The sequence below is a fragment of the Triticum aestivum genome, chromosome 6A (genome assembly GCF_018294505.1).
Source record: "Triticum aestivum cultivar Chinese Spring chromosome 6A, IWGSC CS RefSeq v2.1, whole genome shotgun sequence".
Lineage (NCBI taxonomy): Eukaryota > Viridiplantae > Streptophyta > Magnoliopsida > Poales > Poaceae > Triticum > Triticum aestivum.
The window spans coordinates 609,140,375-609,212,463 of NC_057809.1; the positions used below are offsets into that span (position 1 = coordinate 609,140,375).

The following is a 72,089-nucleotide window of genomic DNA, read 5'->3' on the forward strand; positions in this document are numbered from 1 at the left end:
TTTATTTATTTTATTTTGTGATTAACTTTACTATAAAAATAGGTTTTTCCTGTTTTTTTGATTTGTTTTTTGCATTATTTATTTTATTTTGTTTTTTGCTTTAATTTTTATTTTTGTTTGCTTTTAGGTTAGCAAAATTAGAAACTTTCTTTTAGTGCCATTAGTTTTAGAAAAATTATAAACATTCTGTTAGTGCCATTAGTTTTCAAATTTGAAAAAACTTTGTTAGTTTTTTTATTTTCTTTGTTGCTTTATTTATTTTATTTTGTGATTAACTTTACTATAAAAATAGTTTTTTCCTATTTTTTTGATTTGATTTTTGCATTATTTATTTTCTTTTGTTTTTTGCTTTAATTTTTAGTTCAGTTTGCTTTTAGGTTAGGAAAATTATAAACTTTCTGTTAGTGCCATTAGTTTTAGAAAAATTATAAACTTTCTGTTAGTGCCATTAGTTTTCAAATTTGAAAACACTTTTTTAGTTTTTTGGTTTTCTTTGTTGCTTTATTTATTTTATACTGTGATTAACTTTACTATAAAAATAGTTTTTCCTGTTTTTTTGATTTTTTTTCATTATTTATTTTCTTTTGTTTTTTGCTTTAGTTTTTAATTCCGTTTGCTTTTAGGTTAGCAAAATTATAAACTTTCTGTTAGTGCCATTAGTTTTAGAAAAATTATAAACTTTCTGTTAGTGCCATTAGTTTTCAAATTTGAATAGTTAAAATTTGAATTCTTTGAAAATTGTTTGAATCACAAGTTTGTGATTAACTTACTAAAAAAATGAGAATAGATGCGCTTATAGAGAAAATTCAACCTAAATCCCTAGTAAATTTCTATGAATTTCAGAGAAATTCACTATGAATTTAGGTTAAACTTTTCTCTATTAGGGCATCTATTTTCACTTTGAGAGGAGCTCAACAAGGCAGAGAGGGAAGGGCTTATAAACCGGTGTGAGCCCCCTTCGGTTGGCGAGGTGGGACTAAACTCGGCCCGCAACGAGGACCAACCCTTTAGGCCCGGTTTGTGGCACAAACCGGGACTAATGGTCATGGGCCAGGGGCGAGGAGCAAAATTATAAACTTTCTGTTAGTGCCATTAGTTTTAGAAAGTTGAAAGTTGAAAGTTGGCATGGGCCAGGAACCATAAGACATGAAAGCATTTGAAATGAACTCTGAAAAGTTGAAAGTTGGGATGGTATCATAATTTCACCCACATAGCATGTGCATGTACAAAACGGACAATGGTAGCATGTTCGTGTGTTACAAAGTTGCGGGAGAAAGTCTTCACTTTTTCTTCACTTCTGTCATTTGCTTATTGCGCCGTAACCATGGATAATCTTCATTGTTTATCAGGATGCTTGGGTCAGCCTTGACATTGAAGGGAGGAATTTCATGAAACTTTTCATAATATTCAGACATGTCTGTCTTACCGTCCACTCCCAGGATGTCTCTTTTTCCTGAAAGAACTATGTGGCGCTTTGGCTCATCTTATGATGTATTCGCTTCCTTATCTTTTCTTTTTCTCGGTTTGGTAGACATGTCCCTCACATAGATAACCTGTGCCACATCATTGGCTAGGACGAACAGTTCGTCAGTGTACCCATGATTTTTCAGATCCACCGTTGTCATTCCGTACTGTGGGTCTACCTGTACCCCGCCGCCTAACAGATTGACCCATTTGCACTTAAACAAAGGGACCTTAAAATCAGGTCCGTAGTCAAGTTCCCATATGTCCACTATGTAACCATAATATGTATCCTTTCCGCTCTGGGTTGCTGCATCAAAGCGGACATCGCTGTTTTGGTTGGTGCTCTTTTGATCTTGGGCGATCGTGTAAAATGTATTCCCATTTATCTCGTATCCTTTGTAAGTCAATACAGTCAAAGATGGTTCCCTGGACAACAAGTACAACTCATCACAAACAGTGTTGTCACCTCTGAGACGTGTTTCCAACCAACTGCTGAAAGTCCTGATGTGTTCACATGTAATCCAGTCGTCGCACTGCTCCGGGTGTTTGGAGCGCAGACTGTTCTTGTGTTCATCGACATACGGGGTCACCAAGGTAGAGTTCTGTAGAACTGTATAGTGTGCTTGAGACCAAGAATATCCGTCCCTGCATATTATTGAGTCTCTTCCAAGAATGCCTTTTCCAGTCAGTCTCCCCTACCGCGATTTAGGGAGACCTATCTTGTTAAGGCCAGGAATGAAGTCAACACAAAACCCGATAACATCCTCTGTTTGATGGCCCATGGAGATGCTTCCTTCTGGCCTAGCACGATTACGGGCATATTTCTTTAGGACTCCCATGAACCTCTCAAAGGGGAACATATTGTGTAGAAATACGGGCCCCAGGATGACAATCTCGTCAACTAGATGAACTAGGACGTGCATCATGATATTGAAGAAGGATGGTGGGAACACCAGCTTGAAACTGACAAGACATTGCGCCACATCACTCCTTAGCCTTGGTATGATTTCTGGATCGATCACCTTCTGAGAGATTGCATTGAGGAATGCACATAGCTTCACAATGGCTAATTGGACGTTTTCCGGTAGAAGCCCCCTCAATGCAACCAGAAGCAGTTGCGTCATAATCACATGGCAGTCATGAGACTTTAGGTTCTGAAACTTTTTCTCTGGCATATTTATTATTCCCTTTATATTCGACGAGCAGCCAGTCGTGACCTTCATACTGAGCAGGCATTCAAAGAAGATTTCTTTCTCTTCTTTCGTAAGAGCGTAGCTGGCAGGACCTTTATACTGCTTTGGAGGCATGCCGTCTTTTTCGTGCAAACGTTGCAGGTCCTCCCATGCCTCAGGTGTATCTTTTGTCTTCCCATACACGCCCAAGAAGCCTAGCAGGTTCACGCAAAGGTTCTTCGTCACGTGCATCACGTCGATTGAGGAGCGGACCTCTAGGTCTTTCCAGTAGGGTAGGTCCAAAAATATAGATTTCTTCTTCCACATGGGTGTGTGTCCCTCAGCGTCATTCAGAACAGCTAGTCCACCGGGACCCTTTCCAAAGATTACGTAGTGTAAATCATTGACCATAGAAAGCACGTGATCACCGGTGCGCATGGCGGGCTTCTTCCGGTGATCTGCCTCGCCTTTGAAATGCTTGCCTTTCTTTCGACATTGATGGTTGGTCGGAAGAAATCGACGATGGCCCAGGTACACATTCTTCCTGCATTTGTCTAGGTATATACTTTCAGTGTCATCTAAACAGTGCGTGCATGCGCGGTATCCTTTGTTTGTCTGTCCTGAAAGGTTACTGAGAGTGGGCCAATCGTTGATGGTCACAAACAGCAACGCCTTAAGGTTAAATTCCTCCTGTCTGTGCTCATCCCACGTACGTACACCGTTTTCATTCCACAGCTGTAAAAGTTCTTCAACTAATGGCCTTAGGTACACATCAATTTCGTTGCCGGGTTGCTTAGGGCCTTGAATGAGAACTGGCATCATAATGAACTTCCGCTTCATGCACATCCAAGGAGGAAGGTTATACATACATAGAGTCACGGGCCAGGTGTTGTGATTGCTGCTCTGCTCCCCGAAAGGATTAATGCCATCCGCGCTTAAAGCAAACCATACATTCCTTGGGTCCTTTGCAAACTCATCCCAGTACTTTCTCTCGATTTTTCTCCACTGCGACCCATCAGCGGGTGCTCTCAACTTCCCATCTTTCTTTCGGTTCTCACTGTGCCATCGCATCAACTTGGCATGCTCTTCGTTTTTGAACAGACGTTTCAACTGTGGTGTTATAGGAGCATACCACATCACCTTCGCAGGAACCCTCTTCCTGGGGGGCTCGCCGTCAACATCACCAGGGTCATCTCGTCTGATCTTATACCGCAATGCACCGCATACCGGGCATGCGTTCGGATCCTTGTATGCACCGCGGTAGAGGATGCAGTCATTAGGGCATGCATGTATCTTCTCCACCTCCAATCCTGGAGGGCATACGACCTTCTTTGCTGCGTATGTACTGTCGGGCAATTTGTTATCCTTTGGAAGCTTCTTCTTCAGTATTATCAGTAGCTTCTCAAATCCTTTGTCAGCCACAGCATTCTCTGCCTTCCACTGCAGCAATTCCAGTACGGTACCGAGCTTTGTGTTGCCATCTTCACAATTGGGGTATACCCCTTTTTTGTGATCCTCTAACATGCGATCGAACTTCAGCTTCTCCTTTTGACTAATGCATTCTGTCCTTGCATCGACAATGACCTGGCAGAGATCATCATCATCGAGCACATCATCTGGTTCCTCTTGATCTTCAGCAGCTTCACCCCGTTGCAGCATCACCGTATTCAGGGGGCACATAGTTGTCATCGTACTCTTCTTCTTCGCCGTCTTCCATCATAACCCCTATTTCTCTGTGCCTCGTCCAAACATTATAGTGTGGCATGAAACCCTTGTAAAGCAGGTGGGAGTGAAGGATTTTCCGGTTAGAGTAAGACCTTGTATTCCCACATTCAGTGCATGGACAACACATAAAACCATTCTGCTTGTTTGCCTCAGCCGCATTGAGAAACTCATGCACGCCCTTAATGTACTCGCGGGTGTGTCTGTCACCGTACATCCATTGCCGGTTCATCTGCGTGCATTATATATAATTAAGTGTCCAGATTAATAGAAGTTCATCATCACATTAAAACCGAAGTGCATACATAGTTCTCATCTAACAACATATAGCTCTCCAGAGCATCTAATTAATTAAACCATACATTGAAACTATGTAAAACATTTCAATGCGAAAACAAATGCGATCATAATCGCAACCAAGGTAACAATTGATCCAATGGCATAATGATACCAAGCCTCGGTATGAATGGCATATTTTCTAATCTTTCTAATCTTCAAGCGCATTGCATCCATCTTGATCTTGTGATCACCGACGACATCCGCAACATGCAACTCCAATATCATCTTCTCCTCCTCAATTTTTTTTATTTTTTCCTTCAACAAATTGTTTTCTTCTTCAACTAAATTTAACCTCTCGACAATAGGGTCGGTTGGCATTTCCGATTCACATACATCCTAGATAAATAAAAATCTATGTCACATTGGTCGGCATAATTTTCATAAACAATAAATGAACCAATAGTTATAAAGATAATATACATACCACATCCGAATCATAGACAGGACGAGGGCCGACGGGGGCGGATACCAAAACCATCGCACTATATAAGATGCAATAATAAATGTAAGAAAATGGTACAAGTATCTATCTAAACATATAAGTAAGAATATTTTTCCTTTCAGAAAGAAGATAAGAACAAGAGGCTCACCACGGTGGTGTCGGTGATGAGATCGGCGCGGGTGATCGACAGCGGTGAAAACGGGGACGGGGCGTGACGGACCGCTAAATCTAGACAAATCTCGAGGAAAATGGAGCTTGGAGGTCGAGCTTCGAGAGGAGAAAGCTTAAGTAGTGTGGCTCGGGCATTCCATCGAACACCTCATGTGCATAGGAGGTGAGCTAGAGCACCACAAAGCCCTCTCCCCCTCGGCCAGAGAAGAACAGAGCGCTGGGGTGCTCTGCTTGCGAGCGAGGGGTATATATAGGCACCTCATTGGTCCCGGTTGGTGACATGAGCCGGGACTAAAGGGGAGCCTTTGGTCCCGGTTCAAGCCACCAACCGGGACCAATGGTGGTGGGCCAGGAGCGAGGCCCATTGGTCCCGGTTCATCCCACCAACCGGGACCAAAAGGTCCAGATGAACCGGGACCAATGGCCCACGTGGCCCGGCCGGCCCTCTGGGCTCACGAACCGGGACCAATGCCCACATTGGTCCCGGTTCTGGACTGAACCGGGACTAATGGGCTGACCCGGCCTGGACCAAAGCCCTGTTTTCTACTAGTGAGCGCGGGTTTAACCCACGCTACTACTAACTATTAGCTGTAGCGCGATACTAGTAGCGCGGGTACCCGCACTGCTAGTAGTCTTTTCCTAATAGTGTTATATTGTTAGGAGTAAGCACATTGTGTTAGGAGTCTGGTTGTAATCGAATTGTTGAAGTATAAAACAATTTCGAAAATATCGTGAGCATCTAGGTATCGATCTGATAAGGAGATAGGAGAGTTTAAACATTCTTATCAGGGTCACGTCATGTTGGGCAAGTATGTGTGTCGTGTTGGATGTGAATTCGTTGTAAACCCCTATATAAAGCAAAGAATAGGAAGGAGGGCGATTGAGCCATCGTTGAATATCTTCTTCTGTAGTTTTTTCTCTCATGAGTTCTTGTGCATTGTTCGCGCACGAACACGTCACCGTGTACCCTCGATGCCGAGGGTGATGCACCGCAGCTCACGTTGAAGGAGACCCGCCGGAAGAGCGGTACGCAAGACAATCCGGCGGGCGCTTTTGTACACCCGAAACCCCACACGCCCGGGAGGGACCCTGTCAGGGCGCGCGGCTGCTATGGGCTGCCCTAGGTCGGCCTGACCGCCCCTAGGGTCTCGAGGTTCGCCGCCCTGCAACAAGAAGAACGAACAAAGAACGAGAAGAAGAAGAACAAAGGGAGAAGGTAAATGTAAAGATAAAAGATGATAGATTGATATGTCGATTGTGTGTTGTTCAATCGGCCTTCACCCCTTACATATATATGAGGCGGATGGACTTCTCGTACAAGAAAAGGACTCAAATCAGGTCCAAATCATCAAAAGTTACCCTAACTCGGACTACGAGGGCCGGAACTTCCGGTCGGGCCCGAAACTTCCGGGCTGAAATTATATCAAGTAGCCCTCTTGCACTGAATTTGCAGGCCGCATACGACTTCGGATGACGATAGTCGCAAAAGCAAAGTTGTAGATCTTGCAATGGAGAAAAACTCTTCAGTTGATAACTTTTTCATCCGAGGTCATCTTGATGTCGAAATTGGCCCCGCAAATCTGCAAATAATGTTAAAATTCTAGTTTTCGGGGCGCACCGCGTGCAAACTTTCGGTTTAGCCCGGAACCTCCCCGGAAGTTTTGCTCGGAACTTCCGGGGCAAACTTATGCAGCACACTGTTTTGGCTCTAACTTTTGCATACGAACTCCAATTTAGACGTTTGTTGTATCGAAATCGATCGTCTCGACGAGGCGAAGACAATTCGTGTAGAAACATTACTCATATGAGTCCATCTTGGGGGCATAGTCAGCCAAATAGTGTTCTAAATGCAAAATCTCAGTACTTCAAACACAACTTCGGCCTTAGAGATTAAATCAGATGGCTACGGCCCAAATGTCAAAGTTTATCCTTTTGACGATACGGAACTTTCTCACTTTGAACACTTTTCCATTTAAAGCCTTCTTAATTATCTTTTTGACCATGCCAAAATCTGGTGTCAACACATGCCCCCCTGATTTTCGGCAAAGCTTGTGTGCCGAAAAATAACTTCCGCATAGCTTGTTCTACGGACGATATCAACACTCCATCAGCCATTTTGCATGTTCTTAGGACGATAAGTATATATCGGCCATTGCTTGTTTGAACCTCTTGATGCAAACTTGGGTGAAAACTTCTCAGCTTCTATAACAATCCGGTGAAAACTTCTCCTCCAAACCATATTGTTCACCCTTTCGCTAGGATTTTGCAGATAACCAAGAATGAACTTCCTCCAATCATTACTTCGTCTGCATAAAAGTTTCATTAGTGGCCGAAGCGGTGGGCTTCGATTCGGCCTTACCTATGTTGACAAGACGTAGCATCGGCTATTGATAGACATGCAATACACCATGGTTAACATAGTAGTCGGATGCTTGCTGTGACAACTCTTTCGAATTGTCATGTCTAGATATATGAATAATTTTAAAGCAACCCAACATAAATCTTGCATCTAGACATACCAAAAGATAAACTATAAGTGATTCGTCAAAACATTGATAACCCTTGGATATTTGTTGCACTACTAATAACGAATCACCGGAAGCCTCAATATGTATAGCACCTATAGCAAGGCAAAGCTCCAATCCGAATAACAATGCATATTAGGCTTTGATCATTGTGCAAAAATATTTTAAGCGGCATGAGGCTTCACAAAATAGCTTCATATGGAGATAAATAAACAACACCAACACCTTGGCCATTGTTAGAAATTTAACCATCAATATATAATCTCCGTGGTACTAGAGAGATCAAACTAAAAACAATATTATGCATGACGTCAATATGATGCTCAATAATAAAATCAACCATGATTTGGCCTTACGTGAGTTCTGAAAATTAACAAGCCAAAGCACACCCAATCAAAACATAAGTTCACTTTGCAATTTTGATGAATTGGTCTATGCATAATATCCTCAATGGCATCAATTTGACAATTTCCTTTGCAAGCACTTATCTCAATGTCTACTCAAACTAAGGACGGTGTTAGAGTACCACACCGGCCATTCTTACATATATTCTTAGGGAGATAGATAAGTATCGGCCATTACCATGGGGTCCATGTAGAATCCATTCACCAAATCATGTATAGCCGAAATAAACAAATTAAATAGCAATCAAATATTTTGGCCCTTTGGATTAGCAAGAAAAAATGTAGCTAATAAATTGTATAGAGATTTGGTAATACCCTCTCATGATGCAGAAAATTATGTCACTTCCATGGATCAAAATAAATCCAGGGAGGGTATTTATCATACCTGATGATGAATTCCATGCAAAGGCATCAATGGTATGGTTGAAAAACATGGATGATGTGCTGACCGAAGATTTTGATGGGGTGATGCAAACCTTCGGCTTAATTGTTTCTAGTTTCCATCCTTCTCTTTCTTCACTTTTATAACACTTGTTGCAATAAAAGGTTGCACATCATTTTTATTTTGACTGCTCCTCTTGGGAACCCTTGCCATGTTCTTCCTTTTCAGCTCTTGTGCACTAAGTTTTTGTAATTCCTTCTTTCGCCAATACGATAAGCCGAGTGGGCACTCCGGCTGTGATTTTGTTTGAAGCAATGGTAATTCTTGTTTTACCTTGTGCACTGTCAACTTCTTTTCTTCAGATTTGGCACTTTGACTCTTGATAATTGGTTGCTTCGTCTCATTGCCTTTAGTAGCCAATGTCAACACGTTAATTGGCTCTTTTTCATTTGAGATCAAATCTGAAGTTGCACTCTTACGACCATATCTTTTAACACGGTACACTTGTTTGACCACCTCTTTCTTCTTCTTTGAGCTCGGGACCGATTCCTTATGATTGAAACGGTCTTTAACATATGATTGTTCAAATGTTGATCTTCTCGGAGATGCATAATATTGGTTAGATGGTCTAAAATAAGATGGAGAGTGTGCCCTTGTATCATACCTGTCCCATGATGGATATGGATCTACATGAGCATAGGGATGCATCCACGGCATTGGCACTGGCGACCCAAAATAAGGATATGAATATGTTGCATTAAAATGCTCACTTTGCCAATGCTGATCCTCATATTTGTGCCTTGGGGGTGATCTTGGTTTCTTTGCATGATTTGGACGATAAGCATTCTTCTCTCCACTCTTCTTTTGATATTTATCCAATAGTTCAGCAAAGGTGATTTTTGATCCCTTACACTTGCGCTTATTTCGGCCTTTGTTTTCTTTTGGTTTGCTTTTATCGATCATTGGTTTTCCTGGTTGCCCCCAGTCCTTAGCGTCTTCATTGTAGCTTCGATGGAATTCTCACCCTCAAGTTCATGTTCATTGTGATCTTCTACTTCTTTACTTGAAAGCTTGATCCCATCACCTGCAGTTTTTACCTTCTCTTTGAATGGATCGGCTTGAAGTAGCCGATGCAAAAACTTTCTGCCATCGGGACCAATCGGAATAGACTGGTCATCTCTTGGTGTCTCGACAAATTTTAATCGTCCTTTATCAATGGCCGATTTAACTATTTGATGAAACATGTTACAATCCTCAAAACTATGCTTGAACGAATCATGCAACTTACAATACATTCGTCCTTGGATAGATGGCTTGACATGGTGATCAAGAATTCCAATGTAATTATTTTTCAACAACAAAGCAAAGATTTGATCACACATGTTTGAATTGAAGGTATACTTTTTGTTTTCTAGTCGATCTTATTGTGAGAACGGCTTTGGAGTTAAGCAAACGAATGGTTCAGATTTGGCATCTTCCCATTCGGCTATGAATTCTCTTTCGCATACTTTTTCCGATGTCATTAAATAAGAAACTATACTAGCATCGGTTTTCCCAACAGATTTTAACCTTGGCTTTAAATTTCTGTAATCAAAGTAGTTAGAACATACACGTCTCACTTGAGACCATGCGTAAGCCAAGCATGAAGCAAGCAAAGCTACCCAATTAGATATGAACTTTAAATAAAGCAATGGGAAAAGCTTTGGCTGCAGTAGTAAGTCACTATCGGTCTCTTTGAATGGTATAATATATTGACCGATATGCTTAGTAACAATTTTATTGCTAACAAGTAAATTGCCCTTCTTCATTTGTCTTTGAAAATTACTTATTAGAATTTTCCTAATAGATGCATCAACAATAAAGTTGTGACCAAATCTGAAAATAGGTAAATTACTTGCTAGACATACCTCTTCAAATATGTTGGGAGAGCATGATGATGGTGTGACTTGAAGAATATCTTGCTCCGCCTTCGGATAGATCCTCAACGCCTTGTCATCATCTTTCTCTTGGTTTCGTGCATCGTTAGTTTGAAGATCTTCGTCCACCAAAGTTTCTTCGTCTACTTGTTCTTGTTCTTGATGCTCATCAATTTCTATGGCACGAAACTCATAGGGCAGGAAGTAGGTTCCATTAACTTCAGAAAAATCAAGTATGGTTGTCATGCTATACTTCCCATGCCCTTTCTCAACAAATTTTGCCTCTTTGGATTTGATGGATTCGGGGTATATACTACTTGATTCGGCTTTTTCAACCGAAGCACTTTTAGTTTCCGAATCATCACTCTTTTCACCGGTTATATCAATTGGCAACACTTCTTTTCTTTGAGCTAATTCCCTATCAATTCTCTCTTGGCGAAGTACTTGCACCCTATCGCGCAAAGCTTTAACTCCCCTCTCAATCTCAGCCCGCTCTAGATTAGTTTGCCCCACAATGCTTTTAGAATATTTCTGCAATGAAGTGTTAGTGTTGCTGAAATTTTGCAATTGTGTAGGGGGTGTAAAATATGCTGCGGTACTAGATGGAGGTGTATGCACCGCTGTATAACCATATGCTCTTTCGCCAATTCTATCAATGCATGTAGTTTCATCTTCTTGCAAAACTCTAGCCTTTATTGCAGCATAATCAGGAAACAACCCCTTTTTATATTGTTCAAGGCAAAGAGCACTAATTTTCTTGTTTTGTGCCAAGCTCTTTTTTAACGCAGCCACAAGCGCTTCTGGAAGGGATTGCTCCACAATACTTTCAGATTCTTTCGGCAATGATTCGTGAGTGTTGCCAAAATTCTTGAATTGCGTAGAGTATGCATTATATGCTACAGTATTTGATGACGGCACATGTGTTCCTGTAAAATTTTCACTTATTCGGCTATGACCATGGAGATGTGGGGCCGAATTATGAACATCTACAGTTGCATACGGTGCTGAAAATTTACTAAAATGAGGTGTAGCATATGATGGTTGAGATTAACTGGTCGAATAGCTAGTAGTAGCATGGCCAATTCTCCCATCCGTCGGCAAGGTTGGATTCACATACTGCAAATTAGTTGCCGATGAATAAAAAGGTGAAACACTTTCTTCTATGCTATTGAAAATTTTAACATGAGGTGTATCAAATTGATTAACCGAACCCATAATGTTGTTCATCGGCATATGGATTTGTGGGGTTGCCGATGCATGAGAGTTAGGATACATATGTTGTATGTTAATAGTATCATAAGAAGCTGAAACATGTAAATTACTTTGAATCGGCATATGCACGTGATTAGATGCATTATTGAAAAAACTAGGGCTGGCCGATAGAGTATAATCATTGAACGATCTAGTAACATCAAATGAATTATTTTCATCTACAGTAGGGAATTGGGTATTCATATTACCTTTGTAGATTGCAAACCCTAGATGACGATCTCTTTGTAGCAATAATGGGTCGGAGACCGTTCAAAGCTTGGTCCCCAGCGGAGTCGCCAAAAAGTGTGTTCGCACACGAACACATCACCGTGTACCCTCGACGCCGGGGGTGATGCACCGCAGCTCACGTCGAAGGAGACCCGCCGGAAGCGCGGTATGCAAGACAATCCGGCGGGTGCTTTTGTACACCCGAAACCCCACACGCCCGGGAGGGACCACGTCAAGGCGCGCGGCGGCTATGGGCTGCCCTAGGTCGGCCTGACCGCCCCTAGGGCCTCGAGATTCGCCGCCCTGCAACAAGAAGAACGAACGAAGAACGAGAAGAAGAAGAACAAAGGGAGAAGGTAAACGTAAATATAAAAGATGATAGATTGATATGTCGATTGTGTGTTGTTCAATCGACCTTCACCCCTTACATATATATGAGGCGGATGGACTTCCCATACAAGAAAAGGACTCAAATCACGTCCAAATCATCAAAAGTTACCCTAACTCGGACTACGAGGGCCAGAACTTCCAGTCGGGCCCGGAACTTCCGGGCTGAAATTATATCAAGTAGCCCTCTTGCACTGAATTTGCAGGCCGCATACTACTTCGGATGACGATGGTCCCAAAAGAAAAGTTGTAGATCTTGGAATGGAGAAAAACTCTTCAGTTGATCACGTTTTCATCAAAGGTCATCTTGATGTCGAAATCGGCCCCGTAAATCTGCAAATAATGTTAAAATTCCAGTTTTCGGGGCGCACCGCGTGCAAACTTTCGGTGTAGCCCGGAACCTCCCCGGAAGTTTTGCCCGGAACTTCCGGGGCAAACTTATGCAGCACACTGTTTTGGCTCTAATTTTTGCATACGAACTCCGATTTAAACATTTTTTGTATCGAAATCGATCGTCTCGACGAGACGAAGACAATTCGTGTAGAAACATTACTCATATGAGTCCATATTGGGGACATAATCAGCCGAATAGTATTCTGAATGCAAAATCTCAGTACTTCAAACACAACTTCGGCCTTAGAGATTAGATCGGGTGGCTACGGCCCAAACATCAAAGTTTCTCCTTTTGACGATACGGAACTTTCTCACTTTGAGCACTTTTCCATTGGAAGCCTTCTTAATTATCTTTTTGACCATGCCAAAATCTGGTGTCAACATGTATGTCGCGTACATACAACAGGAAGCTAGTTGATTTGCTCTAACAATTGGCACCAGAGCCTTGCTAGATCCTCGGTCATGAGAGAGCAATGGGCGACGACGATAGCAAGACCAAGCAGCTTGCGTTGGGAGGCAGTTCGGCGGTGAAGAAAGAAACCTTACCCCGACGACCTTCTCGTGGCTGGAGGGAGAGGACTATGCTATTTGGGCGATCAAGATGGAGTGCGCCATGGAGGCTCACGAAATCTGGGATCCAATCGGTCCTGGAGGCGATGCATACAAGAAGGGAGGTGAAGAATATAAGAAGGATCGGCAGGCCATGTCTGCGATCTACTCTGTCATCCTCAATAATGTAGCACGTCATGTATCCAAGAAGAATACGATGGCAGAAGCCTGGAAGGTGATCAAGGAACTTCACCAAGGGCACAACCGTGTTCATGAGGCTCGTCTACAATCTCTGTTGAGGGATTATGAAAGTTTGAAGATGGATGAAAGTGAATCCGCGGATAAATTTGCCACGAGGGTGGTTGAGATCACCAGCTCCATCAAGGACATTGGAGAGACTTTGACGGATACCGCGATTGTACCTTCTTTGGCGGCTTCCTCCGTGCTGCGGCACCACGATACATGCAGATTGTCACCTCAATCAAACAGTGTGTGGTCCTGAAGACCTTGTCGGTCGCAAAACTCGTCTGGAGATTCAAAGCCTGTGATGAGAGGATCAGGTTGAACTTCAGCGGTCCGAAGGAAAGTGAGAATTTGTACCTAATCAAGACTCAATGGATGCAACTGTTAAACGACAAGAAAAACAAGGGGATAGGAGCAAGCGGCAGTGGCAAGAAGGAATATCAGCGTAACCCGAAGAAATCAGAAGAAGAGTTTGAGGCCCCTGCCAAACCGAAGTTTGATCGGAAGAAAATTAAGTGCCATAACTGTGGGATTTTTGGACACTTTAAATCTGAATGTCGCAAGCCGCCAAAGAAAGAAAAAGCTTTCTACCAAAGGGAGGTGATGATCAGCCTGAGATGCTGATGGTAGAGTTGTGCGAGCTCATGAAAGATGAGCAGATTGAAGAATGCCCAAAGCACATGCTCGTGCCTAAAGAGGTTCAGGAAGAGAAAATACAGAGAAAGCTCACTGAATATGTGACACTTGTAGAGGATAAAGTGCATATGCAGCAGAAGGAAAAGGTTGAAGCTGGTGGGAATGTCTGGTACTTGGACTCCGGAGCGAGTAATCACATGACCGGCGATATTGATCAATTTTCTGAGTTGAATACTTCAATTGGAGGCACTGTAAAATTTGGAGATGCCTCGACGGTGCAGATTTGTGGTCGCGGAACCATGTTATTTGAGACATGAAAGGGAGAACACAAGGTGCTGATGGATGTGTATTTCATCCCGAGACTGAAGAGTAGCATTATAAGTCTCAGCCAACTCGAAGAGCGCGATTGCAAGATCGTCATTGAGGATGGAATGATGCTGGTGTTTGACCGTCAGCGTACACTGCTTGCACGGGTGAAGCGCTCACGGAATCGCCTCTACATACTGAACCTTGATCATGCCGAACCAGTTTGTTTGGTCGCTGGTATGCATGAGGATGCCTGGAGATGGCATGCATGCTACTGTCATCTGAATTTCCGAGCGTTGCATACACTAGGGCAGAAGTAGATGGTGCACGGTCTACCAAGAATTGAGCATGTCGAGCAGCTTTGTGATGGTTGTCTTGTTGGGAAACAGAAGCATAACCCGTTCCTCTACGAGGCAAATTTTAGAGCAAGGAAGGTTATGGACTTGATGCATGGTGATTTGTGTAGACCAATCAGACCTGCTACCCCAGCTTGTAATCGATACTTTTTGCTAATTGTTGATGACTATAGCAGGTTCATGTGGATCGTGTTGTTGAAGACAAAGATCGGGCTTTTGAAGCATTTAAAAACGTCAAGGTTGCAGCCGAAGTAGAAGCTGAAACAAAGTTGAAATCTCTCAGAACGGATAGAGGTGGTGAATTCAGATCCAAGAGGTTTAATGCCTATTGTGAAGAACATGGCATTAGAAGGTACTTGACGGCTCCCTACACATGGCAACAAAATGGCGTGGTAGAGAGAAGAAACCAGACGGTTGTAGCTATGGCACGGAGCATGTTAAAGAGTAAAAATATGCCCGGAAGATTTGGGGTGGGGGGAGGCTGTTACCACAACAGTCTATTTTCTCAATCGAACGCCCACCAAAAGTGTGATCCGAAAGACTCCATACGAAGCATGGTGCGGGAGGAGACCTATTGTGGAACACTTGCGCACATTCGGGTGTGTATCTCATGTAAAAAGAGTAGGAGGTCACATTGGAAAGCTAGAAGACCGCAGCACACCGATGGTGTTGCTTGGATATGAGCCTGGATCAAAAGCATACATAGTCTATGACCCTTGTACATGGATGCTGAGAACTCAAGATGTTGTCTTTGAAGAAGCAAAAGCATGGAATTGGGATTCTGCAACTGAACCAGCTCCGCATTCTTCAGGTGATATATTTAAGGCGTTTTATGATCACCATGATGCAGGTTATGGCGAGCACAATCATGACCATGGGAATGAAGGGGAAGCACCCAGCATGCCCTTTGTACAAGGCGGTGTTCCGGAAACCCCTTCATCACCCATTCAGAGCAGCAGCAAAAGCCCCAGCGTAGCTGCCATGGCTGGAGATGCAACACCCCCAGCAGCAAATTCTTCTGCCACGGCAACTGAAAATGCTGCCATGGCAGGGAATCCGCCTGAGGCTACAGACCTGACAAAACAAGGTGAGGCTGCAGCGGTAAGTGAACCTTGTCGAGGACCGCCAACTCCAGTTCGTCTGCGCTTGATTGACGACATTTATGAAGCCACGAGCCACCAACAACCAGGGGAAGAGGACGCAACAAAGGACAGGTTGCTAGTAGAAGAAGTTCGTCTGCAAGCATAAGAGAAGAAATTGCAGAGCTTTGTTTTCTAGGTGTAGAGGAACCTGTATCATTTGAAGGAGCAAACAAGGAAAAAAACTTGAAGGAAAGCAATGGAAGAGATGGACTCGATCATTGATAACAAGACTTGGTCATTAACCAATCTTCCTGATGGACACCAAGCTATAGGTCTGAGGTGAGTATTTAAAGAAAAGAAAATTTCAAAGGGACTGGTGATCAAGCACAAGGCTCAGCTTGTCGCTAAAGGATTTGTACAGCATCAAGGAGTGGACTTTGATGAGGTTTTTGCCCTAGTTGCGAGGATGGAGTCTGTCCGGCTGCTAATTGCAATTGCAGCTCAGAAAGTGTGGAAGCTACATCATATGGATGTCAAGTCGGCATTTTTTAATGGTGTGTTAGCGGGGGAAGTTTATGTAAAACAACCTTCAGGTTTCATCAAGGTGGGGAGTGAAGAAAAGGTGTTAAGACTCCACAAAGCTCTGTATGGTTTACATCAAGCTCCAAGAGCGTGGAACATTAAATTAAATGATACGCTCATATCTCTCGATTCGAGAGGAGTCCATTTGAGCATGCTATGTACAAAAGGGGGAAGAAAAATCTCACCTAATTGTTGGAGTATACGTGGATGACCTACTGATAACAGGAGAGGATGAGCAAGAATTGACAACGTTCAAACAACAGATGAAGGACTTATTTAAGATGTCTGACATGAGTTTATTGAGCTACTATCTAGGCATAGAAGTGCATCAAAAACCAGGGAGTATAACGCTATGTCAGGAGGCATACGCGAGAAAGATCCTAGAGATCAGCGGCCTGGCAGATTGCAATTCTACTCAAACTCCTATGGAAGTTCGTCTCAAGCTGGGCAAGAGAAGTGAAGCTCCTAAAATTGACTCAATAAATTATCGTAGTATTGTGGGAAGTTTACGGTACCTCATACATACAAGGCCAGATTTGGCACATCCAGTGGGCATCGTGAGTCGCTTTATGGAGGCCCCGAATCTGAACATCTAGCTGCAGTAAAACACATATTGCACCATGTGAAAGGAACACTCAACTTTGGGTGTAGCTATGTCAAGAAGAAAGGTGCAAAAGATGAGCAGCTCCATGGTTATGGTGATAGTGACATGGCGGGAGACGTGGATGATCGGAAGAGCACAACCGGCGTTGCATTTTTTCCTTGGGCCAAACTTGGTTAGTTGGCTCTCACATAAGCAGAAGGTTGTAGCTCTTTCTTCTTGTGAGGCTGAATATATAGCAGTAGCGACAGCGGCGTGTGAGGGAGTTTGGCTTGGACGACTAATTGGTGATCTCCTAGACCAAGAACCAGAGAAGGTGCTATTGAAGATCGACAACAAATCTGCAATTTCCTTGTGCAAGAAACCTGTTCATCATGATAAAAGCAAGCATATAAATATAAGGTATCATTACATAAGGGACTGTGAGGAGGAAGGAAAGGTGGAAGTCGATCATGTATGCACTGAAGATCAGCTAGCAGACATCTTGACTAAATCTCTTGGAAAACAGAAATTTTTGGAGATGAGGAAGAGAATTGGAGTAGCAGCATGTGAAATGATAACACAACATGCTTAGGGGGGTAAATGTTAGGAGTAAGCACATTGTGTTAGGAGTCTGGTTGTAACCGAACTGTTGAAGTATAAAACAGTTTCGAAAGTATCATGTGCGTCTAGGAATTGATCAGATAAGGAGATAGGAGAGTTTAAACTTCTTATCAGGGTCACGTCATGTTGGACAAGTATGTGTGCCGTGTTGGACGTGAATTTGTTGTAAACCCCTATATAAAGCAAAGAATAGGAAGGAGGGCGATTGAGCCATCGTTGAATATCACTACAAGGATACCCCCTATAAAGCAACACATGTTCTACAACGTTTTAACTATATGGTGCAAAAATCATGATAGATACGGATATAAATGATGCAACATATGCGTTGTAGACTTGCACCTCGTGAGACCCTATTGCGTGCAACAGATCTTATATGTTGCCATTTATTGTTGCAAATTATATGTGTTATAAAACTAAAAATATACATAATTAAAAATAGAAATTAATTCAGAGAAAAAAAGGACACGCCGGTACACATGGTTAATAATGTGGCGCGAAAATCTGTGCTGACCGTCCTAGACAAACCAAATCGCGCGAACAAACAAATCTTCCTCTTCTATTCTCCGTCCAGATTTGATATTGCCCTTCATATCCGAATCGATCTAGGTCTCTCCCTCCGACTACGACACAAATCAATCATCCAATCTCCTCTCGCTAGACTTGAAGGCAGACGGAAAGGGGAGCGGTGAAAAGGCGGCGACGGACTGGCGAGCGGCGGGAAGGCGGCGACGGACAGGGGAACGGCGGCTTTGCGGACATCACAGAAAGGAGAAGCAGCAAGGCCGCGCTAGGAGGGCTGGAAGTCGTCTGTTGGCGTCCACTGCTCCTCCGGCCACCACTCCGACCTGCCCGCCGTTGGTGCGCTGCTCCTCCGGCCGGCCATATTCTCCCTCGCCGTGCAGGACGGCAAGACTGACCACCGAGGTAACCCTCCCTCCTTCCCTTCTCCTCTCATCTAGTCAACTTATTTGTGCGCACCTGGAGACATGGCCGTGGGATGTAGGGGGATTTGGTAGATGACGAAGGGGATGAATTTCAGAGCTGTACAGTACCACCTGGGCTATGTTCAGTTGTTTGGACTACCCTCGCTGTTCAGACCAATTCCAAAAGTCCATGAAGGGACTACCAACATAAGTTATATAACTGTTTGGACTACTCCGTCAGCTCCCGTGACTGCCAGAATAAGTGCCATAATATTTTTGAAGCTAACCTGACTACCCAGGCTGTGTTGTTTTGTTCTGTAGTTGCTTTATGTGTGTAGATTACTACTGGAGGTAGTATTGTAACTAAATGTGTTACCATCTGAGTATTTCACTGATGTTATTTGGGTACTTCTGACTAGATTATAGATTTTTTAGAAACATCTCTAATGCTCTGCTCTTTATAGGACTTCAACTTTGACGTAAGTGAATCATAGCTGTAGCTATGTAACTAAATCTGTTATTTTAGAACACCATTGGCGTTAATTGGGTACTGTCTTCTCGAAAGTGCAGTCGACTTTAGATTTTGGTTGTATTGATTTTCTGAACAATTGGAGAAATGACTCATATGATTTTTTGAGGAAAATGTCTAGTCAGATGCCAATGATATGGTTTGTGTATAGTTTCCGTTGATATTTTTTCTCCACATTTTAAGCTTGTTGTTCCAGTTCACAACTGCAGTCTGCTAGGAAATGGTTTGACCGCTTCTAAACTCGTGTTTGTTTCCTAATCAGATACTACAAACGACGAATGTGCCACTTTTTTTTTCTAGTTGCACTTTGAGTACAGATTACAGAAGAACGTGTCCACTCTGTTTGTTTCTAATCTCTTATCTTTTTTAGGGATTTTCTAGCCTATATTGATCTGCCCTCTCCAGAACTTCAAGCCTAGATGTTCCAACTCCCAACCGCAGTCTGTTAGCCTAGTACTGAAAATGGACATTGGCTGACGATTTATCCGCGCTTTATTGATGTCAGAAAATTAATGCCTTAGATGATGCTATTTCATTGACAGTAGTGACTTATGCCTGATGGATTAACAAGTGTTACTCTGAATTGGCTAACATAGGCATCGACTACATGATCTTGTCAGTTTGTTAGCTGCCTTTCGAGATGGAATTACTGCTGTAACTACATCTGTTATGTGCTTGCATCATTGATGTTATTTCGACACTGCTGTAAAAGGATTCAGATTGTACTATATGGTCTTTGGGACTAACTGGAACTTTTGCAGCTGCTGCTGGTGTTGTATCATGGTGAAAATTCAATTGGTCAACAATTGAATTGGACTATTTGAACTTGCTAGCTGCTCTCGTACAAGAGGTGAATGCTAGTTATACTATTTGTTGCTTGTGGTGTATCTGTTCACCGATTTTACGTACCTGTACTATGCGCTCACAAATTTACTGTCATTCTGTGTTGTTGGATGTCAAGTTCACATTGTTAGGAAATAGTGTACAATCTGGTTGCCTTTTCTTTGAACCAAAGATATATTAAGATGATTTCACTAGTTTTGTAGCCTAAATAATTTGCAATCATGTTTGCCTATAACATGTAGTTTATGAACTGGAAACAACTATACATTTCTTATATATTGTTGAAAAATGATATAATTTTGAATTTATGTTGTACAACGATAGGAATTTAAATCGCAAATCAGATATTTACAAGCTAAGCTTTTGCAATTACGTAAGCGTTACAACTGCAGTAATATTTGTTATTTTTATGCAGTGTGCAATGGATTTAGAATCCACCAAACTACTATTGAGATTTCCAAGGGAAAGTACACAATACTCAGCTGGTGTAGATGAATTTCTGGAGTTTGCATATAAAGATATACCAGCAGATGCAACGATCCGATGTCCATGTGAAGATTGTGTTCACACTTCAGTACTATCAAGGGACGATGTCCGTGGCCATTTGATGTGGTATGGAATGCTTCAGAGCTATGACAAATGGGTTTTTCATGGTGAGTCTTCATCCGATGACAATGATGATCAACAACCACAACCTGAAACTGAAGGAAATGCTAATATGCAAGAAATGATTATGGATTCAATTAGGAAAATATATGATGGTGATGTGCCTATGAGTGATAGTACAAAATTTTCAAATCCACTTCCAGATGAAGCGACTAAAGAAGCAGAAGCATTGTACAAATTAATTCAAGATTCAGAGAAGCCTTTGTGGCCAGGATGTGAATTGTCTCAGCTTTCCTTACTTGCACTTCTGTTCAATACAAAATCCATGAACAAATGGTCTGATAAGTCATTTGGAGATCTACTTAATATTCTGCACATGGCTATTCCAAATGGAAAAGATCTGCCCCAAAATTTTTACGACGCCAAGAAGATCATATCGAAGTTTGGATTAGGATATCAAAAAATTCATGTGTGCCCAAATAACTGCCAGTTGTTCTGGAAAGAGACAGAAAATGATGATTTTTGCTCTAAATGCAAGGCTTCTAGGTGGAAAGATAAAATGCCTGAAACCAAGTTAACTAAAAAGGAAAGAAAGAGAGCTACGCCAATGAAAGTTCTGAGATACTTTCCAATCAAAGAGTGGTTGAAAAGGATATTCATGTGCAAAGAAACAGCAACTCTAGCTAGATGGCATGATGAAGGGCGCACCAAGCAGCATGGAGTGATACGGCATCCAGCAGATTCCAAGGCATGGAAGAAATTTGATGAGAAGCATGGATTTGCAGATGATTGTCGTAATATTCGGTTTGGAATAGCGACAGATGGATTTAATCCATATGGGATGCTGAGCAATAAATATAGTTGTTGGCTAGTTGTGCTAGTCATGTATAACCTGCCTCCATGGCTATGCATGAAGAAATCTTATCTGTCATTGCCTTTAATTATTCCTGGACCTAAGAGCCCTGGAGATCAGATTCATGTTTTTATGCAGCCTCTTTTAGAAGATTTGAGAGATCTTTTTGTGAATGGGATGACAACCTATGATGCATCTAAACAAAGAACATTTAAACTCAGAGCGGCTATCTTGTGGACCATAAATGACTTCCCAGCATTAGGAATGCTTGCTAAATATATGGTGCATGGAGATTATGCATGTCCACCTTGCGGTGCAAATGTATGGACCAAGCGCTTGAAATATGGCAAGAAAGCTTGTTTTATGGGTCACCGGGGATTTCTGCCACCTGATCATGAATTTCGTAATGATGCTTCTACTTTTGATGGAACAACTGAGAATAGAACAGAGCCTATAACCTATTATGGCCGTTCCGTATTAGATGACATAGCTGCATGTGGAGATTTTAGTACCTCAAAAACTTACAAAGGAAAAAGTAGTTTATTCACATTACCATATTGGGACAGTAATCTCCTTCGACATAATCTGGATGTGATGCATATAGAGAAGAATGTGTGTGATAATATTTTGGGCACACTTCTCAATTTGGATGGGAAGTCAAAAGATAATGTACAGGCTCGTCAAGATCTTGAAGATATGAACATTAGAGGGGAGCTCCATCCACAGAAAAAACCTTCAGGCAAGTATTACTTGCCACCAGCTATCTTTACCATGTCTAAGGAAGAAAAGCAATTATTTTGCAAAGTTATTGATGGTATAAAAGTTCCTGATGGATATTGTAGAAATATATCAAAATGTGTGAACTTTTCTGAAGGAAAAATTCATGGGCTCAAAACACATGATTGTCATGTCCTATTGCATCAATTTCTGCCAATTGTTGCGAAAGGTATTCTTCCAAATGATGTCACAGCCGTACTATTTGAACTGTCGTCATATTTTCGAGGCATATGTTCAAAAGTTCTTCATGTTGATGAGCTTGACCGTTTGGAAGAAAGAATCAAACTTACACTCTGCAAAATGGAGATGATATTTCCTCCTGGTTTTTTCACTGTTATGGTGCACTTAGTTGTCCATTTAGCGAGTGAATGTAAAATAGCAGGACCAGTTGCATATCGGTGGATGTACTTCATTGAAAGGTAATTTATTGCATATACATTGATAACTTATTACAATCTTTCTCTCCTAAACTTATTACAATCTTTAATTTTTGCATATGCATTTATAACTTATTGGATATATATCTGCTATAGGTATCTTGGTGAGCTAAAGTCCTTTGTTCGAAACAAAGCTCGTCCAGAGGGTTCAATTGCAGAATCTTTTCTAGCGGATGAGTGCATGACATATTGTTCAAGATATCTACAGGGTTTCTCCACCAAGCATAATCAACCATCAAGGAATGATGACAACCCAGAGGACTCTGAATCTTCAATATTTTCACAACAATCTATGTTGTTTCCTCCAGTAGGGAAACCATTGGGAAGACCAATGGTATACACTTTAACGGATAAGGAGGCAACACAAGCCCACAGATATGTGTTGTTCAACTGTGATGCCGTGAAGCCATATTTGGAGTAAATGTCATGCCACTACCTCTTCATTTGTTAATTAATAAATTTTGAATTGAAATAGTGGTCTTTGTATTTTGTAGAGAACATGGGGCTTATTTGAGAAGGAAGAATCGCAAGAAACGCATAGATCCAAGGACCTTTGAGAAGATGCAACATGAACAATTTCCTCAATGGTTCAAGGATCATGTAAGTACAATGATTCTATTTATTTAGGATTAGAATGTAGCTTATGGACTCTATTATCTGTGTTCCTGTAGGTGATGCAGTTGGAGAGGGAGAAAGGTAGTGACAGCATCGATGAGGAAATTAGATGGTTGGCCCGTGGTCCACTTGAGGTTGCAACGAAACATAGAGCATTCAATATTCAAGGATACAGATTTAGACCAAAGCATTATGACAAAGTAACTCAAAATAGTGGAGTTGTTGTGATAGCAAAAACATCAAGCTACTCTTCTGCACGTGATAGAAATCCTATTCTTGGAAATGTCATGTACTTTGGAAGGATTGTGGACATAATTGAGTTAGACTATTTCCGAAAATTTTCAGTGGTGCTATTTAAATGTGAATGGGTTGATGTTACCGAAGGAAAAGGTAGACTTGTGAATTTCTCGAGTCTAACTCACACTGGTGAAAAGGCAGCGGATGAACCTTTTGTATTTGCCAATCAAGTTGACCAAGTGTTCTACGTGGATGACCATCTTTATCCAGGATGGTCAATTGTTTTCAAGATGATGCCTCAAGATAATTTTGATATGGGTGAAGAATGGAATGATGTGGAAACAGAACCTTATCATGTCAGCAAATTCTTTGAGCTTTTTGATACTGCCCATCAGAAACAAAATTGGATGAGAAGAGATATAGAGGGAGAAACTGTAGATGCTCCTGTAGTGTCAAGTGATGACACAGTACCTGAATAAAGGTCAGGTTCCAATGTGATTCTGTTCTTTACATTCTTAGTATCATTGCTGCAACTTATGTCATTCTGGACATGAAGCTTACCACTCTATTCCTTCTGAATGCAGGTTCGATGGATCATGAAAAGTCACCTATCTGAAAATGTGGAGCCTAGTTGAAGTGACAAACTCATTAGTGTTATTGCTATTTTTTCTTTGATGTGTCTGGCAATTTCTGTTTGGTGGTTCAGGGAATTGCGGCTGCAATAGTTGATACCTGGAAAAACCGATCTTGCTCGTTACACATAAGTTCCGAGGTCCCAGGGGACACAGGTCTTTTTTCATATTTCCATGTATCAGAAGGGTCGGATCTTGGAATTCCTGCCCTTACTTCAGAGACAGGAACTGCAGTTAAACTGTTTTCTGTTGGGCACACTTGTTCATCATGCTGTTTCTGAACTGCTTATGTGTCATGGTTTGTGGAAGAGAGGCAACTCTCTGCTCGATCTAGTTTTCTTCTGTTATTGTTCTCCTTAACACCTGAATATGAAACAGTAACAAGATTAACAGAAAATATATTGTGATAAACATCATAGAAGTGTTAAATAGGCCGGTTCCATGAACTCGATCAATAGATAGGTGTCACGCGCAAGACCAGACATCCTCGTTGTTGTGTCTTCTTCCTTCGATCCAAGAAAAAATAAATAAACATACATAAATTGAAATAAAAAGCAAAATTAAGAATACTGGACTTCAGTCGTAGACATAATATTCCCTCTGTTTCCAAATATATGTCTTTCTAGAGATTCCAACGACTACATACGAAGGAAAATGAGTGAATCTATACTTTAAAATATGTCTACATACATATGCATGTTGTAATTCATTTGAAATGTCTAAAAAGACTTATATTTAGGAACGGAGGGAGTATTTTTTAGCGGCAGGGAAATATTACGAGGTCACAAATAATGAGGCATGACCGAAAATAAGAACAAATTTATACTTTTTTAATATGATAACTGTGGGGCTGCTCGGCTGGGTGGGTCGGCCCATGTGTCCCTAGTGGATGCGCCGATTCCCTATCGGCCACCACCCGCCCATGTGTCCCTGGCGGGATGCTCGTCTGCCCCCGCACCTGCGAGGAGACGATGTGCATCAACTGCGGATGCGCCGGGCACTTCCGGTCGGAGTGTATCGCCCCCTAGGTGCCTCTCCACCCTTGCATACTTGGGGTACGGGGTGCCTGATGGAGCGTTCTTTCTACTACGTGGACGTGACCCTGGAAGATCGGCCCGTTTGGTCTCGCTTGGCCTTGACTGCCGAGGTCATCAAGGCCGAGCTGTCAGCACACGTTGGCAATTACAAAGACAACGTCTTCTCGTGGGAGGTCACTGAGATGGCACCGATGGTCTTCTTGGTGCCCTTCCCCTAGGCGGAGATGCTCAACGTTTGCACCTGAGACAGCGTCAAGTGTCCTATCGACAAGTTCACGATCTCTATTCAGAAGGCTGTGGTGAAGCCGGACCCGGTGCCTCCTCTTGAGCAGGTGTGGTTGTTAACCTATGGACTCCTAGAAGAGGGCAAGTAGGAACACATCCTCAAGGCCATGTCGGAGCCAATTGGTAAGCTGTGGATGGTCCATATGGACTCCATGATTGCCGTGTGGCGCCGCCCTCATTGACTCCCTGCTGCCATCACCGCCATGTCGTTGTCCGGATCACCATGAAGCAGAAACCCTAACTGGCGCTTGATAACGCATGCAGATGCCTTGTGCATTACCTAGGACGCGGCGGCGGGACAACGTCACCGTAGTGCGACCGAGTGAGCGGAGCGGTGCAATGCGTACCACCGCACCGTGTTCGCGATGTCGGCGGCGGCCTAGTGAGCGGAGCGGTGCAACGCGTACCACTGCACTGTGTTTGTGATGTCGGACATCCCGCTGGACTGGGTCCTCGCAATAGCCGTGTTGGCGGAGGCTTGCCATCTACTGATCCAACACCACCACGGAGATGTCTGAGTGGCGCCAGTGCCGCCTCAAGGGGAGGGTAGGCGGAACGGGGCGGCGTCCTCGACCAACACGGCCCTGCGCGCGACGCTGGAATTTATATGACAAATATATGTACAAGTGCGTGTCAAGGGCTAGATGATAATAACAAATAATATAATTTATTTCTCTTCAAATTTTTACTCCCTCATTTTCTTTTTAGGTCTCACACCGATTTTTTCCTTTCCCTCCCCTGTCTCCCGCCAATAGTGACTAATTCTAGTCAGAAGAAATTAAGCTCGCGCGCTTGATTACCATGGCCCCACCTGTCATACTAATTAACGACGGAGACTAACATCAGGTCTCGGAGTTAACTATGCCATGAAAATAGGAAGCCTCCCGCCCCTCCCCCCATATCAACTCAGATCCCTTCCTCGTCTTGTAGGAAGGATCCCTCTCTTGAGCAGATCGATCATGGCGTGCCCTCCCTCATGAACCTCATAGCTCCACCCCCATTCCACGATTGAAGGTTGAGGGCAAAGGAGGCGTGTCTTGTTCAGCATCTGGGACGGAAAGCATATCAATCCCCACCCCCGATTTCGTAGAAACAGCAGGTAAATACTAGTAAGATTTGAAGATTTTGCCTCCTCCCCCCTTTTTGCTTGAGATCTGGCCCTTCTAAGCCTTCTAATTACTCTTCTCTTGAGTGAATTTGATAGTGCACACCAAGTGTTTGATAGTTGTCCTCTGTTATTTGTTTAGATTAGAATTTTGGGGACCCTTCAGATAGATGTGGTTGTTCCTGATTCTTCCTATACTTCTTCTATAAGGTTACACCTTACATATACTTGATTGAAATTAGCATTTTAGAGTTTATTCATTAGTATTTACAAAAACTGCAGTAATTTCTCTGTATAAAAAAAGAACACTAAACCTCTTTTTTTTAAAGAGAGCAAGCGAAAGAAAGGAGTCCCGTCTTGGCTGTTCCCTTATGCATACGAGATAGCTAGGCTCAGAATCTTGTCTGCAATTATGCAGGCAATAGGCACCCATGTCTGCAATGATTGTTGTCTATATAATGATTCAGAGGCTGTTTTCATCACATTTTACTAGGTGGTAATTGTTTCATTTGATTTTCATCAGATTGCTCAGAGGTCATGTGCTATTTACTCCGCCACCGTCGCTGCCGATAGTCATTATTAGTCTAATCAATCCATAGATTCTAATACCGCAACATGCAACAGGAAACAGTACACAACCGGCCAGCTGCGCTTGTTTGCATTGCTACCACAACGGCTAGGTAGATGCGGCTGCCTAACCGGCTAGCCAACAAATGTTACAACATTCTGTACTGTAGTCAAACACGCTGCTCTCTATTCTGAATACTCCAAAAAACTCTGTTAAGCTAAAACCATGGTATTGTGCACCTATTGACTAAAGTACTTGAGTGTAGCTCAGTTCGGTTTAGCTAGCTATCTTCAAGATTATCCATGCAATGAACAGTCAAAACCATAAAACTGAGAAAAACAACACTTGCCAAACACGTTGGTTGTTTTGCTAAAACTGGAAAAACAAAACTATGTTTTTTGGAAAACATAGTATTCATTGCCCACATATTTATGTTGCAGCAGATATGTCACGGATAAGAATTAATGTTGTTGAATCCAGTGAAGAATATATGATGGAAGAACCGGTCGAACATCATAATTCTATTGAAAAAGATGTTGAATCATCTGATGTTCATGAAAGAAGTACTAATGATGAAGAAGGCTTCACAGTTCGTGATGATGCTGATGCGGATGAAAATGAAGATGGTAAATTTGTTGCTGATTCCTTACCGTCTGCAATAAATGATTATTCATCATCGTAATATATAATTCATGCTTCTATATATTCAGCTGAAAATGCAGAAACAAAAGAGCGTAAGAAGAGGAAGCTGAAATATATTTGGAACCTTCCAAAAGGGAAAAGGATAATGGTTCGATGCAATGACATAGATCAGCCAGTTGGAAAAGAGGCTAAACATCTTGGGGACTTTCTTGGCTCGGTTGCAAGGAATGGGTCATTGTGTTGCTTGAGCTACAAGGATTGGAGATTGCTCAAAACTAAAACAAACGTAAAGGCTATACTAGATCAAGTGAAGGTAAATTTTAATCCACTCAATATCCTTTACTAGCTTGTTCTATGTTGCCTTACATTGCAGTCACCCTATTTATGTTGTAATGGTTCTGTAGATGAGGTTCCTTTATCCTCCTCGCATGGAAAAGTATATATTGAAGACAATTGGAGACAGATGGAGGCAACATAAGTCCGATCTGAAAGCAATTTATTTTGATGAGAAAAAAAGCACCGAAGCCAATGAAAACAATAAACCAAAATGGGTGACTCCGGATCAGTGGAGATCTTAATCATTGGACAACCCAGAAAGCGAAGGTACTTACAGAATTCCATTTTCAACTTTCTTTGTTGGACTATATATATATATATATATATATATATTGTCTTGCAGATACCATGAAAGATATGCACATAATTGTTTTGATTCAATCTTTGATAGGAAACTAGTGCTACAAATAGGAATAATTGTTCACTGAGGAAGTCTACACACACTACTGGGACAAAAAGTTTCGCTCGACAGAGGGAAGAAATGGTAAAATTCTACTAACTTCATGCATCTCTCTTCCATTCATGTTTTGTAATGTAATTCATGTTTACGTTACATATCAACAGAAAGATGCAGATCCTGAAAAGAAGTATCCTCATAGGGCTCACTTGTTCATCCATACGCACAAGCCGAAAACTTGCAAGAACAAACTAATTAATGCTCATGTGGTATATTTACAACTCTCAACCAGTCATTTTTGAATTTGATATTATATATATTCTTCTTATTTACATTCTTTATGTATATTTAGGAAGAGTTGAAGGATATTATGGGAAAAAACCCTGAATTAGCAGATAACAGTGATGGCAAGATTGCATGGAAAGGAGATGCGTTAAACAGAGTATTAGGAGATGACAAGCCTGGTCATGTACATGGTTTGGGACTAGTTCCATACCCGAAAAAACTTTTTGATGTTTCTACTTCACGTATATTCCAGAATACACATTTTACTTCGGTGGAGGACACACCAAATGAAGATATGCTAGCATTTAGAGTTGAACTGGAAAAGTTACAGCAAGATAAGAAAAATCAAGATGCTAAAATTATGGAACTACAGGAGCAGATGAGAAGAATGGAAAGACAACCAAATCAGGTAAATTTCTATGAACTATAAGCTTCATTTAGTTTGTGGACTAACCTTTCTGAATTTATATCATAGGAAATTTCAGATCCAATGGCTACCATTGGGCTAGAACCTTCGGTTGATGGACATAACTCAAACAGAAAAGTTTGTATCATAAAATCCTAAAATTTCACTCTAGAAATTATGTCTCAACTAATATTTATGTTATGCTATATGTAGAGGGTGCTTGCTCCTCCCGTTGATAGACTCCGACTTGTTAAAACACGACCAAGTAATTTACAGAACAAGCGAAGTGGTTCAAATGGTGCAGATTTGGAAATATCAAACAACAATTCTGTTTCAGATAAGGTTTGTCTACTTAAATACTCTTTGGAACCTGTCATTGCTGAGTTTTAAGTTGTTACTCTTGCACTTTTTGCAATTGCATGTATAATACCCAAAAGTTGATTTGTACCATTTTATACTAGAACAAACAAACTATGGTTCATAATGGTGGCAGTGCACGACAACTAGAACAATGTTCTGCTGCACCCAAGATATCATCATAGTCTCATATCCAAAATTATGATCAAACTATATTGCTCCCATGTTTATGTGGTTACTTGTTGCTATCAGAATGTTGTCCAGAACCATGAAACTTCTGATCATAATTTTAGTGCATGGCAAGGGGAGATAAATTCTGCTGCGCAAAAGGTATATTTCCATTACCATATTCAATATGTTCAAAAAATATTGTTTCTGATGGTTATGTATCTACTGGTCATCGTGCTATCAGAACGCTGTCCAAAACAAAGAAAATTTACTTGAGGATGTCAGTGCGCGTCAGGGGGAAAAAACTTCTGCTTCAAATAAGCTGGTATCTTTTCATAATCACAAACAAATTTGTGTTCAAACTATGGTGTTAGCTGTTTATTACTTCTTCTTTGGATGATGTTCCTCCTGTAATAACCACTATTAGACTGTTGTCCAGCCCAAAAAAACAACAAAAGGTGCTAATGCAAGCAGTAAGAGTCCTCAAAGTGCTTCCCTGAGTTGGTTGGGTGCCAATGAACTACCTGTAAGAGTACTCATTCATTTCATATGCTCCCCTGTTCTTTTTTCTGTTTTCTCATATGGTAACTTTGGTTTTCTCTAACAGGTAGGAACTAAAGTATTCTTGAAGAGCCTGAAAAAACATAATAGGGACGTAGCTCTTGCTACAATTGTAAGTTGTGATCCTAAATTTAAACTTGATGGTGCTGAAATTGGAAACGAATTCTGGGCGGTGCATGTCGATATGGCACTTGAGAAAATTGAAAATTTGGTACGGAGTCGAAAAATTGCAATACTCTCAGTAATGCTGAAAAAACAAAGATTGCATGGCCTTCAACCTTTGTACGTGACTAATCTTGCCTCCGTTAGTACTTGCATCATGTCAATGCATTGTGTGTTAACAATTCATTTTATTTTCTTGTTTGTAGATTCAGAAGATAAATGGATGAGTATATGGGTGTGTGGCAACTCAACTGCAAAGAAAGATGTTGATGGTCCATTTCGTCATGATGATGATGATGTTGATCGATGGATGCTATCAGTTTTAGTTATGTCGTAGGGATAACGTTCCTGTTGGATGTTGTTCCTTGGTTAAGTTTTAATTAAGTTGTAGGGATGTTGATGGATGCTTTCGTTTAAGTTTCAGTGTCAGAAAATAGTTAGATTATGCATCACATTTGGATGATGTTCTCCTGTAATAACCACTATTGTAATCCGACAATTTTATCTAATATATGATTTCTTTGTCTCGTCAGTATATTCTCTTGTTTTTCCTTCACTTGAAATACATAATTATCACCTCTACATGGAGCATTACTTTAATTGCTAGCAATAATAATAATAATAATAAATAATAGTAATAATAATAATAATAATAATAATAATAATAACACTATATGTACCAACACTTGGAGCGTTGGAAATACTCCGTTGCCAAGCAATGGGATTTTGATTCTTGTACATTACGCACCAACATATAAAAGTGTTGTAGATGTCTGTTTTAACTGTTGTAGTCTTGCAACGGTCCCTTTTACCAACGGCAATATAAGCGTTGCATTATGCGCTAGCAACACTGGATAAGGCTACGCATCCCAAACCGTTGGTAAAGACACTGGCAACGCATATATGGAATTTTAGATACGGAAAAATGCGTTGCTATAGGAGGGGTCCTGTTGTAGTGTATCTTCTTCTGTAGTTTTTCCTCTCGTGAGTTCTTATGCAGGTCGCGTACATACAGCAGGAAGCTGATTGATTTGCTCTTAACATATATTAATATTAAGTATGTTAAGCCTATACAACAACATGATATCAAGAGCTTATCAAGGCATTGAAAATATACACATCCAAATGAAAGTATCTCAGCTCACTCATCCTCTTGTAGGCAGTATATATACTTGAACATGCCATCTGCTTGCCAGCGTATGTTTTTTGTCTCCATTTTTGTCCGTGCAATATATTAGTCACCGAAACACTGTATTATTATTTTTTTCAAAAATTTAATATTCAAAGTACTATTAATGCTTCATCAAAAATAGAAAATAAAAGTTGTGCCAAATGTGAACTAGTAAAGAATGCCATTTTAGAGAACAACTTCCTGTATGGTCGCTAATGCCATGATTGTGGGCTAAAACCGAGTATGGAAAATCCACATCTAGTTAAGGATGTCATATTAACATCGCTTACACTGGCATGTGCACTAGTGCTACGAAAACAAAGGGCATCCTTTACTAGTGCTCCCAAAAACAAATCGCTTACACTGGCATGTGTGTGGTTGGACCAAGCAGTCAAGGAAGTGGCTTGTTTGTGGTTTGAATAAGCAGTCAAGGAAGTTTTTACTTACCACAGATGATGGTGTTCAGCAGATCAGCCCTCGTCCATAGGCCTTCTTTTTATCCTTTGTTACCCATATTCTGCCTTCTTTTCTTGACTATGTTGCTCCTTAGATGTTTAGAGACCGGATGTAAACTCGTTATGCTTGTACCGTCTTCATATGATGCCGTGAGACAATAAAAACAATATTTATAGGGATTTTTTTTAAATGCAACCTACAACCATGTCCCTTTTTAGTGCTGACCGTGATGGTCATTGAGAGAGCGGGCATCATTAGAAGCATGTCTTCTGTCTTGTCTGTGGGAAGGTCCCACCTTGGAGGGTGAAACAATGAATTTGATGTCCTCCTCGCATGGAGTGAAAATCAGTGCCCCGTTCCCTATGCCACGTGTGACCTGCTGCCTTAGCTCGGCAGTTTTGTCTCCAGGCTGCAGCACGACCCCTATATGAACTCCCCGAATGAGCACACAGGGCAGCAAGCTAAGCTAGCTTAGAAACGCAAGCAGGAACTCCTCGATAATTACCATGGCGAACACCGCCAAGGTCGTGGCAATCCTTGGCATTCTTGTGTTCCTGCAGGTCGTATCATGTGCCGTCGCCCGGCACTCTGATCCAGGGACTTCTCTAGCCAGCGTGCAGGCAGGAACGATGACGGTGGACGGGTACGAAGAAGGAGAGGAGGGCGGCGGGCCGGCAGCGTGCGATGGCATATACCACAGTGACGGGGATTTCCTGTCAACGCTGCCTACAGATCTGTACGCGGGCGGGAGCCTGTGTCACAGGTTTATAGGCATCACCAGCACGCAAACCGGGCGTAGCGCGATGGCCATGGTCGTGGACGTGTGCGATGACTGCGGCGACGATGAGTTGGGAACGTCAGCCGCCGTGTGGAACGCCCTGGGGCTTGACACCAATGCTGGCGTTGCGCCCATCAGGTGGTATGTGGAATGAAACATTGTACGTATCAGTCGGTGCAAGTCTATCAGATTGATCGAGTGAAAATAGATCTAAAATAGTAATAAAGTACTTGCATACCGTCATGGTGTGTGAACAATACATATGTAGTATACGAATAATGTATTTGTAAGTGTGAATCAGTGTAGGTCTATAGGGTGAAACTCAATGTAAAGTGAGATCTCAGCTCGCTAGTCTCCTGCACTGACCAATGCATACCGGGCTTCAACATCCTCTTTCATGTTTTCGTATTTTGTCCGTGGAAATATTCTCCGAGCTACGTCGTGGGATGCACATCAAGCCATCAAGAGGTACAGTGGCCGGTGATTATCCTCGTGTTAAAAAAATGCGCTATGTGTCCAGCAAATATACTTTTCTAAAAATGGCAGTCAGTGTAAGTTTGTAAGAGTGCAAATCACCACTCCTTTCCGATTTGTTAGGCTATTCAAAACTAAGAAAATGACCGATGTAAATCGGTGCAAGTATATTGTATAATAGTGAAAACCAATGTGACATAGTAATGTTAAAGTACGTGCATACGTTCATGGTGTGTGACAAATACATAACTGTGCACCATAGCTTCCCCTTCTTGCTTTCCTCCTTCAGAAGATTCTCCGAGCAGCCCTAAGCATGCACGGCTCCATCAAGATAAACAATTAATGCACATCATCGCCATCCTTCATTCGAATGCATCCTCACAACACTCCCTCATCCATCAATCTCCCCTAGCTCTAATGTGTCCACTTTCCTGGGAACACCTTCATTATTAGCTTTGACGAGGGAAGCCTTTAGCCGTGCCCATATTTTGATTCTTTAACTAGTGGTTGGGGCATCACCCGGTGGCGCCGCTTGGGAGGAAGTTGTGCACATGTTTTCAATTAAAAAATACATGTAGTCATCACCTTCATCTAAAAAAATATTTAAAAAATCCCCACCTCCAGCTAGAAAAAGAAATAAAAAGGAAAAAAAATCATGGATGCGGCCTACCAGCGAGCGCCACTCTGTGTAGCCGTCCATTTTAAAAAGGGGGTCATCACCTCCATATAAAAAAACATTTAAACAAATTCCTCGCCTCCACCTAAAAATAATATCCTAACAGCTTTTTCACCGCGGCCAACCAGCTTACACCACGTGGCATAGCTGATTGGCTGCCCTTCGTGCGTAGCTTAATGGGTTTAATTCCTTCTGTCGACGAGCATGTGGCTCGCCCTCAATCCAAATTCACACAATTGATAGATGTTAAATACACGTGATGATGAAACTGGAACTATTCAAAGCCAGTTTTGTGTTAGGAACAAGCTGGTAAAGATGATGGTGGTGTCTCGAAGTCTATATTTGAGAATTCTCATGATGGAAAAAAATGCAGCAATTCATGCTCAGGAAATCACATTACAGAAGTTCGCCAGGGAATCAGAATTTAAGGTATTACTGTTGATATTTGCAACTGAGAAAATCAGCAAGGATTCATAACTTTTTTCAAAACAAAATGGGTATATGATGTACTATATATATAACCTCCCACTTAAATAAATATTTTAAAAGTATTTAAGTATTTCTTTAATATCTTTTCATGAACAACATAAAAATAATTTTATTATCACATGTTGATTATTACAGCTAGAAGGAGCCAAAAGTTGACGAAGCTATATACTCAGATAGGGTGGGAAGACATGGAAGGAGTAATGAGTGGGAAAAAACATGGTGTGATATATTTGGAAGAGAAATTAGCGGGAAAACATGGCAGTAGATTTTGACAAAATAAATCAGCGTGGAAAAATGGTGCGATAAAAGAGGAGGGCATATTTAGGGCTTCAAATCAACGAAGGAAAAGGTCGGGAGAAATGGACAGGCAAAAAGGACACCTTCGGCATGGTGGTGTCATGGGGTTGTAGTGGAAACATCTTCTTGTGTGAGTGGTAGTTGACGTATGACTCCGCAAGATGACAACAATAAAATGGTCGTTTGCTGGTAAGCAACTTCTACAGTACATATTGGAGGCTAAACGTGATATGCGAAATTGGTGGGAGATATTGGCAGGAGAAATTAGGGAGAAAATATGTTGAGAGATTTGGGCGGGAGAAATCGACGGGCAAAAGGCAGGAAATTATGGCGGGAAATGTCGGTAGCTGTTTATCGCCTCAGATTGGCTCTAAATTACCGTTCGTTTCCTTCATGCGATATTGGCTCGACAAACATAATCAACACTTTTTGGACGAGTCTAGATAGCGGTCGGCTGCTCGCTGGCCTTCGCGAGCGGCCGGCCTAAAATAAAAACTTTTTGTCCCTAATCTATACAAGGTAATAATTTGTTTCCTCTAATTAATATAAGAAAACAATTTTAATCCATATATTCGAAAAAGTACATGTAACAGTAAAGTATTATGAAAACATCCATGTAAACATGTGTGAACACATTTAATTTAAGTTTTCAATTTTTTAAAAATTCATAACTTTTAAACCGCGCATCGGAATTAAGATCCGTTTTCACTGTTGAAACCCTCGTAACATGCTCTTTGAAACTAGATCTCACATGGGTATGTTTCGACGAACTTTTTTGTGTGCAATTTAGTCTCCATTTGGTGCAACTGTTTAGTCGTTGACATGCAACTAGCTGACAGTCGATGTGCAACTTTTTTTTATAACTGTGGACATGTAGTTTTCAGTAATGGCACCACCCATACTACTCTCTAACAGTGAAATGTGCAATTTTGTCTGCTGCCCCGGTGCCCTGGCCAACTGCCAGGTAGTCGCCGCGCGGTTGCAGCCCCGCGGCCGGGCGTGAGCATTACGAAAACACATGTGCGACTACGCCGACGAGAGTGTGCAACTCCGCGGCCAGGCGTGAGCACCTCTCACAACAATTCATGTGCGACTATGCAAACAAGATTGTGTGATTGTGTGGCCATGCATGTGCGACTATGCCAACGAGGGTGCAACTCCGCGGGCGGGCATGAGCACCTCCCACAGCAATTCATGTGCAACTATGCGGACGAGATTGTGCGACTCTGTGGCCATGCATGTGCGACTATGCCGATGTGAGTGTGCAACTCTGCGGTCGAGCGTGAGCACCTCCCACAGCAATTCATGTGCGACTATGCCGACGAGAGTGTGCAACTCCGTGGCCGAGCGTGAGCACCCGCCACGACAATTCATGTGCGACTATGCGGACGAGATTGTGCGACTCTGTGACCATGCATTTGTGACTATGCCGACAAGAGTGTGCAACTCTACGGCTAGGCATGAGCACCTCCCACAGCAATTCATGTGCGTCTATCGGGACGAGATTATGCAACTATGTGGACATGCATGTGCGACTATGCCGACGATGTGCAACTCCGCGGCCAGATATGAGCACCTTCCACAACAATTCGTGTGTGACTATGTGGATGAAATTGTGCGACTCTGTGGTCATGCATGTGAGACTATGCCGACGAGAGTGTGCAAGTCCATGGTCGGGCGTGTGCACCTCCCACAACAATTCATGTGCGATTATGCGGACGAGATTGTGCGACTCTGCGGCCATGCTTGTGCGACTATGCCGACAAGAGTGTGCTATTCCGCGGCCGGGCGTGAGCACCTCCCACAGCAATTCATGTGCGAATATGCGGATGAGATTGTGCAACTCTATGGTCATGCATATGCGACTATGCCAACGAGAGTGTGCAACTTCTAAAGATGTGGTCATATGTGTGACCATGGCCGCGCGTGGTCGTGCGACTATTTTAATAAGAGTATGCAATTTTGTGGTCATGTGTGTGTTACCATGGCCGCTCGTGAGCTACTACACCGACGAAAATGTACAGCTTTGCGGCCATGTGTGCTACTACACCAATGAAAATGTGCAGCTCCATGATCCTCTGTGTGCGACCATACCCCAACGCGTGTGCAACTCTCGCAGTTGTTCATAAGCTATTATACCAACGAGAGTGTTTTATCACCACGACTTTCATTGCCGGTGAGATCTGCAACTTTATCTACTGTCCCATTCATCTACTTACCGCAGTTCGTGCAACTTTGGCTGCTCCTACGGCCAACCATACATGAGCCGTTGTGCAACTTTGTATGTTGCCCCAACCAAACTTTGGCTGCTCCTAGTGGTTGATGTGCAATTTTTTTTCTAACGACAAAGACTAAACGTACACCACTTGTAGAATTAATCTACTATTCCTCAAAAAAGTTAGTAATTAACAAAATGTGCGGGTCGTAGTAGTGATGTAGTGGCTACTTACTTTACCATTGGAGCAATGTACGCACGGCGAATGGTTCTCCAACCGAAGCTAACTCTTCTTCTGACGTGGATTTGTGCACTTTAGCTGCACTGCCATCCAAATGAACTTCCACGGTGGCAGACTGAATCTCATCTGATGGCAATTTAGACAATTTCTGAACTTGGCCACTGTTCTCCATGAGAAATGGCAGCATCCTCTTATAGCCAAATGAGCTTGGATGATGAACAAACTTTGACCTGATGCAGCTAGTAGGACACTGAAAGTCTGAAACGAGCAAAATCACACATTATCTCACTGCTATGCAGGAAAATGTAGTCACCCAGCTGAACTTGCAGACGCTAACAAGAGACGTAGTAGCATCAAGAAACTGACAGGCTTGCTGCTTGCCGACGCAAACAAGAGACGATCTTGGTTTCTTCTTTCACATTGTCATAGATCTCCCTGTCTGCTCCGGCCTTCACAACAAGTGGCTCCACGAAATCCACATGATAAGCTCCATGCGAGGATGGCCGGCCTGAGGTGTGGCGGCGACGGCCATGCGAGGAGGATTGGGCGAAGGGCGTGGACACGTGGGGATAGACACAAACGCGAGCGGGTGAGAGTGCCTGGCCAGAGGACGGAGATGGTAAAGGCGACGGCGTGGGCGTGAGGCCGCGCACCCGTGTACGCCCGCGCACCTGGGGAGCAGGCGCTGCGTGCTCTCGACGTGGCCGCCGCGGCCCCGATGACGCGTCGGCGAAGAAAGAGGCGTGCCGCTCGTCGTGCTCGGTCCTTAGCCACGTGTCCTAGAGCACGGAGTCGGGGGCGTACCTGGAGTCATAGTACAGGTCATTAGGGAGGAGGCGGCGGCACCACTCGATCTCCTCGCGGCGCGCACGGCCGCTCGTCGGGATCGGCGGGATCGGGACCCGGTCGGCGGAGAGATGCCAGTTATTGGGGAGGTGGACGTCTCTCCATGGGAGAAGCGTCCTCGTCACCCAATAATGCCGGCATACATCCGCGATAATGTACTACTGGTCGCGCTCGCTGCCGGCCCTAGGGCCGATGGTGAATGGGGCAGGCACGGGGCTCGATGCAGTGGCGATGCGACCTCCTCTTTCACGGAGCCGCGATGGTGTCCCGAGGAGGAGCCAGCCTCGTGGTCATACTTCTCCTTGCGGTCGTGGTTTCACAGCCCCATGGCTGCGAGGCGGCCGGCCGACGAGTTCGAGAACGGGGAGAGGCTAAGGGTTGGGGTTTTCGGGTTTCGAGGAGGCAGCGGGCTGGAGCGGGGAGTGTGGATGATGACCGGTCCACGACTTCCCATTTAAGAAGGACGGTGACCGTTCGCCTGGGCGGATGACAGGTGGGGCCAACCGCGCGTGCGCATTAATGTCAGGCGGTGGGAGGTAGGTGGCCGCCTGCCACGTGGCCCCGACACAGACGAGCGACGGGTCCGCTTGCTGTTCGCTACGACCCAAACCCGGTGCATGTTTGCGCTCGAAATGGGTCGGCCCGGACACAAAACGGACCAGATGGGTCCACGCCGTCGTGCGTTGGGCCGTCTGGTTGTCTCTTTTACCCCAAACAGACAGGGCCGGACGGGTTGGGGTCGTGCGGTGGAGTTGGCCTAAAGTTCAATCATTGTAGGAGTTCCAAACACTGGCGGACCTCCCTGGTGAGTGCTACCTCTTGAGAACTGCGTTGGTTTTCTCTTGAAGAGGAAAGGGTGATGCAGTAAAGCAGCGTAAGTATTTCCCTAAGTTTTTGAGAACCAAGGTATCAATCCAGTAGGAGATCACGCTCAAGTCCCACGCATCTACACAAACAAAAAAGAACCTCGCAACCAATGCGATAAAGGAGTTGTCAAGCCCTTCTCGGTCACTTACGAGAGTGAGATCTGATAGATATGATAAGATAATATTTTTGATATTTTTATGATAAAGATGAAAAGTAAAATAAATGGCAAAGGAAATAACTAAGTATTGGAAGATTAATATGATGGAAGATAGACCCAGGGGTCATAGGTTTCACTAGTGGCTTCTCTCAAGCGCATAAGTATTATGGTTGGTAAACGAATTACTGTCGAGCAATTGATAGAATTAAGCATAGTTATGAGAATATCTAGGTATGATCATGTATATAGGCATCACGTCCGAGACAAGTAGACTGAAACGATTCTGCATCTACTACTATTACTCCACACATCGACCGCTATCCAGCATACATCTAGAGCATTAAGTTCAAGAGAACAGAGTAATGATTTAAGGAAGATGACATGATGTAGAGGGATAAACTCATGCAATATGATATAAACCTCATCTTTTTATCCTCGATGGAAACAATACAATACGTATAGGTTCCCTTTCTGTCACTGGGATCGAACACCGCAAGATTGAACCCAAAGCTAAGAACTTCTCCCATTGCAAGAAAGATCAATCTAGTAGGCCAAACCAAACTGATAATTCGAAGAGACTTGCAAAGATAAACCAATCATATATTAAAGAATTCAGAGGAGAATCAAATATTGTTCATAGATAATCTGGATCATAAACCCACAATTCATCGGATCTCGACAAACACACCACAAAAGAAGATTACATCAAATAGATCTCCAAGAAAATCGAGGAGAACTTTGTATTGAGATCCAAAGAGAGAGAAGAAGCCATCTAGCTAATAACTATGGACCCGTAGGTCTGAAGTAAACTACTCACACATCGCCGGAGAGGCCATGGAGTTGATGTAGAGGCCCTCCATGATCAATGCCCCCTCCGGCGGAGCTCCGGAAAAGGCCCCGAGATGGGATCTCTCGAGTACAGAAGGTTGCGGCAGTGGAATTAGGTTTTCATGGTGCCCCTGGATGTTTGGGGGGTACGTGGATATATATAGAAGGAAGAAGTACGTCGGTGGAGCAACGGAGGGCCCACGAGGGTGGAGGGCGCGCCCAGGGGGTAGGCACGCCCCCCTGTCTCGTGCCTTCCTCCCTTGTTTCTTGACGGACACTCCAAATCTCCTGGATCATGTTTGTTGAGAAAATCGCGTTTCCGAAGGTTTCATTCCGTTTGGACTCCGTTTGATATTCCTTTTCTTCGAAACCCTAAAATAGGCAAAAAAACAGCAATTTGGGCTGGGCCTCCGGTTAGTAAGTTAGTCCTAAAAATGATATAAAAGTGTAAAATAAAGCCCATTAACATTCAAAATATATAATATAATAGCATGGAGCAATCAAAAATTATAGATACGTTGGAGACGTATCAAACATCCCCAAGCTTAATTCCTGCTCGTCCTCGAGTGGGTAAATGATAAAAGAAGAATTTTTTATGTGGTATGCTTTCTAACATATTTCTCAATGTAATTTTTCTTTATTGTGTCATGACTGTTCAGATCCATAAGATTCAAGATAAAAGTTTAATATTGACATAAAAATAATGATACTTCAAGCATACTAACTAAGCAATTACATCTTCTCAAAATAACATGGCCAAAGAAAGTTATCCCTACAAAATCATATAGTCTGGCTATGCTCTATCTTCACCACACAAAATATTTAAATCATGCACAACCCTGATGACAAGCCAAGCAATTGTTTCATACTTTTGATGTTCTCAAACTTTTTCAATCTTCACGCAATATATGAGCGTGAGCCATGGATATAACACTATGGTGGAATAGAATGGTGGTTATGGAGAAGACAAAAAAGGAGAAGATAGTCTCACATCGACTAGGCGTATCAACGGGCTATGGAGATGCCCATTAATAGATATCAATATGAGTGAGTAGGGATTGCCATGCAACGGATGCATTAGAGCTATAAGTATATGAAAACTCAACAAAAGAAACTAAGTGGGTGTGCATCCAACTTGCTTGCTCACGAAGACCTAGGGCATTTTTAGGAAGCCCATCATCGAAATATACAAGCCATGTTCTATAATGAAAAATTACCACTAGTATATGAAAGTGATATCATAGGAGACTCTCTATATGAAGAACATGGTGCTACTTTGAAGCACAAGCGTGGAAAAAGAATAGTAGCATTGTCCCTTCTCTCTTTTTCTCTAATTTTTTTGGCCTTCCCTTTTTTTTCTTCTTTTTTTTCATCCGGAGTCTCATCCCGACTTGTGGGGGAATCATAGTCTCCATCATCCTTTCCTCACTTGGGTCAATGCTCTAATAATGATGATCATCACACTTTATTTACTTACAACTCAATACTTAGAACAAAATATGACTCTATGTGAATGCCTCCGGCGGTGTACCGGGATGTGCAATGATGCATGAGTGACATGTATGAAGAATTATGAACGCTGGCTTTGCCACAAATACGATGTCAACTACATGATCATGCAAGCAATATGACAATGATGAAGCGTGTCGTTATAACGGAATGATGGAAAGTTGCATGGCAATATATCTCGGAATGGCTATGGAAATGCCATAATAGGTAGGTATGGTGGCTGTTTTGAGGAAGGTATATGGTGGGTTTATGATACCGGCGAAAATTGTGCGATACTAGAGAGGCTAGCAATGGTGGAAGGGTGAGAGTGTGTATAATCCATGGAATCAACATTAGTCATAAAGAACTCACATACTTATTGCAAAAATCTACAAGTTATCGAAACAAAGTATTACGCACATGCTCCTAGGGGGATAGATTGGTAGGAAAAGACCATCGCTCGTCCCCGACCGCCACTCATGAGGAAGACAATCAATAAATAAATCATGCGCCGACTTCATCACATAACAGTTCACCATACATGCATGCTACGGGAATCACAAACTTCAACACAAGTATTTCTCAAATTCACAACTATTCAACTAGCATGACTCTAATATCACCGTCTCCATATCTCAAAACAATTATCAAGTATCAAACTTCTCATAGTATTCAATGCACTTATATTAAAGTTTTTATTATTGCCATGTTGTTCTAAACGACTCTCAAAATAATATAAGTTAAGCATGAGAGAACAATAGTTTCTATAAAACAAATCCACCACCGTGCTCTAAAAGATATAAGTGAAGCACTAGAGCAAAAACTATGTAGCTCAAAAGATATAAATGAAGCACATAGAGTATTCTAATAAATTTCAATTCATGTGAGTCTCTCTCAAAAGGTGTGTACAGCAAGGATGATTGTGGTAAACTAAAAAGCAAAGACTCAAATCATACAAGACGCTCCAGCAAAACACATATCATGTGGTGAATAAAAATATAGCTCCAAGTAAAGTTACCGATAGACGAAGACGAAAGAGGGGATGCCTTCCGGGGCATCCCAAAGCTTAGGATTTTTGGTGTCCTTGAATTTTACCTTGCGGTGCCATGGGAATCCCCGAGCTTATGCTCTTGCCACTCTTTTTTCATAATCCATCAAATATTTACCCAAAGCTTGAAAACTTCAGAACACAAAACTCAAAATAGAAAATCTTGTGAGCTCCGTTAGCGAAAGAAAACAGAACACCACTTCAAGGTACTATAATGAACTCATTCTTGATTTATATTGGTGTTAATCCTACTGTATTCCAACTTCTCTATGGTTTATAAATTCTTTTACTAGCCATAGATTCATCAAAATAAGCAAATAACACAAGAAAAACAGAATCTGTCAAAAACAGAACAGTCTGTAGTAATCTGTAGCCAACGCAAGTTCTGGAACCCCAAAAATTCTAAAATAAATTTCTGGACGTGAGGAATTTATCTATTAATCATTTTTAAAAATAGTTAACTAAATAGCACCTTCCAAATAAAAATGGCAGCGATTCTCATGAGCGCTAATGTTTCTGTTTTTTACGGCAAGATCAAAAAGACTTTCCCCAAGTCTTCCCAACATTTTTACTTGGCACAAACACTAATTAAACACAAAAAACACAACCAAAACAGAGGCTGGATAAATTATTTATTGAATAACATCAAGGAAAACTATTGGGTTGTCTCCCAACAAACGCTTTTCTTTAAAGCCTTATAGCTAGGCATAAGATTTCAACGATGCTCACGTGAAAGACAAGAGTTGAAGCACAAAGAGAGCATCATGAAACACGTGACAAACACATCTAAGTCTAACATACTTCCTATGCATAGGAATCTTATAGGCAAACAAATTATCAAGGCAAGCAAAAACTAGCATATGCAAGGAAGCGGAAAGAAACAATAACAATCTCAACATAACGAGAGGTACTTCGGTAACATGAAAATTTCTACTACCATATTTTCCTCTCTCATAATAATTATATGTGGGATCATAATCAAATTCAACAATATATCTATCACAAAACATATTCTTAACACGATCCATATGTATGCCAAGTTGACACTCTTCCAAAATAGTGGGATTAGCATTAACTAAAGTCATGACCTCTCCAAACCCACTTTTATCAAAAACTTCATATGATTGAACATTCTCCAAATATGTGGGATCTAAAGTTGACACTCTTCCAAACCCACTTTCAATATTATTGCAAACGTTATTATCAATCTCATATTCATCATGGGGCTTAAACAAATTTTCAAGATCATAAGAAGAATCACCCCAATCATGATCACTGCAACAAGTAGTGGACATAGCAAAGCTAGCATCCCCAAGCTTAGGGATTTGCATATTATAAGCACAATTGACATTAATAGAATTTATACTATCATCATTGCAATCATTCTTTTTATTCAAAGATCTATTGTGAATCACTTTGTAAAGTACTTCATAGCAATTTTCAGATTCACGAATTTCAAGCAAAACTTCATAAAGATAATCTAGTGCACAAAACTCACTAGCAATTGGTTCATCATAATTGGATCTCTTAAAAAGATTAGCAAGCGGATGAGGATCCATAGATCTTGTGTTCTCTGTTTAGTAATAAATAAACAACTATTCCAACCAAACAAGCAAACGAGTCAAGTAAGACATCAAAGCAAATGGAAAGACGAACATAAGAAGGGCGAATAAAACGGCAAGGGTGAAGTGGGGGAGAGGAAAACGAGAGGCAAATGGCAAATAATGCAATGCAAGGGATAAGAGTTTGTGATGGGTACTTGGTATATTTTGACTTGGTAATGGTGCCAGAAATGACTTGTTGTGGGAGTCAAATCTTGACTTGACTTGGCGCGAATCTCCCCGGCAACGGCGCCAGAAATTCTTCTTGCTACCTCTTGAGCACTGCGTTGGTTTTCTCTTGAAGAGGAAAGGGTGATGCAGTAAAGCAGCGTAAGTATTTTCCTCAGTTTTTGAGAACCAAGGTATGAATCCAGTAGGAGATCACGCTCAAGTCCCACACACCTACACAAACAAATAAGAACCTCGCAACCAACGCGATAAAGGGGTTGTCAAGCCCTTCTCGGTCACTTACGAGAGTGAGATCTGATAGATATGATGAGATAATATTTTTGGTATTTTTATGATAAATATGCAAAGTAAAATAAATGGCAAAGGAAATAACTAAGTATTGGAAGATTAATATGATGGAAGATAGACCCGGGGGCCATAGGTTTCACTAGTGGCTTCTCTCAAGAGCATAAGTATTACGGTGGGTAAACGAATTACTGTCGAGCAATTGATAGAATTGAGCATAGTTATGAGAATATCTAGGTATGATCATGTATATAGGCATCACGTCCGAGACAAGTAGACCGAAACGATTCTGCATCTACTACTATTACTCCACACATCGACCGCTATCCAGCATGCATCTAGAGTATTAAGTTCAAGAGAACAGAGTAATGCTTTAAGGAAGATAACATGATGTAGAGGGATAAACTAATGCAATCTGATATAAACCCCATCTTTTTATCCTCGATGGCAACAATACAATACGTATCGGTTCCCTTTCTGTCACTAGGATCGAACACCGCAAGATTGAACCCAAAGCTAAGCACTTCTCCCATTGCAAGAAAGATTAATCTAGTAGGCCAAACCAAACTGATAATTCGAAGAGACTTGCAAAGATAAACCAATCATACATTAAAGAATTTAGAGGAGAATCAAATATTGTTCATAGATAATCTGGATCATAAACCCACAATTCATCGGATCTCGACAAACACACCGCAAAAGAAGATTACATCGAATAGATTTCCAAGAAAATCGAGGAGAACTTTGTATTGAGATCCAAAGAGAGAGAAGAAGACATCTAGCTAATAACTATGGACCCGTAGGTCTGAAGTAAACTACTCACAGATCACCGGAGAGGCCATGGAGTTGATGTAGAGGCCCTCCGTGATCAATGCCCCCTCCGGCGGAGCTCTGGAAAAGGCCCCGAGATGGGATCTCTCGAGTACAAAAGGTTGCGGTGATGGAATTAGGTTTTTGTGGTGCTCCTGGATGTTTGGGGGATACGTGGATATATATAGGAGGAAGAAGTACGTCGGTGGAGCAACAGAGGGCCCACGAGGGTGGAGGGCGTGCCCAGGGGGGTAGGTGCGCCCCCCCTGCCTCGTGCCTTCCTCCCTTGTTTCTTGACGGCCACTCCAAGTCTCCTGGATCACGTTTGTTGAGAAAATCACGTTCCCAAAGGTTTCATTCTGTTTGGACTCCGTTTGATATTCCTTTTCTTCGAAACCCTAAATTAGGCAAAAAAAACAGCAATTTGGGTTGGGCCTCCAGTTAGTAGCATAGTCCCAAAAATTATATAAAAGTGTAAAATAAAGCCCATTAAAATCCAAAATAGATAATATATCAGCATGGAGCAATCAAAAATTATAGATATGTTGGAGACATATCAGTGGGCAGGGTATGGCGCCTGCCATACCTTAATTTTGAGCAATTCTTATGGGCCAACGCGGCCAGTGGCCTGATGGGCCGAGACAGCCATCCACCCACGAAACGACGAGTCACCGCTGGCCTGGCCAGGTTCGAGTTTTGGCTTTTCTCTCGTCTCGACCACTACTCGACCTCTCTGCCTCAAAAAAAATACTCGACCACTCAACATGACGCTACGTGGCAACCCTAGCGAGCGGCGGCGGCGGCGGCTGGCCAGGTCGCCAGGAGCCCAGGAGCCAGGAGCGGCGGGCGGCGGCTGGCCAGGGAGGTGGCACCACGGCAGCAAGCGACGGCGGCTCAAGCCGGGGCCTAGGCGCCTAGCGGCGGCGGCGGCAGCAGCGGTCCACTAGTCCGGCCACTTCTGACTCCGGCGTAGTTTCCGTCCAGATTGCAAGAAGATGGAAAAAGAAAGGAAAGGGAATAAAGGAAAGGAGAGGAGGTAATTTCTGAACTTTTCTGAATTTTTATAGCAAATTTAACGGTAGTTGTAGCTTGAAGCAGAATGTAGATTTGTAGTGACCGAATGGATGATATTTTAACTGTAGCCTAAAGCAGATTTGTAGCCAAATTTAACAGCAGTTTGAAGCCTTAAATTCAATGTGAATAAGCTTGCTAGACTCACAGAGATTTATCATGAGGATTTCTTAGATTATGAACGTGTCCATATAGTTGATAACCTAGAGCTATTCATTATCCATATGAGAAGAATTGAAGACTTTAGAGCTTGTCATGATATTGCAAGCCTAGCTAAAAAGATGGTTGAACTTGAAAGGCATGTTATGTTTCCCGTTGTTTATCGCCTCATTGAGTTAGCATTACTACTACCGGTAGCGACGGCAACAGTTGAAAGAGCCTTCTCATCAATGAAAAACATCAAGACTGAGTTGCGTAGCAAGATGGCTGATGACTGGCTTAATGACTTGATGGTGTGTTACATTGAGCGAGAGATCTTCAAAAGTATTGATGTTGGTAAAATTAAGAAAGATATTCAGAAGGAGGGTAGGGCATTACCATTGCGTGGGTCTTCTAGACGCCATTAAAAGCTTCATTATCGGTATGTTTTAGGTTGTTTTCCAATTGAAACATGTCTACGTTTTCATTGTATTTGGTTATTGGTTTGTAGTGAGCATTGTTAGTGTGTATTGACTCCTTCGATTCGCATAAAAAAATTCTAGTGAGACTTCGCCCCATCTTAATTTTTTCCGTGGTCCGCCTCTGGTTCCAGAGATTGTAGGTGTTCCTATCAAGCAACAGAAGTAGGTCACGAATTAGGAGTAACAGAATTACTCTTGTTGACATAGTTACTATCATTTAGGAGAACTCATGTTGGCATAATCAGCGTGACTTAGTGAAGGAAATATGCCCCAGAGGCAATAATAAAGTTATTATTTTATATTTCCTTATATGATGATAAATTATTATTATTCATGCTAGAATTGTATTAACCGAAAACTTGATACATGTGTGGATACATAGACAAAACAATGTGTCCCTAGTAAGCCTCTACTAGACTAGCTCGTTAATCGAAGATGGTTAAGTTTCCTAACCATTGACATGTGTTGTTATTGATGAATGGGATCACATCATTAGGAGAATGATGTGATGGACAAGACCCATCCGTTAGCTTAACATATTGATCGTTTAGTTTTATTGATATTGCTTTCTTCATGTCAAATACATATTCCTTTGACTATGAAATTATGCAACTCCCGATACCGGAGGAATACCTTGTGTGCTATCAAACGTCAAAACATAACTGGGTGATTATAAAGATGCTCTACAGGTATCTACGAAAGTGTTTGTTGGATAGGCATAGATCAAGATTAAGATTTGTCACTCCGAGTATCGGAGAGGTATCTCTGGGCCCTCTCGGTAATACACATCATAATAAGCCTTGCAAGAAATTTGCCTAATGAGTTAGTTACGAGGCGATGTATTATGGAATGAGTAAACAGACTTGCCGGTGACGAGATTGAACTAGGTATGAAGATATCAACGATCAAATCTCGGGCAAGTAATATACCGATGACAAAGGGAATAACGTATGATGTTATTACGATACGACCGCGATAAAGATCTTTGTAGAATATGTGGGAACCAATATGAGCATCCATGTTCCGCTGTTGGTTATTGACCGGAGAGGTGTCTCAGTCATGTCTACATAGTTCTCGAACTCGTAGGGTCCGCACGCTTAACGTTCGATGACGATTTGTATTATATGAGTTATGTGATTTGGTGACGTATGTTGTTCGGAGTCCCGAATGAGATCACGGACATGACAAGGAGTCTCGAAATGGTCGAGAGATAAAAATTCATATATAGGACGATAATATTCGGACACCGAAAGTGTTCTGAAATACCGGGTACGTATCAGATCACCGGAAGGGGTTCCGGGCAACCCCCGGCAAGCTATATGGGCCTAATGGGCCAAGAGTTGGATAGACCAGCCCCTAAGGGGCTGGTGCACCCCCTATAGGCTGAAATAAGGGGGAAAGGAAAGTAGGGAAGGGAGAAGGAAAGGGGAGGATTCGGCCTCCCTCTTTCCTTCCCCTCCTCCCTCTCTTTCCTTCCTCCTCCGACACTTATGAAAGGGGGGAGGCCGACTTGTAGGAGGCACCCAAGTAGGATTACTCCTACTTGGGGCGCCCTTTGCTGCCCCTCTCCCTCTCCTATCTATATATACGTGGAAGGGGGTACCGCTAAAACACACAACATTGATTTCTAGCCGTGTGCGACGCCTCTCTTCACAGTTTACGTCTCCGGTCATATTGTTGTAGTGCTTAAGCGAAACCCTGTGCGGATCACTTTATCATCACCACCACCACGCCGTTAAGACATTCAAGTTGAAAGCAGATGATTCGATTTACCAGCACAATTGCACAAACAACCGTTTCAATTAGACGTCCGACCAGGTGACAGCCACCTCGCCGACGTGCTGATCTCAGTGGGGCCGCAACCATTGTCCTAGTCGTATTTAGGAGAATTTGTAATTAATTATAAGGAGAAAAATACAGAGCAAACACACGGGAGGATGTTGAAGTATATATATTGCTGGGTATGCATTGCTCACAAGGACACTGCTTATACGTTATACAACAAAACATACATTGATGGACACTTACATATAATTAAGTATAGATTACCCGCAGACATCATGCATGCACGCACGCATGTACTAGGTAGTTTGTTGCTTTTATTCGGCTACTACATTGAGGAAAGACTTTGAAGTTGAAAGCAAATGACTCGAGTACAATCTCATCCATTTTAAGGCTGTCGCCACTTACCAGCGCAAACACTCTCTCGATGTTTCAGTTAGACATCCGACCAGGTGACGGCCACCTCCCCGACGCTGGTGTCAAGCCCCAAGGCATGCCACACGGCGGCCGACGTGCTGATCTCGGTGGTGCCGCAGCCGTTGTCCGTGTCGCATTCGTCGACGACCATGGCCTTCACGGTGATCCCGCCAGCGCTTTTGATGCTGATCACCAATCCGCAGCGGAAACCGGGCCCGTACCACGCTGAAGTCATCGCCACCAGCAAGAGGCTGTCGCTGTGGTACTGGCCGTCGCACTTCGCCGGCCCTCCCTCCTCTCCTTGCTCAAATCCGTTCACCGACATCAATGCCGGGATGTTGTAGACATCCCCCGCGGCGCACCACACCTGCAGGAAAACAAGAATGCCAAAAATCACCACGACCTTGGTAGTGCTCGCCATGGTAATTGAGTTTATATGCTAGGATGCAGTTGGCCCTGGTAGTTGTGTGCTTTCTCTCTGAGTTTATGCATATATATAGGCTCCTGCTACAGCATGCAGACAAAGTGATGGACGTACTTACCCATGTGCATGGCCCGCCATCGTGCCACTCGTCAAAGCCTAGAGACGAAGTAAGGACTCTCTCATGTCCTGATTTCACACTCTTGGATTGCTGAGACCACGGTTTTTGGATTGCACAGAGCTACGGCAATGAAAAATGGTATTCTATCATGTATGTGATATAGTATACGGATCCGCCGTCTTTCCATGCTTTGAGATTTGTACTACATTTCATTGTTTTGGCAAATTTTGTCTTTTTAGATTATTATATAGGACTGTGATATTTGGCACATGTGTGTCATATAAGCAAAACTGCCACACATCTACTTCTTTCACTTTAAAGTACCACACGGTCCCCCTTCCTTCGACCCCACCTTCTCCCGAACGACCTTGCAGGCTCGCCCGAGAAACCTGCTTCTTTCGCACATCTCGCGCGCCCATCCCCGAGAAAACTGCCACTTCTTCATGTCTACCACATGATAAAAAAATATTGCGCATATGGGATTTGAACCCACACCTCCTTGGCACCAAAGCGCGCCACCACAACGACCTCACCCTTAGGTATTTGTTGCTCAAACTAAAGAAACTAATCGTTTTGATCTTTTTTTTTTACAATTGTGTTACTACAAAAAAGTACAGAAAATTACCACGATTTTTCCTCGGGACAAAGTTACCATGGTATTCGCATGCAAGTTATCAGACCTGTGTTGCGTAAGTTACCGTGCTATTTACATAGAACTTACCAGGTACTATGTTTCAACAACTACACCCCTTTCAAAGTTACCACTGTGTTATAAGGTCTTCGATGTGTAAAATACCGTGGTACTTACACATAAGTTATCAGGATATGTGTACATCAACCTCGTCATTGGTCAAAGTTACCATGGGGGATTGTACATGAGTTACCAGGTCTACAGTTCGTATATTATCATGGTACTTACACCTAAAAACCTGGGTGTGTTTCGGTAACTTTTTCCATAACTTTTTCGATGTTTTTGCGTAACTTATCACGCTTATAGCGGGTCAAAGTGGGCCGTTTTTCTGGGCCAACCGACGAGCACATGTGCCTCCTCATGACACTAAACATTATGTGGCTTTTCTGTGGCACATCATGTGTTGTGTTCATCTAAGAGGCCTCGCGAGGCGAGTGTATGTTTTTAACAACTTGTTTTCCTTTGGTAAAACATTACCATCATGTTTATATTGTAACTTATCGGTTATGCGGTACTTATATTATCATGTTATTCACACAAAAATTATCGGGAATGTTTTGAACAACTTTTTCCCGGGACAAAAGGTTATCATGGTGATTCTAGGTAACCTATCAAGCCCGCGGTGCTTAAAATATCATGCTATTTACACAAAATTTATCAAGGGTATGTTTCAGCAAAATTTCCCCCCACGGGTCAAAAACTTATCATGGTGTTTAGTTATCGCGGTGCATATGTTTTCATGCTATTTACACATAAAAATACCAGGGGAGGGAGGTATAGTACCGTGCTATTTGCACAGAAGATACCGGAGTATCTTTTCAAAAAAAATCCCTATGGTCAAAGTTATCATGGTGTTTCTATCTCAGTTATCAGATGTGCGTTGCGTATATTACCATCTATTTACACATAAATTATCTGGTATATTTCACATTTTTCTTCCACAATGGTTAAAGTTACCACGATGTTTGTATCTAAATTATCAGGTCTATGGCGTGAATGTTATCGTGCTATTTATAGAAATTACCCGGGGCCGGGGTTCAGCAAATTTCTTCCCAATGATCAAAGTTACCACGATGCTTTCACCAAAGTTATCACGCCTTCAATGCTTATGACCATGCTACTTACACATAATGTACCGTGTGGTATACAAAAGTTATCATGTTGGTGGTGCGTCATTTATCATGGTGGTGATGGAGAATTTACCACGGGAAAAGTTTATGTGTCAGGTTTGATAGGTGAAACAAAAGTTTTTCAGTGATAAAATATTAAAGGCAAAACATGTCAAAAACAGTATTTTCCTTAGCTTGTTCAACAATGAGTGTCATAGGTGAGATGGTTGGCTCCCTTCGTTGATTACCTGCAGACCAAAGATCAAATCCCAATTAAAGCATTATTTTTGCCCAAAAATCTGAAAGGCGCGTAGGGACGTAACTGGTGATTGAAAGGAATGGTGATTGAAAGGAAGGAGATCAAGAGGAAAAGGAAGGAGATCGGAAGGACAAGAAAAGAGATAGCGAGGACGTGCGGGAAAGGAGATCCGGAGGGTGTGGCAGTTTTGCAATCTGCCACACGGTTGCCACTTATATATTTCGTATTATATAACAACTTATTGATTTTTTTTCTCATGTCAAAATCTAACATGAGATCTCGCAGTGTAACAGCAAATACACTCTGAAGCAAGTGCAGTCTTATTTGTTGATACGTAAAAGCATTATGACACATTTTGAAACACGAAAAGAACATAAAGATAATTATCTAATACTCTTAAACAAGACAAACTCTGCCAACAAAACCAAAAAAGTAGCACAAATCTCAAATCAATGACAGACAATGGGGGCGTGCACGACATATCAAGTGCACGGTAAAAAGAAACTACTCTAGCTATGGCAACAAGTCGTTCATGACTCAGGAAATTAATGCTCCCTCTTTATTTACAACGCATTCTAGAGAGAGAGAGAGGGGGGGGTATATTGATTTCTACTCCACCCGCATCCCCCTCTCCCATCACAGCTGAGTGGTCCTTCCGCGTCAAGCCGTCACCCAGGTGGCTGGATCTGCAGGATCCGGCATCCAAGGTGGTGGAGCGGCCCATGACATCTTGCAGGGATGGTGTGGTGACTTCATCGGTCTCAAACAACGCCAGAAGGTGGCATGAAGGAACCCTCGGAGCAAGTGGTTGGAGTTTGGACGACGTCTCGATGATGTCCAAGTATAATGTGGAGGACTTTTTGCGCAACGTCGACCTTTAGTCAATGTTTGATGATATGCTGGTGTGTGTGTTTTCTGGCTTCTTCGTCTATACCTTGCTTATTTTGTGGGAAAAGATACATCTTACATATGATACATATCAAGGCAAATAACGGCAAGTACAATGGACAGATAACTTTAGCGCAAACTCCTTTTTTTAGAAAAGGAGGATGACCCCGGACCTCTGCATCTGGGAGATGCATACGGCCATTTTATTGATTATTTTCGAGGACCTTACAAAGTATTACAAACAATACACCTGAATCCACCATCTTGGCAACATATGCCGCTACTCCTATCCATATGATGAAGGGATGCTAGCTGGGCCACTACCCAAACCACTCACCTAAGCCTAACATCACAAGCCGGAAGCCCCAGCCGAGCCACATACCAGGTCTGGGGCACAATCCGATCAGACGCACTCGTGTGTCGTCGCCGCCATCTTTCACAGGTCTGTCTTCCGATTATATTAAGGCTTCTACCTTGTCTGGCCACTCTGCCATCGACGTCATCATGACGCCAGACAGCTACCTCCTCCTGCGCGAGTCAATCTCCACGCATCGGACGCCGAGCCTCCACAGCGCCATGCCGCCGATCTCCGCTGCCATCAATGTGTGAGATGAAGTACCGCTCCACCATCCCCCTAGCCATCACTTGCTCCAAAACGATGCCCCCAGGAGGGAAAGCGATAAAACGCCATCATCGTCTGATCCGAAAGATCTAGATCTAGGGTTTCCCTCGGAGCATCCCGAGCCTGATGACGCAGACTGCAACGACGATGCCTCGACAAGGGAACGATATCTAAGACGCCGTCATCGTCCGCCATGACCGTAGTTGGCGCGATTTTCATCGGCATTTGCTCCACCAGACATGCGCCACCGACGTCGCTGGTCCCTTCAACCGGAGTAAACTCCAAAATGATGCCCTAAAAAGGGACTACGATGCAAAATCGCCGTCATCGCTCGATCCCAAGGAGATCTAGGGTTTCCCCTGGAGATGTCCGCGCTGTCAAGGATCAGACAAGGGTAGAATCCCGGCGGATCTGCCCAGCTGCCGACGAGTCGCACCCGCCACCGTGCTGACGGCAGACCAGCGATCAAGGCCCACGCATGGGCATAAATCCGGCCACGCCGCCGTGAACCGATCCGGTCACGCCGCTGCCGTCCCTGGCGACCGCGACGCACCAGATCGCGAGGCCTCCTGCTGCGGGGGAGCGAAGTCGCTGAGGCGCCGCCACCACCCGCCGTGGCGTCCGGCCCGCCGCCGCCGGTGACGACCAGGCTTCGCGTGGCTGCGCCCTTGGGCGGCGGCGAGGGAGGAGGAGGAGTGGGGGAGGGCCGGACGAGGGGATCTGGGGGCCTCCGGCCGCCCACGCAGGGGGCGACTCAGGGGGAGGAGGGGGATTTGCAAATAATGATTCTATATTGAACAATCCCTGCAAACTCCCTAGACATACTAAGCTTTGAAGATCATAATAGTCACTCACCCTTGAGACGAGATTTAATAATTGTTAAAGTAGCAACGGCTGGACCATCACCCCATGCAACACAGACTTGCAATCTGTTAGGACTAATTCAGAGGGTTGAAGAGACCGGACTAGGCCACCTAACAACACAAAAGAGGATGTCATATTCGGCACTCTATATCCCTATTTGACAATGGTATACACCCCTTTCTGCTAGAGATGCATTTAGAGACTAAAATGCATCACAACTCCTAAAACTATCAAAGGTGTGTCAGTTTAGTCCTATAATTTTGAAACTGCAGTTTTGGGTCCTAAAACTATCAAAAGTGTGTCAGTTTAGTCCTATTACTTTGAAACTGCAGTTTTGGGTCCTAAAACTATCGGAGGTGTGTCAGTTTAGTTCTACAACTTCAAAATTGCAGTTTGGGTTCCAAAACTATGTAAGTTTGTTCATCTCAGGTCCTCAGCTTGCATGACCAGCATCTATGATGCATTTGTCAAATGAGCCCTTTATATGTATTTACTTCCCAAAAATGGTCCATATGCTTCCATGTGGCAGTGTGTGTGGCAACCTGCGTGGCCATGAGCTGCAAGGCAGCCTCACTGAGAGGTTTGTTGCGACCGTCCGGGAGACCCCAAGCCAGTCGGCATGGAGGACAACATCCCTCTCCCTTGTCGCGGCCGCTGGGGAGATCATGGGTCAATCTAGATGGAGGACACCATCCTACTCACCCTCTCTCTCATGACATCGTCGTTGCCTCGGCACCCTTGCCGTAGAGTTGGTCGTGCAGGTTGTTGTTTGAATGTTTGGGCACGAGCATGGCCACAAGTGGGGAATTTTCGTTGTTGCCGGGCGACACAAAGGAGTGCATGGAAACCGCGAAGCCGACACAAAGGTCGGTGAGAGTGACGCAGCCCCAACACCAACCACATGTGGGTAGCAATTGGACGTTGTGCGAAGTGTCGTTCCGCTACTGTTGGGTGAGGCTGAGATGACCGGTCTACTCTCCTCGCTGGAGCTCAAGCCACCATGCCAATGATGACCTCCGTACTCTCGCATCTGAACATTCTGTACGTGGGAGCAGACAAGGGCATGAGAATGACGCGAGACAGCGTGCTATAGGGTTTTTCTTGCATATTTACCTTTCATAAGTTAACCCGGTTGGTCCATTGGGTCAACGTGGCAACAATCAAAGCATCTCCAAGCGACACGTCGGCGATTCAATGCTGGCCATGCAAGCTTAGGACCTAAGATGAACAAACTTACATAATTTTGGGACCCAAAACAGCAGTTTCGGTGTTATAAGACTAAATTGACACACCTCCAATAGTTCTAGGACCCAAAATTGTGATTTTGAAGTTATAGGACTAAACTGACACACCTCAAATAGTTTTAGGACCCAAAACTGCAGATTCAAAGTTATAGGACTAAAGTGACACACCTCCAATACTTTTAGGACTTATGATGCATTTTATGCTTTCTTGTCGGATACGCTCAAATGTTCACACCTTGGAGTAATGGATGGTTGTGTGCATCAATCCTTGCATGCAGACGCTGTGATTTTAGCCTCCTTTTCAAAAATAAAAGTACACTTCCATGAAGGCAAGTAAGCAGTGACAATGTTGACACATTAAGGATTTCATGCATACAGTTCAAAGTGCACGACTCAATTTATTGTACGTGAACAATCTCATATTTCAATGTAAACAATCATTTCAGATGACATTCAAGAAGATGACGAACAATCGTTTCATTTTATACTTTGTAGGATGTATGCATCAACTATTGCAGAGCACAGGGTTTTGTTTAACCTCATTTAATTTCGAATAACAAAAAAAACAGACACTATCATGACGACAGGTAAGCAATGACGATGTGTGTACACAAATGATTTCATCCATCCAAACCCAGCCAAAGACTGAAGTTCGAATCAAATCACTCGATTTACTGTGAACAATCTCATCTTCAAACACAGGCAACCATTTTAGTATTTCAAAATAGCTCTTGATGTAGAGTAAATTTGTAAACTTTAGACTTGTGTTCGTCGTTTGGACATAACTAGCCTGATGCAATTAATCAAGACAATTTCCCAATAACTCTCGATGTAGAGTAATCTATATGATATGCATATTGATTTTCAAACGTAACTAGTTCATGACGCAGACACGAAAATATTATGCACACTCAGTTTGCAATATAGTGCCTCATCACATCAAGCTGAGATGCAGCCGGCCGGTGACGAACAATCGTTTTACTTGATACTTTGTAGGACTAGTAAATGCGCACGTGCAACACACGTTAAATATTTAGGCAATATATTAATTCGCGTGGATTTTAGGTATGCTATAATTTGTGTGTTAATCATGTGATTAGTGTAATATATTTGGTATGATATTAATTGCACGTTAAACACATTTAACGCTCGCCATTGGAGCAGTCTAGGTCGTTGGATTAACTTAGTTCAATGGCTGAGATCAGTTGGATCTGCCCCTTTGGGTCTTTTTATATTGGTATAGATGTATGCTGAATGCATCGCCGAGATGCAGAGGCAGGGGTTATCCTCCTTTTCAGAAACAAAAAATAACTATTGCATAGCACAGGGATTTACCCTATTTTTGGAAGAACAAAAAAGTACGTACACTGTCATCAAGGCATGCATTAACGATTTCATCCATCCAACCCAGCTAAAGACTGAAGTTTGAAGCAGACAACTCCATTTACTGGGAACAATCTCATCTGGTCCTCTTCAAACAAACACGTCCAAGCCTGCACACAGTCATTTATGAAAACTTAGTTCATTTGGTTGAGCTAAGTAGGGTCAGAGGGTACCATGTAGGTTCAAATCTACATCCCTGATAAATTTTGATGGCGGTCCAATAATAAAATTAGTTAAGCCTGAGGGTATCAACAAATCATTTTTTGTCTGATATGCTCAAATGGGCAAATGGTAACCTTGCAATAATGGATGGTTAATTGTGTGCATCAACCCTTCCATACAGAGGCTGTGATTTTACCCTCCTTTTTGAAAATAAAAGCGCACTTCCATAAAGGCGAGTAAGCTGTGCGCGTAAAAAAGGGTGTGTAAGCTGCGACAATGTTAACACATTAACGTTGTTCAAGAGTTTATCCGATTAATCAGTTAACGGGTCAGCTAATCGCTACTCATAGGGTGGCCAAATTGAATAGCGCTTATTCATCATATTAACTTGTGAAGCCGATTAATTGGCCTATCAGACCGATTAATCGGTTGTTAGGCCGATTAATCGCTGCTTACCCATTAACTTGTGGACAGATAAAGCCCAAAATTTTGCCCTGTAACCCCTCCCATCCGCCTCTTGCTCCTCAATAGCTAGGGTTCAACCAAACAGTAGCATATTTTGGTATATGTTACATAGTAGAGAACATGAGAGTATGGGATAATACATAAAAAACTATCACTCTATATATGTTGGCAAGTTTCTATTTAATCTACCGATTAATGTTGGACCAATTAATCTAGTTAATAGGCCGATCCACCGATTAATCGTTACTCCCAAGCCGATCGAGCAGCTACCGGTTACCGATTTCCTGAACAATGGCATTAAAGGACTTCATGTGTATAGTTCAAAGTGGACACCGTGAACAATCTCATCTTTCAATGTAAACAATCATTTCAGATGCCTTTCAAGCAAGGGACGAACAATCGTTTCAGTCCATACTTTGTAGGATATATGCATCAACTATTGCAGGGCACAGGGGTTTGTTTACAGTCATTTAATTCCGAAGAACAAAAAAACACACACTATCATGAGGACAGGTAAGCAGTAACGACGCTTATACACAAACCATTTCATCCATCCAAACCCAGCCAAAGACTGAAGTTCGAATCAGACCACTCGATTTACTGTGAACAATCCCATCTTCAAACACACACAATCGTTTCAGTTGGTATCCGACCAACTAACGAAAACCTGGCCAACACTGGTGTCAAGCCCGAAGGCCTTCCACACGGCGGCCGACGTGCTGATCTCGTTCTCGCTGCAGCCGCTCTCACGGCCGCACTCGTCCACGACCATGGCCACCACGTAAAGCCCGTCCGCGCTCTTGATGCGGATCGTCTTGCCGCAGCGGTTGCCGGGGCCGTACCACATCGAACCCAGCGACACCAGGAACTGGTCGTCGCTGTGATACTGGCCGTCGCAGCTCGCCGGCCCGCCCTCCTCCCCTTTGTCGAAGCCGTTCACCGACATCACCGCCGAGAAGGTGTAGATCTGCCCCGCGGCGCACCACACCTGCAGAAAAACAAGGATGCCAAAGACGGCCACGACCTTGATGATGCTCGCCATGGTTACTGAGCTTGCCCTGTGTCTGAGCTTTGCTTTCTCCCAAGCTACAGGCTGTTTTTTCTAGCTACAGGCTGTTGATTGAAGGTGTTTATATATATACTTGCATGTACCTGCAGACAAAACGACGGACGTACCTACACATTTGCATGGCGCCCTTGTGGTAATCGCCGAACAACTCCTCCAAGCCTGCAGACAAAATACTAGTGTTCTCTGTTGGAGGTGAATCGCTCACCTCCCTCTAATATCTTTTTTCTCGGCTGCTTCACACAGCTGACACAGCACAATTACACAGGCGACGAGAGGTTTACCTCGCGCAAGCTTGACAGCGTCCCAAAATGCCAATTGTTCACGTACGTTTCAGACATACTCCCTCCGTCCCGGGTTACTTGTCTTAAATTTGGTATCTAGACAAATCTAAGACAACTAAATTGGGACCCATGTAGGAGTAATATTTAACAGCGTCTCACAACATCGTCAAGACGCACACCACCAAACCAAACTCACTTGCAAGTTGCAACAGCGTTTCAGTAGCCCAGCCCAGCCCAGCCCAGCATCAACAAAAACAGAGAACATTATTCAGTAGCTGGCCTCAGCCCAAGCATCCCCTTCTCTCTGCCATCTCGCTGCTCTGATGTCATCGGTATTCAGCATCAACAGTGACTTTCAACATAATTACGGATGAAATGAATCAAGCGTAATGTCGTCCCGTGAATAGCACTTGCAAAATTCCCCAGGCAACTACATTTCATCACTTGGAGAAACTGACAACCAACCAACCAAATGATACTTGCAGCTCCAAGAAACTGAACACCAACCAAATGATGCTTGCAACCACATCACTAATAGTATAACATAACCAAGTTCACGAGTACTCCCTCCGTAAAGAAATATAAGGGCGTTTAGATCCCAGGCCCTTATATTTCTTTACGGAGGGAGTACTTGTGTGTATGTACGTACGAGTATCTGTTTATTTCAAATGCATACACAACAAATACACAGCCAAAGTTAGATGAGCGATGGAAGCACAAAACCAGATGCTTCTTAGTTCAAATACATTGCAAACTGTCGTACGAGGATCAACCTCACTCACACTGCAGCCACATAGATACAGGCTGCTGTGTTTCAAACCCATTGCAAACACACATCAATCCACACAAGCATGTGCGCGGCCATGTGGATGCGATGCAAGCCACCTCAGCAGCAAAGCCACACATAAACGCACACATTGCCAAGGTCTGGGCATGTAGACACAAGCGCATACCAGACAGCTTCTTATTCCAGAGCCACGAAGGCGAGTGAGAGCCACCAAAAGCTCACACCTACACAACAAGATGCCACAAAAGCCATAAGATCAAGGTGATCGACGGCGTGACAGCCCACGCACCTGAAGGCTGAAGCTTTTCCTTCCGTGTTCGAATTGAACACCCAGCCAAAAACCCAGAGGTGTGTGGCTATCCACGAGAGCACACGAAAAGGCCAAGCGCATGCAGCAGCAGCATCAACCATAGGAGCACAACCATCCATCCAAGTCCCATGTCACGGTGGAAGAAACACATCGGTGCAGAATTCACCTAAAAAGCAAGTTTGAAAGACAACGCAATGAAAAGGGTTGAGTAACTAAGTCCAAATGCGATCAGTGCTAGTGTAGAAACGAATCAGAAATGGAATCATCAATGTGCATGCGTACTTACTATCTGAGGACGGAGACCCTGGGCAGTTTCATCTTGTATCGGGGCGTCCAACTGTCAGGGTGGTGGCCAGCATCCACCTCGACACAGCCATCCTTCTCGATCTCTATGTCATCGGTGGCCACAACCGGCAGCGGATGACACAGGTTCCAGCATCTTCTGATCACGATGGTCTTGACTGCCGGAGCCACCATCTTGAACTCGCATATCTGCTGCAGCTCCGGTAGGTCATGAAGGTGTATGGTGGTCAGCTTTGGGAATAGTACACCCTGGACGGCTATTTCTTCTGGGTACTCATTGTCCAGTGTGAAGATGTGCTTGAGGTTGCTGCAGTGGATAATGTATAGTGTCTTCAAGCTAGGGAAGGAGGGGAACCACACCGGGAGCACAAACTGGAGGCTGGGGCAGGAGCGCACATGTAGGTGCTGCAAACTTCTGAAAGTACCACCGGTGAAGTGGTAGCCTTTACTGCAGATCCAACGGGCCATTAGGAGATGCGACACCCATAAAGTCTCTAGCTTCAGCAATCCGTCCGGGCTCGTTTGGAAGACGGCGTCCACCTTGGAGCACCTCTCAACGCAGAAGTGCCTAAGCTTGTTCCCCCAAAATGGAGGAGGCACAATAGCACATACCGGGACATCATGCACGTGCAGCGATTCAGCGTATAAATCCATCAGGCCACCTAGACCACGATATTTGTCCAACTCGCTCTCCAAGAAATGGCTCCCTTCAGCGATCTCAACATGCCGATCCAACTTCATAGGCGGAGGCGGGAAAGCCTGCATTGGGAGTGATGCATCACCAATCATGCTACTGACATCGCTGTATCGGTGTGCTGGAACAAGCTGATTCAGGCTCTCTTCTTCAGAATGACCAATCTTATCACTGCATGGTGCTTCCGGTTGAACAGGCCCAACAGACACAGGTGAGGAGGTGACTTGGATATCAAAACAAACATCTCTGGGGCTATTCATACCATAATATATTAAAGAGTGCAATGACCGGACTAGCCTTGCATCAGTTATTATAGCATTCACCTGCAACTGGGAGGAATTGTTCTCTTCAATAGTTGACCGATCACACGCAGCTTCAGGTCGTGTGTCTATGTACAGCAGCTCCAGGTCCAGATTTCTCTCAAAGTCACTCTTGCCTGGAAAATTTATTGCACGAAGGTGCTCACATCCAATAAGAAATAGCCGCTTGAGCCCTGGGACTTGCACCACCATAGTTTCGAAGTCTAGTATCTTGATTGCAGTTCCAGAGAGGTCCAGCTCCAAGAGGTTGGGTAGCCCACGCAGGAACAGATTTTTCAACTGTTTACACCCTGCTAAGGAGATCTTGGAGACTTTGATATCCCTATTATTTGTTTCTGTTGTCGTAGGTGGACAGAAATGTTTGAAAGGTAGTTCAATGCTTGGTGTCCATTCGAAAGCTGGGCCATAACCATCAAAGCTGAAGGACTCAATGGACGAAGGAAGCCCACCAGGGCCATCAATGTTTTCCACCCCATCACAACCATCAAGTACAAGCACTCGAAGTCCACTCGCCTTTGATAGGCTTGTTGGCACAACTTCCATCTCAGTGTTACCTGATAAATCAAGTATCTCTATCCTTGTCTTATCCATAAAGGAGTTGCCAACATCCCTGGATGTCTCCCATTGACATGTTGGTTTGATTATTCGGAGCCTTAGAAGGTTAGGTAGCCGCCCTTGCAAGTCAGCGGTGTACTGCCAACACCTTGTTCCCTCTATATTGAGCTCTTTGATATTAGTCATGAGATCCATCTTTTCTTCAGATAATATTTCATTCCAGTCTGTGTAAGAAAGGTGTAGCACCCACAGGCTATACAAACTTGTCCACTCTGTATGATCCTCTCCGTCACCAGTTTGGTCATCTATACAACAGTCCAGTCCAAGGAATCTTAGGCGATGGCTTTTCAGGAAAGGAGGTGCTGCAAAACTGAAGGCACAACAACAGAGAACTAACACACCAAGGTTGTTGGAATGCTCAAACAAGCCATGTGGCAACGGAATTGGGTAATCCGATCTTTCAAATGCCAAGAAGAAAGATGATGCCGCTGCAGGTATAGTTTGCAAACCATGTAATTTCGTATTCCTCGATGTGACTGAAATCCAGCGGTATGGCCCTTCTTCATAGACATCATCATCTTGAAGTATCAGAAAAGGAGGCTCCGTATGTTTCATGAACTTCCTAAGCACACCATTAACCAAAGGAGCACCACGCTCCCAATTTAACTTTCCATGCAATGCAATACTGATATCCCTTGCTCTGTCCCCTTGTATGATCCCATCGCACATCCAACAGTTGGAAGCATGAGCAACCCATTGAAAGGTGTGGAAGTTACAATGCAGGAATAACTGATAGAGACAACAATCTGCAACCATTGTTGGGTCGATGTCCAGCATACATGGACTCCGAGCAACTATGGCAGCAGCCTCTTCACGTAGTATTGCTTGAAACTCTGAACTTGTTAGTCGTTCTGTGATCATAGGGTGGACACAAGAAAGAGTGTGAGTGTATCTTAGCTTGTCTGCTATCTCGGAACGCCAGTGATTCATGGTCAGGAATCTTCTTTTGAAGGTCCATATCATCATGTTGTCGCCAAATCTTGCAAATGGGGGACCAAAGGCGCCTATGTCAAACTCAACATCACTTCCATTAAGAAAAATCATCATAAATTTGCTGCCCCTCAGGGTTTGATCAATCATTTGCCCAACACGTTCTATTACACTCCTTGAACTTTCGTCAACTCCACTAAAATCATCCTCTTCATCTTGCTTGTCTAGAATGGATATCACTGAGTGGTCAAGTTTCAGTTCCTCTGCAATTAATCTCTGCATTGTTCTTTCACTTTTCCACTCTGAGCAGTCTATATGAATTATTCTGTCAAAGCATAGTTCTGGAGCGGTTCTCACAGACGGAAGCACTTTCGCTATAGATCGCAGAACTGCCGACACCCCAAATCCACCCCAACCATCAAAATAGATGATCCTTACACTGCGGTCCATCATCGGAAGAACTCGAAATATCTCCTCTCTCGCTTCATCAACATCTTTCGCAAATATTTCCTATAATAAAGTAAAATAAAAGAACGAAACTGTAAGTCAGTCAGAACACCTTTGCTAGCTACAACATTAATTAAACAAGTACCAACGTGTACTCTAAGAGTCTGAGTACTACCTCCATATCACAATGTAGGTCGTTTAAAAGTTGAGCAGAGTTAAGACCCTAGATAAATTACCATATTTACTCTTCCATTATTAGAACTATTACTAATGTATTTCACTACTTCCAGTTCCAAGCAGGAAACTACAAAGGGAAAAAAAGGAAAAACAACATTGAAATTGTACAAATAATTTTGAGAGGCACAGGGGAGTGATATTTAATGGGGTTCATGGTGAACAAACAAATGTAGGTCTTTGGAACACTCACATGATTCACATCTACTGCTTAGGCGAGGCCAATTACATAGCAATTACGGTGAGGAACACTTAATGATCTACCTGTCGTTTATTGTCATAAATATAGGTCCTTTTAGTATTCCTAACTTGTCTCAAAATAGGAATCCTTCTACATACCTATGGGTTTCAGCTCATTTTGTTAAATAAATAAATTGGCCCAGGAGCGCTCTGGCATATATGACTCTTAGCAGTGATTGCAACACTATCTAGAGACCACTATGTTTCTTTACCCAGTGTTTCCCAACCTAGTGTCCCCTTCCATCAATGAGATCGAATAATATATGTCATGCAAGCATGACTTAGGGTTGATGTAGAGAAATATTGGCATACATGACCACGAGATGCTCAACATAAGATAACTCATAGCCAAAGAAAAAACATGGACAAGAACATTACCAATTGAGGAAGACTCATGATGAATTCCTCTGCCGAAGGCCAGGAGAGCAGCAGAAAATATAATAATCTAACCCATCACTGAAGATTTCTTGCTATCACCTACTCTTGCACAACAGAATGGTAACCCGTTACTTTTGTGCTTGACCGCTCAAAGAATTAGTGCTATTTATGCAGCAGAATACTTAAAGGGCACAAAGAAAGGAAGCTAGAAAATGTTGTTGTATGTATGTGCATACCTCGACAGGAGAAGAGCAGCTTGAAGCACAAAAACTTGGACTGAACTTTCTGAAATAGTCCGATCAACTTATGCTATAGTTCTAGTGCACCGCCAGATTAGAGTAGAAATGGAAATATGCAACAGTTGCAGTTTGCGCTTTGAAGCTAGAAGCACGCGTTGGACCCCAGAAATTTGCCTCCTCACCCTGATTAAAGCATCTAAGATTCTTTGCTTGTTGCTTTCACAATTTGCTTCATGCTGCCCTTTTCCTCTTTGCCAAAGCATGAAGCAATGTGCTGCTTTTTTTCCTTTTTCCTTTTCTTATTCATTTTCTAAAGATGATTCTTACAACCATGCAGAGATACAAATATCCTGTCCTGGCCCCTGCAAAAATCATTTTCCCATGTGTGAATCGCAAGCCTACATTATATGAACCTTTTGTTTCTGACCTGATGAGTGAGTGATGAATAACAAAAATGAACCGTCAAATACACCCAGCAAGAAAACATTTCGACATGGATGCACTTTTTTGTTTTGGTCATTAATGCACTATCTCTGTGGTTAAAACATCCAAAGCTCTTACTGAATTCAGCGACATCAGAAATCTGAATTCATTAACTGTAGCATACATAAATAGAAATAGCTTGCTCAAGGGCTATACTTCCCCAAAATACACAAGGAATAAGATCAACGCTAAGAAAGCCAGATTACAGTGCCATTCATCCCCCATGGAACTAATTCATGTTCAGAACAATAGCTAGACAGACAGGAATACAATGTGCTGTAAAATGACAATGTCCTTTTTGTCTCCCACTCCCAGGTGAAGATCTGCCCAGCAAAGCAGCAAACAAACAGCAGTGTAAAGGAAGCCATACATGATTTAATCAGCTTCCTTTCTTCTTTTTCAAAATGACCTGTATTTCCTCGAGTACAGATGAAACATACTGGAGTTAAACCTGTGGAACCTACCAACCTACAACTTGTTGCTAGACATTCTAAGGGGAAATTGAAGTCCACAAACAAACACCAGGCTGTATCTTGCCAAAGATCAGGTGATTAAGAGACTCATGGTCAGAAAAGAAAATGTGTGTATCATTGCCAGGCCAATGCTTCTTCATCAGGCTGGATCTTGTTAGGATGGGATTGAACATCATTTGCCACAAAATCTTCTCAAGGCCACGGTTGGGAACAGAGTAACCTTTTACACTCATAAACAGTTAGAGGTGTATTTTACTTGTGACATACCCTTGAAAGGCAGTTGTTTCGATCGACAGTATACACAATCTGTGGCTATAAATTTAAAATCCATCTAATCGAGGCAAGAAATTCAGAATTCGAATTAGAAAATGGGGAAAAGCAATTCAATTCAAGCTCTGTGCCCTGTGCTGGATCTTGCCATAATCCTTTTTCATACTTCAGCGTGAACCCAGAGTTTTACATGTTAGATATGTTTTTCAGCTTGTAATGTGTCCTGATTATATTATATTGGTCAGTGTAGATGTGCTTTTTACTTTTTTGGACTGATAAGTTTAATTTTGATAGTATACAGTACAGAAACGTGCCTTGCACATGCAACGTTACTAGTCTCTATATGTTTGTGTTTCTCAAAAAAAAACTATATGTGTGCAAGAATATAACATATGAAGTTCCTGGCCTCTTCCAGGGAATATAACAGGCAAAGCAATTGCTTGTTCCTCACAACAAGATGGGCATGACTTGAATAAACTGTGTTCAGATTTTATATCAAGTAACAATGGATTCTATTGTTCATGTAAAACTAAAAACATCAGCCGTGTTCAGAACAAGTTACTGTGAATTGTTAGAAAATTCATATGAATCACAAGGCGTGTTGGAACAGGATCTTTATCAACTCCCATAACAGAGGTTCGCTGCTCCCTGCCCAACCCGCAATGCAGTTTCAGTTTCCGGACGCCTACCATACCTTCCTCTGCTATTCGTTGGGTGGGCATTAATAAATTCTTCAAGAGAACATCTGAAAAACATGACTAGCTAGGACAAGCCTTGCACATGTTAAAATTAAGACATACTGTAAATGTACAACAGATAAGCAACGCACCCAGGTTCAGATACTGCGTCTAATCAAAACTGAAAAGAAATTCAGGTAACTTAACTGTCTGCACCATAAAGCTGGATCGGACACTCTGAATGGCACAAGAAATCCTCGTTTGTTGTCGCCAATATCATTGTGGCTTGCATGAAATGCAGTTGCAGCAATCTACTGACAATGTCCGGACCAAAACCATGTCAACAACACCAGCAGTAGCAAGGGCCAGAATCAAAGCGTGGGTGTAGAAGGATAAGTTGATCATCTAGCAGTGAAAATAGGGTCGGCGTTAGCCCTTGGTTGTGTTCGTTTTGCATTTATTTATTTTTTGAATTTTCTTCGTCTTGCATATTTGATCAGAAGTCCTTCACAAGTCCCTGAACCATCAAGGGAGAAAGATGTCTGCATGAGAACTAAACTACAGAATTTGAACCAAAAAGTGATTTACAAATTATACCTAATGTAGGGCTGCAGGTCTTTCCACACCCACCTTGGCTGCTCCCGGAATGGTATTGCTAACCTCTCAGCTGGCGTCAATGGCAGATCAGCAACACTTAAACTATGCACCCAGATATTAGCCCAAAGCCTTTCATATAGCACTTCCCCTTGAATCATCTGCAAGTCTGCATGCATTCCTGAAGGAATGCTTCGTTCCCATATCTCTATGAAGCTGTCGAGTTTCATCTTTCCTGCGCCGAGCGCTCTTCAGGCAAACTTCCTGCTTCCTGCTTCCTGCTCAACCTTCATGCCAAATCTGCCGAGGCAGTGGGTTACAATCTTACGGGTAAAAGCATCAGATTCCATGACAGATAGCACAGCATTTTCTGGCACAGCCAGTCATGCAACAAGGAGTTGTGCAGAATCATGTCCAGAGGAGTTCAGCCCATCCACCAGCTCGCTGTCGCTGGACTGAACAAGCACACAGAGATCTTGCCACGTGTACTGTCCCTTCTTATGTCCGAAGCCATCTCCAAGATCCTCATCAAACACATTTGGCCTCTCCCTGACAAAGCTACTTAGCTTGTCGAGCCGCAGAGCCGTTCAGACTAATTCGATGCTACCAGGTGCAACTTTGATGATCGAAGCGAGCACATCATTGGCGACAGTACCATCTTCATTGGAGTGGTCAGGTCTTAGGCTTGGCGCAACTGCTTTGCCACCTGGCATCAGGAACATGGAATTGGATGTGCCCACGAACATCATGTGCAGAGAACAGCAGCAGCTTCTTCTTCAGGGCGGCCCCATACTTTCACTCTGCATCAATTTTTCTCGCAGATGGAAACACCATGTGCGCCTACTGTACAACAGTAGCTCAACAGATAATGATAACTCTATTGCAGCTGAACTAGTGGTGCAAGGATGTGATTTAATAATATAGCTGTAGTACATTTCACTGTTTATTTAACCAGCCTCGGCCTTCGGCTCGGGAACAGTCAACGTGTATTTTTCATGGTGGTGCTCTTTTCCACAGACCGTGCACTCATCTGACTAATGGGCTAATAGTGAAGAACTACATATCAACTTAGATACTACATCGATTGGTCTAGGAACTTGACAGTTGATGGCCCTAATTGATGATCTGAATAAAGAGCGTGGTTCTGACTTCTAAGGACCGGTTATTGGATCAGCAGGGTAATCTCGATGGGAGGGGCTTACCGACCCTGCAGGTGGTCGAGTAGGAGGTCGTCGCCGGCCTCAAGGAGGATGAGGTCGTCGTGATTGGCGAACGCCTCTGGTAGCACACCGACAGGCGCTGGCACCGGCAAGGTCCACTCCAGCACCACGTCGGCTCCCCCGCCGCCGCCGTCCCAGCCCCTCCCGGGCTTGCCCCCGCCCCCGCGTTCTCTATCGCTCCATCCATGGATTGGATCGAGACGATTGATCAGGCCCTCTTTAGGAACCCTCCACTACTCCAAATTCTCAACTCCCAACTCCACAAGCACATTTTGGAATTTGTCAAAGAGCTAGGCTGTCAACTCCAACTCCTCACTTGTATATTTTGATTTGTTTATTACTCAATGGACAGCCATACCCAGATACCCTGGTGTTGTATACAGAAGGTTGCAAGTTCAAATGGCAAGTATATATGACAAATGACAAATAACATGAATTTCACACAAGGAAAAATTTTGTATAGATTTCAAATTGACACAGATCCAAACAACCCAAATGTCACTGTATACCCAATATTTAAAGATCATACGAGTCTTTGGCGTTACAAGACATTGAACCAACATTCATCTTTTTTTTCAGCAGACTCATATCTGGTGTAGGATACAGAAAAGCACCAAAATCTTAATTAACAGGTGAGCTGTGGATCTCGTCCTCACCTTGCCGGATGTGCAGCACTTGAAGGTAACCGAGGGCGGGGTCGTCTGTGCCATCGGTGGAAGGAGCCAGACCAGAGCAAGCCGAGGGCGGTGGCGTCGGCGGGAGGAGCCGGACGTGGAGCACGAGGCCGAGTGCGGCGGCGTCAGTGCCGTCGGTCGGACGAGCCGGACTAGAATGAGCCGAGGGCGACGGGGTGGGTGCCGTCGATGGGCCGAGACGGACCAGAGCGAGCCGAGGGCGGCGGGGTCGACGAGCGGAGTACGGTCGAGATTTGTTGGTCAGGGGGCGATGGGAGGCGGAGTTGCTCGCCGGTGTAGTGCGGCGGCTAGGCTCAGATTTCCGATGAGACGTGTAATTTATCTGTACTCAGAAGAGAGAAGTGCATATTACACCTCCCAACTCTAGCCCTAGTCTAATATACACCCCCAACTCCAATACCGTCTAATATACACCCCCCAACTCTTAAAACTGGCCATAATTCAACCCTCTCCTTCCTGTTGACCGGTTTTGACCCAGTTTGACCGGTTTTGACTGACTGAACAGTAAAAATAAAATTTTAAAAACTATAAATATTTTTTTTGAAAAAATTCAAAAATGTTCCAAGTTTTTTTCACCGTGTGAACAGTAAATTAAAAAAAAAATCACCTTTTCAGCATGTTTGGACACCTGAGTAAATTCGAGATGTCCGTAAATTCGATTTTTTTTTCAAAATTTCAGCTTGGTGAACAGTAAAATCGATTTTTTTAAAGCCTTTTTTTGCATGGATGATGTTTGAGCGCTTGGTGAATTTTTTTGGATTTTTTCCCAAATTACTGTTCACCATGTGTGAAAATTTTGAATTTTTTTCGAATTTACGGACATCTCAAATTTACTCAGGTATCCAAACATGCTGAAAAGGTGATTTTTTTGAATTTACTGTTCACGTGTGCAAAAACTTGGAACTTTTTGAATTTTGTCAAAAACAATTGTTTTTAAAAATTTTATTTTTACTGTTCACTCAGTCAAAACCGGTCAAACTGGGTCAAAACCGGTCAACAGGGAGGGGAGGGTTGAATTCTAGCCGGTTTTGATAGTTGGGGGTGTATTTTAGACGGTATTGGAGTTGAGGGGTGTATATTAGACTAGGGCTAGAGTTGGGGGTGTAATATGCACTTCTCTCTACTCAAAACAATAAAATACTCCATCCGTATCGAAATAAGTGTCCCCTCAATTTTTGCAAAAAAAACACGTTGTCGCAAAGCCCCCCCTCGCGTCCATTGCTCCCTCCTCGCCTCTGACACACTGGCATCGGCCCTTCTCACCAACGGCCCCTCGGCACCTCCCATGTGTCCTCCTTCTCGCCTTTGTCCCTCTCGCCTCGTCCCTTCCGTCCTCACCTCGTTGACTTCCACCGAAAAAAGCTTCAATTTTTGGTGGATCCAGTGATCGGAATGCATATCCGGTGGCGGGGAAGCCGGAGGCGGGAACCCTAGCTCCAAAGAAAGCATGACGGCACTCGGCAGTGGGCAAGCAACACGACGGTTAGCGCTCTGCGGTGGGCAAGCGGGATAGCACTGGACGCTCATCGGCGCTCCAGCACCTCCTCCTTCTCCGATATCTCTAGGGTGAGCAGTAGTCCAATTTGTTTAAAAATTGTTTGTGCACAAGTTCAGTTTGTAGAAATTCAGTCAGTGGATTTAATGTACAAAACGATGTTTGTGCACTTATGTTCATCTAAATTGCATGAAACTTACACAGTGTATAGTGTGACGCCTCCGATTCAATCTTACACTAATCATACACGCAAACATGTACGATCAAGATCAGGGACTCACGGGAAGATATCACAACACTACTCTACAAATAAAATAAGTCATACAAGCATCATATTACAAGCCAGGGGCCTCGAAGGCTCGAATACAAGAGCTCGATCATAGACGAGTCCGCGGAAGCAACAATATCTGAGTACAGACATAAGTTAAACAAGTTTGCCTTAAGAAGGCTAGTACAAACTGGGATACGGATTGAAAGAGGCGCAAGCCTCCTGCCTGGGATCCTCCTAAACTACTCCTGGTCGTCGTCAGCGGGCTGCACGTAGTAGTAGGCACCTCCAGTGTAGTAGGAGTCATCGTCGACGGTGGCGTCGGGCTCCTGGACTCCATCGTCTGGTCGCAGCAATCGGGTAGAAAGGGGGAAAAGAGGGAGCAAAGCAACCGTGAGTACTCATCCAAAGTACTTGCAAGCAAGGAGGTACACTACATATGTATGCAATGGTATCAAATGAAATAAGGGTATCATATATGGACTGAACTGCAGAATGCCGGAATAAGAGGGGGATAGCTAGTCCTATCGAAGACTACGCTTCTGGTAACCTCCATCTTGCAGCAGAAGAAGAGAGTAGATGGTAAGTTCACCAAGTAACATCGCATAGCATAATCCTAATCGATGATCCTCCCCTCGTCGCCCTGTGAGAGAGTGATCACCGGTTGTATCTGGCCCTTGGAAGGGTGTGTTTTATTAAGTATCCGGTTCTAGTTGTCATAAGGTCAAGGTACAACTCCAAGTCGTCCTGTTACCGAAGATCAGGGCTATTCGAATAGATTAACTTCCCTGCAGGGGTGCACCACATTTTCCAACACGCCCGATCCCCTTTGTCCGGACACACTTTTCTGGGTCATGCCCAGCCTCAGAAGATCAACACGTCGCAGCCCTACCTAGGCACAACAGAGAGGTCAGCACGCCGGTCTAAATCCTATGGCGCAGGGGTCTGGGCCCATCGCCCATTGCACACCTGCACGTTGCGTACGCGACCGGCGAGCAGACCTAGCCTCCCTTATACAAGAGCAGATGTTCCAGTCCAACCCGGCACGCGCTGCTCAATCGCTGACGTCAAGAAGGCTTCGGCTGATACCACGATGGCGAGTGCCCATAACTGTTCCCGCGTAGTTGGTTAGTGCGTATAGGCCAGTGACCAGACTCAAATCAAATACCAAAATCTCGTTAAGCGTGTTATTTTGAAATAACTGCAGACGCCGACCAGGGCTAGGCCCACCTCTCTCCTAGGTGGTCTCAACCTACCCTGTCGCTCCGCCACAAAGATCCACTCAGAGGGCCGTCGGGACAAACGTCCTTTCGAACCCAATCCGTGAATCACTCGCGGGTACTCTTCGAGCCGACCCGTCTTTAGTCACCACAGTGTGTAGGTTACTGAATTTGACCTACTCATGTACAAACTTTTGCAATGATGTTTAAACAAAGTTCAGATGAAGTATTGTGCAGTGGCTTATTCTTTGCAGTTTTACTTATGATTGGTTGTTCACTACACATGATCAGTCT

The 72,089-nt window shown here is 43.2% G+C and overlaps 3 protein-coding genes across 5 annotated transcripts; 2 read left to right on the forward strand and 1 right to left on the reverse strand.

The window, feature by feature from the left end:
* Positions 1-26,367: 26,367 nt before the first annotated feature.
* Positions 26,368-28,443, forward strand: LOC123131350 (uncharacterized). 2 transcript variants are annotated; one of them, XM_044551041.1, is made up of 4 exons: positions 26,368-26,630; positions 27,645-27,830; positions 27,915-28,159; positions 28,251-28,443. In XM_044551041.1, the coding sequence occupies exons 2-4, from the start codon at positions 27,650-27,652 to the stop codon at positions 28,422-28,424; spliced, it is 600 nt and encodes a 199-aa protein (XP_044406976.1). In that variant the 5' UTR covers positions 26,368-26,630; positions 27,645-27,649; the 3' UTR covers positions 28,425-28,443. The 2 variants fall into 2 exon arrangements, with proteins under 2 accessions (XP_044406976.1, XP_044406977.1); XM_044551042.1 differs by having other exon boundaries at positions 27,648-27,830.
* A 121-nt stretch (positions 28,444-28,564) lies between these two features.
* Positions 28,565-31,042, forward strand: LOC123131351 (uncharacterized). 2 transcript variants are annotated; one of them, XM_044551043.1, is made up of 11 exons: positions 28,565-28,666; positions 28,747-28,848; positions 28,932-29,273; positions 29,340-29,408; positions 29,484-29,612; positions 29,732-29,800; positions 29,880-29,957; positions 30,040-30,120; positions 30,223-30,321; positions 30,403-30,638; positions 30,725-31,042. In XM_044551043.1, exons 1-11 carry the CDS (start codon positions 28,664-28,666, stop codon positions 30,735-30,737), a joined length of 1,221 nt encoding a protein of 406 aa, XP_044406978.1. In that variant the 5' UTR covers positions 28,565-28,663; the 3' UTR covers positions 30,738-31,042. The 2 variants fall into 2 exon arrangements, with proteins under 2 accessions (XP_044406978.1, XP_044406979.1); XM_044551044.1 differs by having other exon boundaries at positions 30,235-30,321.
* Positions 31,043-59,545: 28,503 nt separating this feature from the next.
* Positions 59,546-69,130, reverse strand: LOC123128991 (uncharacterized). Its single transcript, XM_044549117.1, has 6 exons — positions 66,901-69,130; positions 66,511-66,820; positions 64,398-64,762; positions 64,162-64,260; positions 60,287-63,372; positions 59,546-60,166 (listed from the first exon to the last, which is right to left on the reverse strand). Coding segments are annotated over exons 4-6 (3,105 nt in total). The 5' UTR covers positions 64,180-64,260; positions 64,398-64,762; positions 66,511-66,820; positions 66,901-69,130; the 3' UTR covers positions 59,546-60,165.
* Between the last annotated feature and the right edge of the window lie 2,959 nt (positions 69,131-72,089).

Coding starts and splice junctions, on each gene's coding strand:
- LOC123131351 (XM_044551043.1), top strand. Junction 29,409..29,483: donor GACATAACTCAAACAGAAAA/GTTTGTATCATA, acceptor TGCTATATGTAG/AGGGTGCTTGCTCCTCCCGT. Junction 30,121..30,222: donor CTTCTGCTTCAAATAAGCTG/GTATCTTTTCAT, acceptor AACCACTATTAG/ACTGTTGTCCAGCCCAAAAA.
- LOC123131350 (XM_044551041.1), top strand. CDS start 27,650: ATGTCACGGATAAGAATTAATGTTGTTGAATCCAGTGAAGAATATATG. Junction 27,831..27,914: donor TGCGGATGAAAATGAAGATG/GTAAATTTGTTG, acceptor CTATATATTCAG/CTGAAAATGCAGAAACAAAA. Junction 28,160..28,250: donor CTATACTAGATCAAGTGAAG/GTAAATTTTAAT, acceptor ATGGTTCTGTAG/ATGAGGTTCCTTTATCCTCC.